We start from the raw sequence: 62,523 nt of genomic DNA, 5'->3' as shown, positions 1-62,523 counted from the left end.
CCAAGGCCAATCTGTTCAGTAAGATCATGACTGATCATCCCACTCAATGGTCTGATCCTGCCTTCTCACCCATACCCTTTGATCCCTTTCACCCCGAGAGCTATATCTAACTCCTTCATGAAAATAAGCAAGACGGGATTTTTCTCTGTCTCCATGACATATTTTGTGGCGTCACAAGGTGCCGAGCTGCTTGCTGGAGGTGGGACTTTATGGCCCTGCCATTGTCAAGGGTGTTTCCCATTAAATGCACCCCTTGCTGCCGGGAAATCCACGGCGGGGGAGCGCTGTCAGCTGCTGGCATGAATAACAACAATAATGTTTTGGTCTCAACCGCTGCCTGAGGTTGTGAATTCCACAGGGTCACCACTGTCTGGCTGAAGAAATTTCTCCTTGTCTCTGTTCTAACATGTTTGCCCTCATCCTCAGACTGAGCCCTTGTTCTGAACATCCTCATCTTTCCTGTCTAGTCCTGTTAGAATTTCATTGGTTTCTATGAGATCCCCCTGTCATCCTTCTGAATCCCAGCAAATATAAACCTAACCGATTCAATCTCTCCTCATACGTCAGTCTTGCCATCCCAGGAATCAGTCTGGTAATGATAATTACCAGTGCATCCCACTATTTCTAGGGCCACTTCCTTAAGTACTCTGGGATGTCAATTATAAGGCCTTCAAACCCATCAATTTCCCCAACACATTTCTTTACTAATACTAATTTCCTTCAGTTACCCCCTCTCACTAAACCCTGTCTTCCCCAGCATCTTATTTGTGTTCTCCTTTGTGAAGACAGAACAAAAGTATGTGTTTAGTTGGAGCGCCATTTCTTTGTTCCCCATTACAAATTCCCTTGTTTTGATTGTAGGGGACCTACATTTCTCTTCACATACCTTTAGAAGCTTTTACAATCAGTTTTTATGTTCCCCACAAACTTACTCTCATACTCTATTTCCCCCTTCTTAATCAATCCCTTGGTCTTCCTTTGATGAGTTCTCCTTCATTCTGCTGCTTTTTCTGATCAACATGCCTTTTCTATCAATCTAATACTATCTCTAATTTCCCTTGTAATCCATGGTTTGGCCAACTTTTACTTTTGGGTCAGGCAGGAATAAACAATGTTGCACTTCACCCATGCACTCTTTTAATGTTTGCCATTGCTATCTACTGTCATCCCTTTAAGTAATGTTTCCCAATCCATCATAGCCAGTTCTCACCTCATGCTATTGTAGTTTTCTTTATTAAGATTCAGGACCCTAGTCTCGGGTTCATGCAGGATTGCTCTGCCTTCTCCCTGTTCAATTCCATTTCTTCCCCTTCTGTTACAGAATTGGAGATAATAGGTTTGAGTCTTTGAAGGAAAGTGAGACCAGGCTTGTTTTCACTTGGGAGGCAACCCAACCCAAAGTACGGGATTGACCACACCCAGTAGACCTGGACACATAAACCCCAAGAGCTAACTATACATCCCTTTTCCTTCCTATCACATCTCCAGATTGTTCATTGAAGGAAGAAATGAAACCAGCAGAGACAAGTCCGAGGCCTCCCTATCAAACAATGCTTGGCCAAGTTAGCCTGTTTCCCTTCCATTCTGGAAGCTGCAGCTGTCCCTCAACTTTTTATTTCCTCTGCCCCAATGTAACCAGTGTCACTAACCGCCAAGTCTTGGTCTGGACTGTTAGATTTTGCATAAATAAGCAGAAGTTTATGAAATTTAAAGCGGATAACAGTAACTTGCCTTTGCACTGCACCTGTAATGTAATAAACTGTCCCAATGAGCTCCACAGGAACAAAATTTGACAGCAAGCCACACAAGGAGATGTCCAAAATCTTGGAAGATTTTAAGGAGGATCAAAAGAGAGAGACGTTCAGAGGTTTTTAGAGAGAATTAAAGAGTTGAGGGTCTAGCAGATGAAGGTCACCAGTGGTGGAACTTGGGTGATTTTCTGTGTGGAGTTTGCACATTCTCCCTGTGTCTGCGTAGGTTTCCTCCGGGTGCTCCGGTTTCCTCCCACAGTCCAACGATGTGCAGGTTAGGTGGACTGGCCATGCTAAATTGACGTGTAGATCAGATAGATTAGTCATGGAAAATTTATGGGGTTATGGGGATAGTGTGGGAGAGAGGGCATGGGTAAGATACCCTTATCAGAGAGTCAGTGCGGAATTGATGTGCTGAATGGCCTCTTCTATGCTGCACAGATTCTATGGGAAAATTACACTGAAGTAAGTCAGCCTTGATCTGGTTAAGCACAAGGTTATTTCACATGTGATTAGGGGTAATTTATTAGTTTGAATAGAGGATTGGCCAACCAGCAGAAAGCAGAGTGGGGATAAATAGGTCTTTCTTGGATTAGATGGAACTAGTGCGGTGCCATAGGATTCAGTCCTCGGGCCTCAACTATTCACAGTCTGTAATAATGACTTGGATGCAGGTGTAGTTGGTACCATAGCCAAATTTGTGGAAAATATGTGGGATAAGAAAATGCGATAATGAAACAAGAAATTTATAAATGGATATGGAGCAAAACGTGACACTTGGAGTTTAACATGGATAAGTGCAAGGTTATCCATTTTGGTCAGCAAAACGCAAAGTCAAGTTACCTAAATGGAGAGAAACTTCATAATGCAGAGGGATCTGGGTGTTCTTCTGCATGAATCACAGAAAGCTAGTATGCAGGTAATAAGGAAGGAAAATGGAATCTTGGCATTTATAGCTAAAGGAATGGAATATAAAAATAGTGAAGTGTTGATGCTCCTGCATAAAGCATTAGTGAGGCCTCGCTCAAAATATTACGTACAGTTTTGGTCCCTTTTTTTATTCATTCATGGGACATGGGTGTCGCTGGCTGGCCAGCAATTATTGTCCATTCCTAGTTGGCCTTGAGAAGGTGGTAGAATGACAGTGCCTTAGAAAGAGAGTTCCAGGATTTTGACTCAGTGACTGTGACTTTCCACATCAGGATGGTGAGTGGCTTGGAGGGGAACTTCTTGGTGGTGGTATTCCCATGTATCTGTTGTCCTTGTCCTTCTAGATTGACATGGTCGTGGGTTTGGATGGTGCTGTTTAAGGAACTTGAGGAGGGATGTAGCAGCATCAGAAGCAGTTCAGAGGAGGTTTACCAAATTGATTCCAGAGATGAGAGGTTTGACTTACGAAGAGAGATTGTGAGCCTGTGGAATTCACTACCCCAGGGTGTGGTGGATACTGGGACATCGAGTAAATTTAAGGAAGTGGTAGACAGATTTTTAATTAGTAAGGGTTTGAAAGGCGATGATGAATGGACAGGAAAGTGGAGTTGAGGCAAAGATGAGATCAACCATGATTGTACTGAATGGCAGAGCAGGCTCGAGGGGCTGAATGGCCTACTCCTACTTTGAATTCTTATGATTCTTATGAAATGGTACAGCAGGCTTGAGGGAACAAATGGCCTCCTCCTACTCCAATATTCTTATCTGGGTGTCATTGTCAAGGCTGGCATTTATTGCCCATCCTTACTTGCCCTTGAAAAGGTGATGTTGAGGCATCTTCTTGAACCTCAGTAGACCACGGGATGAATTTGCCACCATAGCAACGTTAGGTGAGAAGTTCCTGGATTTTGAACCGGTGATAATGAAGGAATAGAGATGCATTCCTAAGGTGGAATGGCATATGACTCAGAGGGGAGCTTTGTATGTACCTGCTGCCCTCGTCCTTCCAGGTGGAGGCTGCAGGTTTGGAAGGTGCTGCTGGTGAGTTGCTGCATCCTTTGGATACTTCACACTGCAATCAAGGTGTTCAAGGTAGAGGAAGCCACCCATTAAGAGGACTTACCTTCTTCTTTTATGGAGAAAGTGTTGGGGGAAATGAAAGACTTTCATCTCTGTGGCACCTTTCACATGAAGCATTACTTCAAAGTGTAGTCACTAGTCCTGGAGGAAACACAGCAGCCAAATAGCATACTGCAAGCTCCTAAATGTCAAAGTGATTGGATAGTTTGTTTTTGTGACGTTGATTGAGATATAAATATTGGCTGGGGCACCAGAGATAACTCTTCTGCTCTTCAAAATTATACCATGGGGCTTTTGTCTTGCATCCACCTAACAGGGCGGATGATATATTTTTCTGCGCAGCCTTCCTGTGTATTACACTGGGAGTGTCAGTCTAGATCTTGTGCTGAAGTTTTTGGAGTGGACCTTGAACCTACAACCTTCTAACTGAGGCCCAAGAGCTACCCACTGAGCCATAGCTGACAAGGGTATAATGCCAATGCTAAAAACAAATAAGGTGGCATTTAGAGACAGAAGCAGGGCAGAGGAAAGCAACATTGCTAAATGGTATGCTGCCTGCAAAACACAACAAACACCATATCTGATGTTAAACATTGAAACATAGAAGATAGGAGCAGGAGGAGGCCATTTGGCCTTCTGAGCCTGCTCCACCATTCATCACAATCATGGCTGATCGTCCAACTCAATAGCCTAATCCTGCTTTCTCCCCATAACCTTTGATCCCATTTGCCCCAAGTGCTATATCCAGCCACCTCTTGAATACATTCAATGTTTTGGCATCAACTACTTCCTGTGACAATGAATTCCACAGGCTCACCACTTTTTGGGTGAAGAAATGTCTCCTCATCTCCATCCTAAATGGTCTACCCCAAATCCTCAGACTATGACCCCCTGGTTCTGGACACCCAGCATCGAGAACATTCTCCCTGCATCTATCCTGTCTAGTCCTGTTAGAATTTTATAAGTCTATGAGATCCTCCCCTCATTCATCTGAACTCCAGCAAAAACAATCCCAGCCAGGTCAATCTCTTCTCATACATCAGCCCTGCCATCCCTGGAATCAGCCTGGTAAACCTTTGCTGCACTCCCTCGGGAGCAAGAACATCCTTCCTCAGAAAGGGAGACCAAAATTTCACACAATATTCCAGGTGTGGCCTCACCAATAAGAGGTAAAACTCCCAAGGGTGCACAACAGGCAGGCACGGAGTTCAGGCCACGAAGACAAACATCAGTAAATGGGGGATTAACAGCTGGTCCAGGGTCCTGAGTAATTATGGCCAGGAAACAGTTGTAGGGCTATGAGGAAAGAGCAGTGGCGTGTGACTGATTAGATAGCTCTTCTGAAGAGCTGGCACAGGCACTATGGGCAGAAAGGCCTCCTCTTGTGCTGTTAGATTTATTGATACTGGGTGCATTAAATAGTCCTGTAATAGGGAGATCGTATGATTTTTACGAGAGGAAATGGGTTGAAGGCCTTCAGCATCCAGACCGACCCTTGTGAAAGAAAACAGCAAAGTATATTTCATTCACGGTGAACTTTTTAAAAGAGTGATTGAAGGACAGATTCATTCTATCCAGAAAGAAATGAACTTCAATGCCAAACCACTGTCGCCAGGTTCAACTTACTGTCTGATAGAGAATCACTGTTGGGTTGGCCTTCATCCAACTCCCATCTAAGCCTCAGGATAACAATGCCACAGGCTGTAAAACAAATTCATTCCCCTGCAACTCAGATCACCTCCCCTTTCTTGCTCCCTCCATCCAGAAACCCTTCTAAATGCCAGCCCCCTGCTCTGTCCAAATTCCTTCCCCTTTCTCTTCATCCAGACACCTTCCTCCTCTCTCCCCCAACAGAACACCAATTACCAATTTGCACCACTGAAGATACTCATTATTAGATAGGTTTCCTATATTCTGTGGCCCCAAAGATTTTATTCCGATAGGTTGAGCCAAACAAAATGGTTAAACCCTTCCTGTGCATCATTCTTGGTCTTTCCATGTTGCTTAAGTCATACATTTTCACTGTGAAGCACCCCATTTCAACAACCAAGACCCCACACACGCTGCTTCATCTCTACACCAAAAAAAACCACAAGTTCACATGCAGAGGAGGCAATAGCCTTGTGGTATTAGTCACTAGACTATTAATCCAGAAATCTCAGCTCATGTTCTGGGGACCCGGGTTCGAATCCTGCCATAAGAGATGATGGAATTTGAATTCAATACAAAATATCTGGAATTAAGAATCTACTGGTGACGTCGAAACCAATGCTGATTGTTGGAAAAATCCATTCAGTTCACTGATGTCCTTTAGGGAAGCGAAAAAAAAGTTTATTTATTAGTCACAAGTGAAGCTTACATCAACATTGCAATGAAGTTACTGTGAAATTCCCCTAGTCACCACAGTCTGGCGCCTGTTTGGGTCAATGCACCATTTTCAGACTGTGGGAGGAAACCGGAGCACCTGGAGGAAACCCATGCAGATACAGGGAGAGCATGCAAACTCCATGGAGACAGTGACCCAAGCCAGAAATTGAACCCAGTGCCTGGCGCTGTGAGGCAGCAGTGCTAACCGCTGTGCCACCGTGCTACCCTTACCTGTCCTTAAATCTGCCGTTCTTACCTGGTCTGACTGGCATGTGACTCCAGAGCCACAGCAATGTGGCTGACTCTCAAACTGCCCTCAGCCCACATCCCACGAATGAACTAAAGAAAAACACTGTACAAATGCAAGATATCACTGACTCAACAAGGGCGGCGCAATTAGCTACATCTGGTGTCCCACATGGCCAACTTGTTTGATAATACTGTTGTCCTACATGAGTTTCACCTTGCCCACCTCAAGACCTTTGGCATGACTTTGGGACCAAATAGTTAGCGCCTGAAAACTTCACAATGATGGCTGATATAAGAAACAAAACTGTCACACTAACATTGCAGTTGAGGGGTTTTTTTCCCTGATGTTGGGAGCAGAGCTCATTATTGGGGACACAGTAAATTTTGCCAGGCCCCCAGGTAACCTACCCACAGAGCAGCTGCCTGTTGAATAACGGTTGGAAGAGAAATCAGTCAACAGGGGCCATGTGAGCCCCCTGTAATGCAGCAAGGCTTTGGATAATTTATCTTGACACGCATTTATACCTGGGAGCGTTCGCTGCTGAGATTCAGTCTGAAAAAAATTCAAAAGGTTTCATCCTGAAATGTTGAAATTATTCGTCCTGATTCTTTCAAAATTTTGCTTAAAGGCAGAGATATAAAAAATCACTCAATGTAACTAATGCTTGACAATAATCTCTTGGGAATAAACAGCTCTTGTAGGCAACCATTCTGCATATATGAGCCCTGACAATGGGGCATCACAGCCAACATCACAACGACACGACATTCACAAGTGTTTCCAGTCAGAGCCACAGGATAGAGGTGAGAGCTGCAGATGACTTTTCTCCCCCTTCTCTTCATTCCAGTTGAGGCAAAGCAAATTGTACCAGTCAAAATGTTGCTGAATGAATACCTAATAAGAGAAGCTGAGAGGGATTGCAAATCTGAAGAATGTTCCAGCTGACCCAGGCTGTTCCTCCATTGATTTCATTTGATTTATTATTGTCACATGTATATACAGTGAAAAGTATTGTTTCTTGCATGCTATACAAAGCATACCATACATGGGGAAGGAGAGAGAGCAGAATGTAGTATTACAATCATAACGCAGGTGTAGAGAAAGCTCAACTTAATGCGAGCTAGGTCCATTCAAAAATCTGCTGCCAGCAGGGAAGAAGCTGTTTTTGAATTGGTTGGTACATGATCTCACCTTTGTATCTTTTCCCGACGGAAGAAAATAGAAGAGAGAATGTCCAGGGTGCATGGGGTCCTTAATTATGCTGGCTGCTTTCCTAACAGAAGGTCCAAGAGAATATAACATCCCTACAGTACAGAAGGAGGCCATTTGGCTCCAGTCTGCACTGACCTCAATCCCACCCAGGCCCTATCTCTGTAACCCCATGCATTCACCCTGCTGTTCCCCCTGACATTAAGGGACAATTTAGCATGGCTAATCAACCTAACCCACACATCTTTGAAGTGCGGGAGGAAAATGGAGCGCCTGGGGGGAAAGCCAAGCAGACACAGGTCGAATGTGCAAATTCCAGTGACCCTAACCAGAAATTGAACCCCAGTCCCTGACGCTGTGAGGTAGCAATGCTAACCACTGTGCCACTCCCTAAGCTAAGTAGTATGCCTGGGATGTGTGGGGTCTTTGGTTTGCTTTGCACTAACACTTCGCCCTCAGCCCCACGACTATTTTCATGAGCTTGCTGCAGTTGCAAATTAGTGCCCATTAAATTTGCCAAAGTCAAGGTTGGAACTGAAGTGTGAATACCCTTCTAAAAACACAATAGTGGATTTTATACATTGAAGCATATAAAATGCTGAGGAGACTGGACATGGTGGATGCTGAAAGGATGTGTTCCTTCATGGGGGAGACTAGAACGAGGGGGCCATAGTTTAAAAACAAGGGATGGTGGAGATGAGGTTTTTTTTCCTCTCAGAGGTTGAAAGTCAATGGAACTCACTTCCCCAGAGAACAAAGGCAGCCTCCCAGCCAAGTACTGACCAGGCATGAGTCTGCTTAGCTTCCAAAATCAGACAAGTTCAGATGTTTTCAAGTATGAGGCTAGGCTTTGGTTATTGAATATTTTTAAGGTGAAGTGAGATAGATTATTGACCAAGGGAATCAACGAGTATTTTTCTTATTCAGCTAGAATGTGGGCATCGCTGGCTGGGCTTGCATTTATTGCCCACCCCTAATTGTCCTGAACTGAGCAGCTTGTTAGGCCATTTAAAAGTCCATCACATTGCTGTGGATCTTGAGTCACATATAGGTCAGACCAGGTAAGCATGGCAGATTTGTTGTAAAGAACCAGATGGGTTCTTTATAACAATCAGCAATGCTTTCATGGTCATCACTGGACTTTAGTTCCAGAATTTTATTGAGTTCAAATTTCAACATCTGCCGTGATGGGAATTGAACTCTATTCCATAGACCATTACCCTGGGTCTCTGGATCATTAGTCCAATGACAATACCACTATATCACTGCCTCCCCGCTAGTGAGGTATAGGGGCAGAGGCAGGAAAGTTAAGGCCACAAATAGATCAGCCATGAGGTTATCAAATGGTAGAGCAGGCTCAGAAAGCTGAATGGTTAACTCCTAATTTCATATGTATGTTAACGCTATGCTAATCAACCTCTCTAGTCCAGAAAGTGAAGTTTGAACTGTTGAGTACTAGGCTTGCACTCGTTAGAGTTTAGAAGAATGAGGGGAGATCTCATTGAGACGTATAAGATGATGAATGGGATGGATAGGCTGGAGGTGGAGAGACTCTTCCCGCTCAAAAAAGACAGTAGGACTAGGGGGCACAGCCTCAAGATAAAGGGGGGGCGGTTTAGAACGGAGTTGAGGAGGAACTTCTTCAAAGGGTGGTGAATCTCTGGAATTCTCTGCCCGTTGAAGTGGTGGAGGCTGCCTCGCTAAATATTTTTAAGACGCAGGTTGATGGGTTTTTGATAAGAGAGGGGATTAAGGGTTATGGGGAGAGGGCGGGAAAGTGGAACTGAGCCACGACAGATCAGCCATGATCTTATTGAATGGCGGGGCAGGCTCGAAGGGCTAGATGGCCTACTCCTGCTCCTTATGAGTCTCATTCCCACAGATCCATTCCTTTTTGTTTTTACTCATTTTTCCTCTTATCCAGTCTTTCTTTCCCTCCCTTTCTCTAACTGATTTATCTCTGACTTTTAAGTCACACTGGTTAAGATGATAGCTGGACTGTTGCTTCAGCCATTCACTGAGGTTCCAGTGCCCCTGCAGTGTAAACCTAGCTCCTTTTTTAAAGTTTACTTCTTAGTGTCACTAGTAAGCTTAAAATAACATTGCAATGAAGTTACTGTGAAGATCCCCTAGTTGTCACACTCTGGCACCTATTCAGCTACACTGAGGGAGAATTTATCATAGCCAATGCACCTAACTAGCATGTCTTTCAGACTGTGGAAGGAAATTGGAGCACTTGGAGGAAACCCACGCAGACATGCTGGAAAACATGCAAACTCCACAGACGGTGACCCAAGCCGGGAATCGAACCTGGGTCCCTGTGGGTGTGAGATAGCAATGCTAAACCATTGTGCCGTCCTTCTGAAATGTGTAGAGGAAAAAGTGTAATTAATGCGAGTCTGGATGACCCTTCGTCAGGGCTAGGGCACTGTTTTCCTTTTCCCGAATGACAACACCCCCCAAAAAAAAACAACAGACATCCTATAAACCCAAACAGTTTAATACAATATATACAAAGATATTCAGTGTTAAGTATAGTCTCTCAGCTTGGCTGTTCCCAGTCGGCTCACATCTAGAAGAATCATATGACACTCAGTGAGTCAATGATTTCCGGCCCTTGAGCATTCTGCGCAGTATCACCTCAATGCCACCCCGAGTGCTGATCCGCTTCCGCCAGCCATGAGTCCGTATCCTCTTGATGGTTTTTGGCTGGTACTCGGTGCCGCGCTTCTTGGTTCGTACTTGCCCCTGGCTCCAAGGGAAAAGTCGGGAGCTCAGGCCACCAGCTTCTGCCTGTGCCACCGAGGAGCTTGGGACCAGGAGGCCACTGGGCCGTGACAGGAGGGAACTGGAGAATTTGCACAGGTCGGGTCTCGATGGCACAACAGGAGCCAAGAACTGTGCTAACTGCCACCTGAAAGAGGCAACAGAGGATCCGTTAGCGAGCTTGAGTGTTAATGTCAACATTTAGGATTTATTTGAACAAAAATATGCCAAGCTTTTCTTCCCTTTTTTAAATGTTGTGCTAATGAACACATTTGGTACAGGATGTTGATAAACAGCTGATCAGGAATTAAATTAAGCATTACTAGGATCAAGAGATATGTAACATGGAATCTACTTTGGTCCCCATCTGGGAGTTGTACATTCCTCGCCTTAGACGGGCATACCAATTTGGAGCAGGAGAAGGCCATTCAGCCCCTTGAACCTGCTCTGCCATTCAATAAGATGAATGGCAGAGCAGGTTGGTCTGAATGTGCCCTCAATTCCATATTCCACCTACTCATAAAACTTCTTGATTCCTTTCTTGGTCAAAAATCTACCTACCTCTGCCTTAAAAATATTCAATGACCCTACCTCTACCATTGTCTAGGGAAGAGTGTTCCAAGACTTATCTTTATACTCTGCTATTGTAAATGCTAAAATGAATTCTATGTTTATAACAGAAGCTTCCTATGTAAATTTGTCACTGTAATTACATCCTCCTACTGACAAGACTGCTGTGTAAAGTATACAGGCAGTTCCTGTTGACAAAGCAGCCCGCTTGATTGGCACCCCATCCAAAAACATTCACTCCACAGACACACACTGGCAGCAGTGGGTACCATCTACAAGATGCACCACAACTCACCAAGGCTCCTTCGACAGCACATTCTGTACCCACAACCACTACCATCCAGAAGGATAAGGGCAGCTGATACAAGTTTCCCTCCAAGTCACTCACCATCCTGACTTGGAAATATATCACCGTTCCTTCACTGTCGCAGGGTCAAGATCCTGAAATTCCCTCCCTAACAGCACTGTGACCGTATCTATAGCACAAGGGCAGTAGCGGTTCGAGAAGGCTGCTTACTCCCACCTTCTCAAAGGCAATCAGTGATGGAAAATAAATGCTGGCCTAGCCAGCAAAGCCCACACCACTTGACATAAAAAAAAGAACTTTCTTTACTCAAGAGAGAGGATAGAATCTGGAGAATGGCTGAGGCGATACATTTAAGAGAAAGTCAAAAAGGTACCTGATGGAGAAAGTAATAGAAGATTATGCTGATGGGGTTATAGATGAAAAGAAGGGAGGATGTTGCATGGAGTATAAACACTGCATTGAACAGTTGGGCTGAATGGCCTATTTTCATGTTGTAAATGCTAGATAATTCTATATAATAATTTATCTTTACAAAATGGCAAATTCACTCCTCAGCAGCCTTCCCTCTTCTGCCAACATTTCTCCTCTTAGATAACAGCACTTTCACTGCCACTGGGCTTTTTAACTGAAAGCCGCAGCGCTCAGGCCATTAATACACGGGCAGTATTAATGTACTGGCAATATCAACTAGCTTGGCTGCTTGCCAAGTTCAACTTCGAACTAATGGAACAAGACTGTCTCTCACTCTCTCTCCTGCCAGCTGGAAGGACTCTATCTCAACTCCGTCTGGATACAGTCTCCAGTCTAATTTAGTTTTTTTTTGATTGTAAGCCCATATAGCAATCTAATTCGGCAAGAGACCAAGAGGGCAGGAAAACAGGTACAATCTGTCTATCGCTGACTCCCAGCTGATTCATTTAATTTCTGGCAATGTCTGACAAGTATAAAATAAGAGTTAACATTTTTGGTCGGTGACCCCTCATAAAAAGTTTCTGCTCCTCGCTCCACAGATCCTTCCTGACCTGCTGAGTTTTTCCAACAATTTCTATTTTTACTTTGGATTTCCAGCTCCCACTGCATTTTGCTTTTGTTCCATTTCATTCCTGGAGTTTTCTGCAATACTTTCTACATACCCATGATCCCAGAGGCAAATCAGGCTAGAACTTCTCACTAACTTTACATGTAAAAAATCTTACAGCTGCACCTACCTTGGTATACAGATACGGTCTCTCAAAATCTATTGTCTAAAATAAAAGAGTTGTCCAAACAACCAGACATTTTTAGAATGTGCTGTACATCATTTTTTAATTGCTCAATTAAAATTAACTTACACGGTGGCGCAGTGATTAGCACTGTTCCCTCACAACACCAAGGACCCAGGTTCAATTCTGGCCTTGGGTCACTGTCTGTGTGGAGTTTGCATGTTCTCCCAATGCCTGTGTGGGTTTCCTCCAGGTGCTCCGGTTTCCTCCCACAGTCCAAAGATGTGCACGTTAGTTTGACTGGCCAAGTTAAATTGCCCCTAGTGTCAGGGGGTCTAGCAGGGTAAATACCTGGGATTGTTGTTGGTGTAGGTTCAACAGACTGAATGGCCTCTTTCCGCGCTGTAGGGATTCTATGAAAATTTAGCTAGGCACAGCTCATGGCACTGGACTTGTTACCTGCTTCGCCACTAGTCTATTCTCACGCCCCAAGCAACCCTTGACCCCCATCTGACCGGAACTTGCCCAAACTACCTATAACACCTTGGCCAAAATCCATAACCTGGCATGGCCTCAGTCTGAGACTGCAAGTTTAGAGAGAGTGTACCTGTATATCAGACTGTGTTTACTGCCAATGGCATATATACCCAGTTCCAGTGTTTCTCCACCATGTTTCCTGTTTTACACTCATGCAGCCGTGATCAATTGGGATAGCCATCTTTCAGACTGACACATTGAGAGTGTCTGAACAGGATTTCATAAGCCTGAAACTGCCAGATTGAAATTCATTCAATGCGTAAAGAAAAAATACTTTTGTGCCATTTTAATGCAGAAGTGGATAATTTAAAAGCAACAAACAGAAAATCTTGGGAGACACTTAGGCAGCTGAACATCTCCAGAGTTTTGTTTCCGAGTTGCAACATTAGAGGTATTTTTCTTACCTCTTTTATGAATTATTACGGTAGCTCCTTGACAATCATTCAATGCAGCAAAAACATTACGAGGAAAAGCGTGGTTAGTGCTGTTTTGGCATTGTTGATGGAAAATGTAATTATTTAATAACTTTTCAGCCATTCATCTGTAGTTATAAAATATTACAAATCATCAGACCTGCATACATTCCCTGGGTGCACTTTTATAGAATAATTGGTAAGATAGGTGCAGATAGGTGACATCTGCGTAAACCAGAGAGCATGCAGAAGGCGGCCATACTGCACTGGCTGGAGACATAGTATATAAATATACAGGAAACTTCCTATATAAGTTATACACAACATCCTACTGGTGGGAGTGTGTAACTGCAGCATGACAAGTTTACATAGGAAACCTCCTTTATAAATTTAGAATTTATAATATCAAAGTATAAAGATAAGGAGAGAAAAATATATATCTCCTAGACTGAGGACAAAATAGATCTCTGCTTTCTATTTCAACCCTTTTTTTTCTCTCAATCCATCATAATCATCTTCAATTTAATTCCTGACCAGCTGTTCATCACATTATTTGCCAAATGTGTTCATTAACACAACATTAAAAAGGCAGGGGGGAGAAAAAGATCAGGACATACTTTTAGTTTGACTGAGTATTACTTACTATTCAATTTTGTTTTATATCCAACTATGGTGAGCTGCACTTCTAGAAGCACCTACGGAACATAAATACCAACAAAGACTAGATGGGCCACGTGGTCTGTTTCTGTGTTTCAGTTTCTACACAACAAAAAGGTAACTGATCCCACTAGAGAGGTCAACCTCGGTAGAATTCTGTGTTCTACATTTGTGCTAGTGCACAATGTGCCAGGGCAGGTTCTAAAAATAGTTAAAAAAAAAACACACAGTACCCTAGAATTTATAAATAGAAGAGCAAGGGTGCTATGATTAATCTTTATAACACACTAGTTCAGCCACAACTGGAGTTTTGTGTCCAATTCTAGGTATAATTCCTTAGGAAGGATCCGAAGGCATAAGCAAGACCACACAAAAGGTTTGTGAATATAGTTCCCGCAATGAGGGACTTCAGTTTCCTGGATTGACTGGGGAAACTGGGGGCTATTTGCATCTGGGAAGGTTGAGAAGAGATAAGTTTATTTATTAGTCACAAGTAGCTTACATTAACACTGCAATGAAGTTGCTATGAAATTTGCGTAGTCGCCACACTCCAGCGCCTGTTCAGGTCAATGCACTTAACCAGCACATCTTTCAGGTGGAAGGAAACCAGAGCATCTGGAGGAAACCCATGCAGACACGGGGGAGAATGTGCAAACACCACACAGATAGTGACCCAAGCCGGGAATCGAACCTGAGACCCTGGTGCTGTGAGGCAACGGTGCTAACCACGGTGCCAGCGTGCCAATTTGATAGAAGTATTCAACATCATGAGGGGTCTGGGCAGAACAGGTAGGGGGGAACATTCCCCATTAGCAGAGGATCCAGAGCCACAACAGCATTGATTTAAGGTGATGAGGAAAAGAACCAACGGCAACATGGAGGGGGGGAGGGGGAAGGAAGGAGGAGGAAGGAAAGAGAAAGACAGAGAGACACGACAGGCCAAATGGCCTCCTCCTGTGTCGTAACCATTCTGTGATAATCAAATGCCCTTCCAAACCATAAAAGAGTGTTCCTGATTATTGCCTAAACAAGTGGCTGTCTGCCCTCTTGCATCACCTGTCCCACAATTGTGGGGCCCAAACAAAGCTTGCAAGAAGTTGCCATCTCCAGAAGCACAGCCTCTAACCCTATCTTTTAACAACTTCTTCCCTGCTGCCATAGACCTTTGAACAGTCCTATATCAAGCTGATCTTTTTCTACACCATCTGTAACTGCAACATAACATTCTGCACCCCCTCCTTTCCTTGTCCCCCATGTGCTCTATATTTCATCTGTATAGCACACAAAAAAAATACCTTTCACCGTATCCCAATACATGTGGGGAAAAAAAAGGGTAGGCAGCGTGTAGTGGTATTGTTACTGGATTTTAATCCAGAGATTCAAGGTAATGGTCTGGGACACAGGTCTGACTCATACCACAACAGATGGCACAATTTGAATTCATTTGATTTGATTTATTGTCACATGTATTAGTATACCGCAAAAAGTATTGTTTCTTGCATGCTGTACAGACAAAGCATACCATTCATAGAGAAGGAAAGGAGAGAGTGCAGAATGAAGTGTTACAGTCATAACTAGGGTGTAAAGAAAGATCAACTTTGTGCAAGATAAGTCCATTTGAAAGTGTGATGGCAGCAAGGAAAAAGCCCTTCTTGAGTCAAATTCAACAGAAAATCTGGAATTAAAAGCCTAACAATAACCTTCATAGCGAGGGGGATTGAATATAAAAGTAGGGAGGTCTTGCTGCAGCTGTATAGGGCATTGGTGAGGCCGCAGCTGGAGTACTGTGTGCAGTTTTGGGCGCCGCACCTGCGCAAGGATATTTTGGCCCTGGAGGGAGTGCAGAGGAGGTTTACTAGGCTGATACTGGAGTTGAGCGGATTGAGCTATGAGGAGAGGCTGAATAAACTAGGCTTGTACTCGTTAGAGTTTAGAAGAATGAGGGGAGATCTCATTGAGACGTATAAGATGATGAATGGGATGGATAGGATAGAGGTGGAGAGACTCTTCCCGCTCAAAAAAGACAGTAGGACTAGGGGGCACAGCCTCAAGATAAGGGGGAGGCGGTTTAGAACGGAGTTGAGGAGGAACTTCTTCACTCAAAGGGTGGTGAATCTCTGGAATTCTCTGCCCGTTGAAGTGGTGGAGGCTGCCTCGCTAAATATTTTTAAGAAGCGGGTTGATGGGTTCTTGATAAGAGAGGGGATTAAGGGTTATGGGGAGAGGGCGGGAAAGTGGAACTGAGCCACGACAGATCAGCCATGATCTTATTGAATGGCGGGGCAGGCTCGAAGGGCTAGATGGCCTACTCCTGCTCCTATTTCTTATGTTCTTAACCATTGTCATAAAAACCCATTGACTGCCTTGGCAAAGCAGCCAGCATAATTAATGACCCCAGGCACCCGGGACATTCTCTTTTACACCTTCTTCCAGCAGGATAAAGATACAAAAGTCAGCGGTCACGTACCAACCGAGTCAAGAACAGCTTCTTCCCCGCTGCCATCAGCCTTTTGAATGGACCTACCTTGCATTAAGTTGACCTTTCCCTACACCCTGTCAATGACTGTAACATTACATTCTGCACTCTCTCCTTTCCTTCTTTATGAACGCCACGCTTTGTATAGCGAGCAAGAAACAATACTTTTCACCGTATACCAATGCATCTGACAATAAATCAAAACAAATCACAATGTCCTTTATGGAAGGAAATCTGCCATCCTTACCCAGTCTGGCCTACTTGTGACTCAAGAACCACAGCAAAGTGGCTGACTCTTAGCTGCCTCTTTGAAATAGCCGAACAAACCACTCAGTTGAAGGGTAATTATGGACGGACAATGAATGCTGGCCAGCCAGTGACACTCATATCCCATGAGAGAATAATAAAAAACGTGACAAAAATAAATCAGATCATTTTCCATTTTCACCAACCCCACTCCCCCTTTGTTGGTGGTCAGGCGGTGAGTGCAGATTGGCTGTTCAACTATGGGCAGCATCACTCCCACCAGCAATCCCCTCCCCCTCGGGAGGCGCCTGCTGCAGCGCCCCCTGTCGGACTGGAGGAGATGGCGGCAGGCTCCGGCTGTGATACTCTTCACGGTCCAAGAGTGCGCTGTCCCACCCAGCCTCCCGGCAGTGAGGGGCGGGTTTGCGACCCCGGGGATTCCGGGCCCCGCTGCGAGGAGGTGAATCTCCCTCCGATGAGACTCCCGCGCTGGGTACCTGCAGCCCCGCGCCGCCGCGCTCAGGAAGCTCATCACCCCTCACTCGGCTGTCCTCAGGCTCCGGCTGAACGGTGTAGGCCCACGCTGCCACCCACCAGCATCCCGCTGTCTCATTGGCCAGTCCGCCGAAGCACCTCATCCTATAGCAGATCAGTTTGCAAAATGGGCTGTGGGGCATGCGCTTCACGCTGAGCATTCTGGGAATTGTAGTTAAATTGCCCCCCCATAGCTCAACAACAACTTACAGCATTTATATAGCAAAATCAGAAACTGCTGGAAACTCTCAGCAGGTCTGACAGCATCTGGGGAGAGAGAATAGAGCCAACATTTCGCGCCTGGATGACCCAAGGGTGGCACTGTGGGTAGACTGCTGCCTCACAGCACCAGGGATTAGAGTTCGATTCCTGGCTTGAGTCCCTGTCTGGGTGGAGTTTGCACGTTCTCCCCATGTCTGCATGGATTTCCTCCAGGTCCTCTGGTTTCCTCCCACAGTTCGAAAGACGTGCTGGTTAGATGCATTGGCCATGCTAAATCCTCCCTCAGTGTACCGGAACAGGTGCCAGAGTGTGGCAAAGAGGGGATTTTCACAGTAACTACATTGCAATGTTAATGTAAGCTGACTTGTGACAATAATAAATAAACTTTAAATTTTAAAACCTTTGTCAGAGCTGAAGACAAGGATTTATACTGTGAGGGTGGGGAGGCAGCGTGCGGGTTGTAATTGATGGGAATGGCATAGACAAAATACAAAGGGAATTTAAATGGTGATGATAAGGGCTGGAAATGGTGCTACAAGCATCCATTAAGGGATTGTCCATTAAGAAATCATTTACATTCCTTCTGTCTTATTGTCTATGCCGTCCTATCGTGTAGAGCCTTACAGTATAAATGTCATCCTAGCTTCCTTGTCTTCAACTTTGATGAAGGGTCATCCTGATTCGAAACATTGGCTCTGTTCTCTCTCCACAGATGCTGTCAGACCTGCTGAGATTTTCCAGCATGTTCTGTTTTTGTTTCAGATTCCAGCATCTGCAGGATTTTGCCTTAGCATTTATACCGTACCCTTACCATAATAAAATATTGCTGAAAAGAGACTTGTTTTGTTCTTTCATGGAATGTGGATGTAGCTGGCGAGGCCGTAAGACCATAAGACATAGGAGCAGAATTAGGCCTCTCGGCCCATTGCGTCTGCTCCGCCATTCAATCATGGCTGATATTTTTCTCATCCCCATTCTCTGCGTTTTCCTCATAATCCCTGATCCCCTTATCAATCAAGAACCTAGCTATTTCTGTCTTAAAGGCACTAAATGACCTGGCCTCCATAGTCTTCTGCGGCAAAGAGTTCCAAAGATTCACCACCCTGGCTGAAGAAATTCCTCCTCATTTCTGTTTTAAAGAATCGTCCCTTTAGCCTGAAGTTGTGCCCTCTAGTTTCCTACTAATGGAAACATCCTCGCCACCCACTCTATCCTGGCCTCGGAGTATCCTGTAAGTTTCAATAAGATCCTCCCTTATCTTTCTAAACTGCAAAGAGTACAGACTAGGCCAACATTTATTACCTATCCCTCATTGCTCTTGAGAAAATGGTGGTGGCCCAGGACGCTGAAGAGAATCCTGCTGTTCTTCCTCAAATCTTTTACTTGAGAGAGGCATGCAAGGGGGGTTTAATGACAAAAATTCCAGAATTTGGGATCTGCACAACTGAAGACAGGGCTGCCAGAGATGGAAAAATTAAAATCAAGGATGTGCAAGAGGCCAGAGTCAGAGGAGCACAGAGAGAAGACTTCTTATTGACTAATCAGAGTATCAGCAGGTTGCCCCAAGTCTCATGTGTCAAATTAATCTCCTTTTAAAAGTTGCACTAACAATAAACACCGAATTATAAATGAAACAAAAGGAAGCTGATCAAATTAAATCAGATTATTTTCTGTGTTAAGCAATGAGTTCCATTCCCTCTGGTGCTCATCAGTTACAGCACACATTCAGGAGAGGAGAGGAACAAACTGCCTCAAAACAAAAACAAACCAGGTGAACTTTATTTCTCATGAATGACAATGCCATCTACATCTTATTAGATTAGCATCTTGCCACCAGTTAGCTTGTTCTATACGTTTACATTGGACAGACGCGACGTTTTAATTACTTCTCAATAAACGATACGTGACAATGATGGTGAATTTACAAGAGATAGCCGTACAATTTTGTTAAAGTAGTTAACCATGGAATTTCTACAGTGCAGAACAAGGCCATCTGGCCCATTGATTCTGCACCATCTCTCCCAGGCTCACTCACTCACCCCATCCAGTAACCCTCCAATTTATCATGGCTAATCCATCTAACCTACACACCTTTGGACACTAAGAGACAATATAGCATCCCCAATCCACCTAACCTACACATCTTTGGACTGTGGGAGGAAACCAGAGCATACCCACACAGACACGGGGAGAACCTGCAGACTCTGCACAGACAGTGACCCAAACTGGGAATTGAACCTGGGACCCTGGTGCTGTGAGACAGCAGTACTAACCATTATGCTGCCTATGTTAATGTTAAGATTTGACAGCAGAGAAACCTGTTGTTATTGAAGTAGTTATGCCAGAAGTAGTTTTCTGTTCATTTCAATGATATATAATGGGAGTTCAGCTGAATACCACCAGCTGTCTACCCGCAGTTGGGTGAAAGTTACTCCTGCATATTTCAACAACTTCTTTCATTAATCCATTCATAATATGTTCCTTCAATTTCTCCTCTTATCCTAAAGACACAGACTTACAGTAAGAGTGAAGAGATCATGATAAAACTGCACAGTTAGATCACAGCTGGGGTATTATGTACAATTTCAGGCACCCATTCTATACAGGACATTAAAACCATTGAGTCTACAGTGTAGATTCACCAAGATGGAGCTAAGGATGGGAAACTATAGTTTGAAAAAAGACTTGAGTTTATTTTTATTTATTCATTTTCAGGAGGTGGGAATTCCAGATAGGGCCAGCCTCTGGGTGGCACAGTGGTTAGAACTGCTGCCTCACAGCGCCAGGGACCTGGGTTTGATTCCTGGCTTGGGTCATTGTCTGTGCAGAGTCTGTACATTCTCCTTGTGTCTGCGTGGGTTTTCTCCAGTTTCCTCCCACAGTCCGAATGACATGCTGATTAGGTGCATTGGCCATGCTAAATTCTCCCTCACTGTACCCAAACAGGCACCAGAGTATGGCGACTAGGGGATTTTCACAGTGGCTTCATTGCAGTGTTACTGTGAGCCTACTTGTGACACTAATAAATAAACTTAAAAGTTGACTGTCCATCCTGTTTTCCCCTTGAGAGGGTGGTGGTGAGTTGACTTCTTGAGCTGCTAATGTCCATGTCCGTGTAGGTACACTCACAGTGCTGTTAGTGAGGGTGTTCCAGGATTTTAACCCAATGACAGTAACAAAAGGGTGATATATTTTCAATTTAGGATGGTGTGTAGTTTGGAGAAGTGGTATGTGTTCCCATGCATCTGCTGTCCTTGTCCCATAGAGATCGCGAAATTGGGAGGTGCTTTCTAAGAGACTTGATGAAATGTTGCAGAGCATCTTGTAGATGGTCCACATTGTGGCTATTGTGCCCCTGTGGCAGAGTGAGTGACTGTATAAGGCAGTGAATTGGGTGCCAGTGGAGTGATTCCTTGTCCTGGATGGTGTTAAGCTTGTTGAGTGTTGTTGGAGCTGCACTCATCCAGGCAAAGGCAGAGGACGCCATCACACTCCTGACTTCTGCCTTGTAGGTGGTGGAAAAACTTTGTAGAGTCTGGAAGTAAGTTACTCGCTGCAGAATTCCAAGCCTCTCAACTGTAATGACAGTATTTATTTGTCGGTCCAGTTGAAGTTCTGGTCAATGATGACACCCAGGATGTTGATGGTGGGGAACTTGACAACATTGAATGTCGAGGGTTGGTCATGATGTTTTCTGGATGGAGATGGCCATTGCCTGGCACTTGTGAATGTCAGATGCCACTTATCAGCCCAAGCCTGGGTGGTGCACAGGTCTTGCTTAACATGGGCACAACTGCCTTCATTGTCTTAAGATTTTGCCAATGGAATCGAACATTGAGTTACTGAGACTACTTCCTTGAGTTACTGAGACTAATTCCTTTCAAGTGAGATGTACTTTAATTAAAAAGTGCAAACAAGGAGATATGAGTCAATGTCAATGGATAATCAATTTTAAATTGTCACCTGACGAAGGAGCAGTGCTCCGAAAGCTGTTGATTCCAATTAAACCCATTGGCCTTTAACCTGGTGTCGTGAGACCTCTTACTGTGTCATAGAAGAAGATTGTGACAGATTTCTCTACAGAGGGCGATGGGAACATGGAATGTTTTGTCATGGAGAAAGATCGAAGCAGAGGCCTCAATATCTTTTAAACAAAAAAATGGATAAGTACTTGAAAAGGAAGAAGATACAAGGCCATGAGGAGACAGCAGGCAGTGGGATTTGTTTTTGTGTTTTCTAGTCAGGAACTGGCACAGGCAAAATGGGCCAGATGGCCTCCTTCTGTGGTGTAAGGTTCATGCTGAGATAGAACACACAGGTTTTAGAGCACAGCAACAGGCCATTCAGCCCAGCTGTTTATGCTTCATACAAACCTCCTCTCACTATATTTGCTTTATCTAACACCATCAATATAGCCTAACCCTTTAGAGTACGTCTTTGCCCAGAGAATGGCGAGAATGTGGATACACTGCTAGCTGGAGTAATTATAGAAGGAGCAGTGCAGAAGGAGGCCATTCAGCCCATCAAGCCTGCACCGACAACGATCCTACCCTGACCCTATCCCTCTAATATATTAACCCTTCTAATCCACCTGACACTAATGGATAATCTATCATGGCCAATCCACCCAACATCTTTGGACTGTGGGAGGAACCGGAGTAACAGGGAGAAACTGGAGCAATGGGGGGAAACCCACGCAGACACAAGGAGAACATTCAAACTCCACACAGATAGTGACCCAGGCCAGCAATCGAACGCAGGTCCTTGATGCCCCTAATTACACAGGCTAAACTGAGACCAGTTTAGTCCCCAATTCAAATCAGACGACCACGTCTGACTGAGCTGTACTGGAATTCCAGAAACTTCTACACCTCAAGCGGAACATTCATTTCCTGCCTCAGCCATCGATGGAATGAACTCCAATTCCATTTGTTTGATTTTAATGTGAGTTTCTAATTGAAATCTTAAATCTGAAGAAAATTGAATGCCCATTCTTATTAGTTTACACAACTACATTCCAGAATAAATTATTGTATTAATGCAAGTGGACACAAACCACTCCAGAAATGTGGTCACAGCGGGACTGTCTCTATGTTACAGAGCTAGAGATTGAAAAGTAGCATTTGCTTTACTCTCCTAAATTAACTTTTTATTTGCTAAAGGCAGTTCATCAAATAGAAAGCGCACCGCAATAATATATTATATTATTATGATCTGGAATACACTACCTGCAAGAAGCTAGAAGAAAATTTAATATTAACTTCCAAATGCAAATTGGATAAATATTCAGTGGGGAAGAAATTGAAGGCTGATGAAAGAAAGACCTGCATTTCTATAGAGCCTTTGACAACATCTTAAAGCGCTTTGCAGTGTGTGAACTACTTTTGAAGTGCACCCACTGTTGTAATGATGGAAACACGGTTGGTATAATGGCTGCCACACTACACACGTGCAGTTGTACTATTTCACTCCGTCACGCCATTGCGAGCGATGGAGTAAGCAGCAGACAGGAGCAGAGATGCTTACCTCACCTTCTCTGAGTCGATAGGGCGGAGGGGAAGCATGGAGGAATGGGCAGCAGGGTGGCACAGTGGTTAGCTCTGCAGTCTCTCAGCGCCAGGGAGCCTGGTTCAATTCCGGCGTTGAGTGACTGTGCAGTGACTGCACATTCTCCCTGTGTCTGCCTGGGTTTCCACCTGGTGCTCTGGTTTCCTCCCACAGTCCAAAGATATGGAGGTTAGGAGGACTGGCCATGATAAATTGCCTTTTAGTGTCCCAAGATGTGTAGGTTAGGGGGATTAGCCATGGTAAATGTCGGGGTTACAGGGATAGAGCCTAGGTGGGATGCTCTTTTGGAGAGTCAGTGCAGATTTGATGGGCCAAATGGCCTCTTTCTGCACTGTCAGAAATCTATTGATTCTACAGATGGATTTTATGGAGAAGGGAATGGGGACAAGGAGTGAAGGGAGACTTCTGATCCACTGAGTGATGACCGCAGTTCTGGATCACAAGCTCCATAACCCAGCTTTGCAACTCCAGGGTTTCTTCCCAGCGACAGACCAGGTTAAGGGGAAGAGACTCTGGAGCAGGAGATTCAGAAACAGCCGGAGGCCACGCCCAAGCTACCCGCTCAGAAACTGGGTAAACAACTTCAAGATCCAACTGGCGTTGCGTCTCCTGAAAATGACCTCATTAGTCTACTGCATATGTACGGACAACTGCACATGCACAGATGGGTAAGGGACACACAGTGTTTGCACACAGCAAGATCCCACAAACAACAAGATGTTAATGACCACATCATCTGTTTTTATGATATTGATTGAAAGGTAAATCTTGGTCAGGACACCGGGGATGGCTCCCCTACTTTTCTCCCAAATAGCGCTGCAAGATTTTGCACTTCCAGCTGAGATGGCAGACAGTCTTGGGTTAACGTCTAATCCAAAAGATGGCACCTCGAACAGTGCAGCACTCCCTTGGTATTACACTGGAGTTATCAGCCTTATCCCCCTTCCCCCCATATCCCTTGATCACTTTAGCTCCAAGAGATACATCTATAGAAACATAGACAGATTGAGGAGTGGTATTAACTGGATATCTCTTTCAAAGAGGCTGTAGCAGATAATGGGCCAAATATCCTCCTTTTATGTTGTAAGATTCTATGGTTGCCATTTAAAAATTGGACTGGGCCGATGCAACAGGCTGCAAAGTAAGGGAGAGATTAAAGCGTTTGAAGGGTTCGAGGAGGTTGGAGAATCACGCTGGGGTTATTAGCAAGCTGCTGAGTTTGTTTTTTCAGTTCAGTAAAGCTGAAACTAATGCACCCTCAGGGACTGGAACTTTCCGTTGAATGAATATTCCCCCACATGCTGAGAGAAGAGAGATGAATAAATAGATACACAGGTAGGGAGTCAGGAAGCTAGCTAAATCTAAGATACATGAAAAGATAATTAACTAGTTCACCCATCGCCCGTGCGCTCAATGGCCTACATTGACTCGCAGTCTCGCAAGGCAAACATTTTAAAATTCTCATCCTTGCTTTCGAAATCCTCCACCGCCATCCTGACTGAAACCTTCTGTAACCTTTCAACCCTTTGAAATATCTGTCCTTTTTCAATTCTTACCTCTTGCACATCCCTTCTTTAAGTAGTTCCACCATTGTTTTCAGATGGAACATTGCAACGTAGGAATTAGGAACAGGAATAGGCAAATTCAGCTCCTTGAGCCTGCTCTGCTATTCAATCAGATCATGGCTGATCTCTCCCTGGTCATAAATTCACCTCCCCACTTGTTTCTCATATCCTCTCAAGCTTTTTTTTATTAGAAATAAATCCATCTCAGTACGTTAAGCTCTGGAATCCTCTCCCTAAACTTCACCATCTCTCTGGCTGGAATTTTACCATCTTCCAGGGCTGGTGAGGCTCACAAAACGGAATTCTCCTTTAGCCTCGGTCGGATTTAACAAGCTTCGCATGAGTGAGGTCTTAAAATATTGGCCCCTCTCTCTCTCTCTCCTACCCACTTTCTCTTTCTTTAAGAATCTCCTTAAAAGTTATCTCTTTGACCAAGCTTGCGGTCCAAAGATAAGACCATAAGATAGAGGAGCAAATAAGGCCATTCAGCCCATTCAATCATGGTTGATAAGTTTCTCAATCCAATTCTTGGGCCTTTTTCCCATATCCTTTGCTCCTCTTACCAATCAAGAACCTACGTTCTGATGTAGTTTGTTGTCAAATTGTGTTTGATAATTACGCCTGTGACGCACCGTGGGCTGTTTTATTTCATCAAAGATGCTATACAAATGAAGTGTTTATTGGAGGTGAGTAAATTCATGGCAGATTTGTAGATAGAAAAACATTTTCATAGATGGATATAGGTATTGATTTATTTCCACAGAAATTTTAAATAGTTAAAAGAAAGAAGGATCGATCCATAGAGAGATAAAAGAAATAAAAACAAATAAAAGGTAAAAATGTTTGAAATGTGTGCTGCCTATTCATGGCAGGACAACCTGCAGGTAAAAAGAGGAAAGCTAGTTTTCCCCTAACTAGAGGAGTTTGTGAAAAATGCTACAAAATACTAGTCGCAATCTTTCCGATGCTGCCTGCTTTGAAATATATTTCCATTTTTTTCTGCTGTTATTTTGTGGAAAGTTGGTTTGATTTATTCTTGTCACATGCATTAGTATACAGTGAAAAGTATTGTTTCTTGTACGCTCCACAGACAAAGCATGTCATGCATAGAGAAGAAAAGGAGGTAGTGCAGAATGTAGTGTTAACCGTAGCTATGGTGTAGAGAAAGATCAACTTAATATGAGATTGGTCCATTCCAAAGTCTGATGGCAGCAAGGAGGAAGCTGTTTTTGAGTCAGTTGGTACATGACCTTAGAGTTTTGTATTTTTTGCGTCTTTGCCAGAATATTGCTAGGTAGCTGGCTGAAGATAAAACATACCAATTAGGAGCAGGAGTAGGCCATTCAACCCCTTGAGCCTATTCCAACACTCAATAAGATCATGGCTGATCTGATTGTAACCCCAACTCTACAATTCCATTACTCCCTTTCACCCTCCCCTTTCTGATCAAGAATCTATCTACTTCTGCCTTAAAAATATTCCAAGACTCTGCTGCGACTGCCTTTTGAGGAAGAGAGTTCCAGAGACTCACCACACTCTGAGAGAAAATAATTCTCATCTCTGTTTTAAATGGATGACTCCTTATTTTTAAACAGTGACCCCCACCAACATCCAAAAGAAAAATTCACACACTCAGAGAGATCAGTGTACTATATGTGGAAGAACTTTGAACTTACATGCCATTATTACAACAATATCTATATTTTAATTTAAAAATACTTTATACATGACTATACAGGTCTTGCATATCAATAGCAACGTTGTGTCCATGTGTCCAATCTATATTACCAGTCTATTCACTAAAATACCACTCAAGGATGTTGATCTTAAAGGAACTCTTCCAGTGTAGACAATAAAAATATAACAAAACTTACTCCAACTTATAAGTCAAAGGACGGGTTTAATAAGAAGCTTCATTACTTCAGATTTGAGGCCATTCCAAGCAATTCCACAATTCCTAAAAGTTCTTACTGAGTCAGCTGATCATCACATCATTCTGTTATTGGTTACATGGTTTACTGGGTCAGCTGACTCTTACAGCTTGTTGCCATTGGTCACATTACAACAAATCCAATGTTATCACTGGTTACATTCTAACAAAGGAAGCCATGGACAATTGCACCGTATCACTATATGATAACAATCTGGATGTGCTGCCATTGTCTGAATCTATTTTCATTGAACTTATGAACTCAGCAACCCACATAGTTGAGTTCAGTTTTAACAATGCCATAATTGCCCAACTAGATGGCATCATTAAAAGTGAACTCAACGGATATGTTGCTGTGGGATCCCCTCAGGGCCCAGCTCTCACACACATCCTTGTTGGTTTCCAGGAGAAACGTGTCTTTGGTGGAATTATCCCTAACCTCCTATCTCATGATATTTCTGACATGGAGATGATATGTTTGAATCTACATATTGGAATTTCCTTGCACAGCTGAATGGACTACACTGACTCCCAAACACTCCTTTGAAAAGCAGTAACCTAATGTGCTCCCTTTCCTAGATGTACTCATTGAGAAATCTGCCAACGGCTTCTCTGCTACTGTCCACCATGCTCCCACTTTTACTGGTCAATATATGGGTTGGGATTCCTGCAGTTCCCAGAGCTACAAGACTGGTCTTATTGGCAACTTTGTAAATAAGGCCCAAGCCATTTGATCACTGTGCAAGTTTGTTGCTGAAACAGGGTTCATCAAGGCCACCCTGCAGGATAATGGCTACTCTGATCCAATCACAATAAGAAGTCTCACAACACCAGGTTAAAGTCCAACAGGTTTATTTGGAATCATGAACTTTTGGAGCGCTGCTCCTTCATCAGGTCAGTGAAGAGGTAGATACACAAACATGACATATATAGGCAAAGACACAACTGCAAGATAATTACAGATGGAATGTGAAGAATGATTGGAATGCGTGTCTTTATAGGTAATCAAGTCTTTACAGATACAGGCAGTGCAAGTGGAGAGAGGGATAATGACAGGTCTCAAGCCAGGATAGAGTTTGCCAGCCCAGGCCAAATAGAGGGAGTTACACATAGTGTGACATGAACCCAAGATCCTGGATGAGGCCTGCAGTGTCGATGGTAGCGTTGGATTTTAACCTGGTGTTGTGAAACTTCTTATGGTGCCCACCCCAGTCCAACACCAGCATCTCCACATCCTGATCAGATCAGATCAGATGATGTCTCTATTGCTGGTAAATGGGATTAGTATAGATTGGTATTTGGTGATCAGCATAGACATGGTGGGCTGAAGGGCCTGTTTCTCTGCTCTATGGCTCAATGATGGCTCGCTGAATATCGTGCAATCTCATGAAAGGGCCTAAGGCCACACCATTCGATCCTGAAAAGTGTCCAATCTCTCACAGATTAGGTTGTCCTAAACATCTGTGCCACAGGTGAAGTTAGCCATTGCACGCTGTTCCTATCCAGTAGCAACAGGAGTGATAGTCATCACTAATAGAATGCTGGTGTCAAGCCAAAAAAGACATACTGCTCATCATCCAAATGAGTAATGTGGATATGAATTTCAATACCAGTTTGATGCCATATGGGTGGTACATCTCATTGACTGGAGAAACCATATCAAACAGCATGTGTCTTCGGCTGTCTATAACAGGCTAAGTACTGACCATACCCAACCAGCCTGTACTTGCAAAGCTCAGAACGTAGTCTAGACTCATATAGTACAGAAGAAGCCCTTCGGCCCATCAAGTCTGCACTATAGTGCCATAGTGTCCAACATTAGATATGATTCCATGATTGGACAGCACCTGCTAAACAATACTGACTGTGCTAAAAATTTCACTGAAAACTAATTTAAGATCAATGATCAGAGGCTCATTTATGCGTTAGAAGGTAAATACATCCCCACACAGAGAACTCTGTACTTTTCAAACAAAAATAGCATGTCCACACATTGCAGCTTTCTTAACCAAACGAAAGCTTGGGGTCAGCCATTCCCTAGTTCTTTCCTCATTGCAATGCCTTGACCAATCATAGTTGATGTGCCTGGTTTGAATGTAAACAAAAGCTTGGCAGTTAATTATTTCCTAGTGAATTCGCCATGGCAACACCTCTACCAATCAGAATCCACTTGCCAACTAATCAGCGTTCTCTTCCTTTGCAGTATAAATTGTTCTATTCTCTGAGATTTGATATTCTTGCAAATCTGTCCTGATGAGTGCCAGATGAAAAGTTCTGACAGCATGTTTCTTTTGTCAGCACCATAAAATGCTTCATTGGCTACAATGCCCTTTGAGACATCCTAAAATCATGAAAGGTGCTATACAAATGCAAGGAGCAATACCTGTCAGAAAAGCAGGAGTGTTTTCTTTTGAAAAGAGGTGACTGATCAAGGTCTTTGAGATTATGAAAAGGTTTGACAGGGTAGACATAGAGAAGAATTAGGGGCCATAATATAAGGTAGTAATAAATCCAACTGTGAATTCAGGAGAAACATCTTTACTCAAACAGTGGTGAGAATGTGGGACCTGCTAGAAGTCATAGCAAATAGCCTTGAGCTATTAAAGGTGGAGTTACATAAATGCGTGTGGGAGAAAGGAACAGCAAGATCCAAGTTAGTCCACATGAGTGGAAGAAGAGGTGGAAAGATGCTCATGTGAATTACAAACACTGGTAAAGACCAGTTGGGCCGAATGGCCTATTTCTGTGTTGTACATTCCACTCAATTCTATGTGAGTCTTTCTTCTTCTTAATTTCCTCCTCAAACCTAGCAAACCACAGCTCCCTGCAGAGTTATATTAATCCAGGCAGTAGCTATATCACCCAGAGCTGGCCAATGGGAAGGAGAAGGGAATGATTATTCTCAGCAACCCTTTAGATGGGCGAGGGAAAATCAACTAGGTTCCACCTGATGGTGAACTGGTGATCTTTAATGTGGAACATGTGGACATTGAGTGACTGTCATACATGGCTAAAGCAAATATAGCAAATAAAAATAGGAATTGGCAATTTGACCTTTCAAACCTGGTCCACATTCAGCAAGATCATTGCAATTCTTCAACCTCAAATTCTTCTCCATCCCTATAATTCCCTTAGTATCCAAAAATCATCCAATCTCTTGCTTGAATCCACCCAATGATTGAGCAAGTGCAGCTCTCCGGGTTACAACACTCCAAAAACACACAACTCTTTGAATGAAGGAATTTCCCTTTACACCATTTCTAAATGGCCAGTCCCTTGTGCTGAGATTGTGACCCTGTGTTTTACTTTCTCCAGCAAGTGGAAACAGTTTCTCAGCATCTATCCTGTTTAGCCCTTTACGGGTTTGTTTTAATTAGAAATTTTTCATTTTTCTAAACTCCAGGGAATAAAGCCCTGGTCCAGTCAGTCTCTTGTCACAGGACAATCCCTTCATCCCAACACCCAGCTACTGTGTTCCCTCCAGAACAAGTCTGTTATATGGGGGGGGGGGGGGGGGGGGGCACGTTGGCACAATGGTTAACACTGCTGCCTCACAATGCCAGGGACCAAGGTTTGATTCTTGGTTTGGGTGACTGTCTGTGTGGAGTTTACACGTTCTCACTGTGTCTGCATGGGTTTCCTCCTGGTGTTCTGGTTTCCTCCCACAGTCCAGAAATGTGTTGGGTAGGCTGATTGGCCAGGCTAAATTGCTCCTAATGTCAGGGGGATTAGTAGGATAAATATGTGGGGTTACGGGGATAGGACCTGGGTGGAACTGTTGTCAGTGCAGGTTCAATGAGTCAAATGGCCTCCTTCTGCACTGTAGGTATTCATAGAATCATAGAAACCCTACAGTGCAGAAAGAAGCCATTCGGCCCATCGAATCTGCACTGACTGCAATCTCACTCAGGCCCTACCCCCATATCCCTACATATTTAGCTGCCAATCCCTCTAACTTACGCATCTCACAACTCTAAGTGGCAATTTTTAGCATGGCCAATCAACCTAGACCGCACATCTTTGGACTATGGCAGGAAACCGGAGCACCCGGAGGAAACCCACGCAGACACGAGGAGAATGTGCAAATTCCACACAGACAGTGACCCAAGCTGGAAATCGAACCCATGTCTCTGGTGCCGTGAAGCAGCAGTGCTAACCACTGTGCTACTGTACCACCCATTCTATAACATGAGGAGCCCAAAACAGCCCAAAGTACTCCAGATGTGACCTCCAATGCCCTGCTGATGTTCAATCTCAGGTTTTTTTTGTGCTTTCATGGGATATTGGCATCACTAGCTGGACTATTATTTGTTGCCCATCCCTTATTGCCTCTTGAACTGAATATCTGACTCAGCCAGTTCAGAGCCAGTTCCATCACTTTGGGTCTGGAGTCACACATAGGCTGGATAAGGGCAGCAGATTCCCTTCCCTAAAAGGCATTCATGAACCAGATGGATTTTTACGACAATCATTTCATGATCATCAAGCTGTTAATTGTATTCAAATTTCACCATCTGCTGCGTCAGGATTTGAACCTGGGTTCCCAGGTCTCTGGATTACTAGCCCAGCAACAATACCACTACATTATCACCTCCCCTTGAAGGTGAAGAGCAGTCAATTAGGCAAGATTTTGACCAGAGTGAATGGAACCATAAGAGTTTGGAGCAGAAGCAGGCCATTTGGCCCATCAAGTCTGGTATTGTAACAGTGATGTTAATGCTCAACTCCAATTTTTTTAAAGCCATCTCTGCCTTTTGGCTAAGATGAAATGTTAGATCAAGCCCAGGAGGGGGTGCAATGCCTCATCTGTCAGCTTGGATCTTGTTTGATTGAGCCCAGGATGGACCACAACGTCTTGTCTTGTCAGCCTGGATCTGGTTTGTCCCTCACATGGAGACCATGATTGGACTTAATTTAAATTGGCATTTTTGAACCAGAACACCCGGAGGAAGCCCACACAGACACAGAAAGAATGTGCAAACCGCACACAGACAGTCACCCCAAGCCTGGGATCAAACCCGGGTCCCTGGCGCTGTGAGGCAGCAGTGCTAATCACTGGGCCACCGTGCCACCCCCCCTTATCCCCACAATCCTTGATTCCTTTACTGATTATGGAATCAGTAAGAAGTCTCACAACACCAGGTTAGTGTGTCCACCCCAGTCCAATGCCGACATCTCCACATCATGATTGTGGAACCACAGAGAGATACAGGGCAGAAGGAAGCGCCTCAGCCCATTGTGTCTCTCCCGATCCAATCAATCCCACTTCTTTGTCCTATCCCCCAACCCAGCAAAGATTTCCTTTCGCAAGTACAATCGAGTCCCTTTTGAATTCCCTTTTTTTCAAGTTATTATTGAGCCAGCTTCCACAGCCAGTGCATTTCCAATCACACACAAACCACTGCATCATTTTATCTTCTCTCTTGCCCCCCTCCAGTCCTGTTGCCAATCATCTTAAATCTGTGTCCCTCTGGCCAGTGGCCCCACCTGCCATCGGAAATAGGATTTATTTTTCCTGATTTTTACCCCAACCAATAAAAAAACTCCTTCCGTGATTTTGCTGTCCTCCAGTGCCCCAGCGTCGATGCCCCAGAGCTAAGAGGAGAAGGTCAGCTAGGGGAGACAATGTGTCAAATCGCAGCTCCCAGAAAGAAGTGAGCTTGCACAGGCAGGTATAATGCAAGCCAGCCTGTAACAGTACAATTGACGCATTTTCACCAACCATCCAACCATCCCCCCCAACCTCTCGCTTGTGGGGGACAGCGTTGGTTGGCTAACTTATTGTGACTGACAGGTAGATAGCTGAGGATTTGGGGGGGATTTATTGGCTGCCGGAGGTGCCAATCAAGATAGGTGGTGGGGGAGAGCAGAGGAAAAAGGCTGACTCTTTCTCTACAGCGACCAAGGATACCGGGAGACATCCTGCAAAATAAGCTAAAGATCCAATATATTGAGCAAAACGACACAGAGAAGGGGGGGAAAGAGACACAGTATCCCCCATGTAGCAAGCATTGAAATCCCCAGTTACACAATGTAAATCAGCAAAACTAGAAGGGGGGAATTCTCAAAAACTGCAGCGACTTTGTAATGTCGTGTTGCAACATTTCAATGCATTAATCTGTTTAATGAACGTACGTGCAGTTGCAACCTGCAAGAGCAGCTGGAGTTCGCGTTTATGAATGAGGTAAGGAAGAAATGTCATATTTTGATATTTTTTTCAAACGCGGTTTTGGCTATTGTATATATTTCTCAGACAGACATGCAATCTGTGTCCGTGGGATTATTTCTGAATTGCTTTTCGCAGCATCCCATCTTTGTAATTGACACGGTATCCAGCATCCCCATGCAATTTTAAAATTTGGTATCTAAAAATAAGTTGCACCTTGGAATTCGATACCTTAGTGAATGCATCTTAAAATATTAAATCTGTGCAATGCACGGACAGTCTGCGTTTTCACGCACCGTGTGATGCTGTCGCATTTTTCATTCATATAGTATACACGCTTTGTACATTTATTGCAGTTTTAGATTTTTCTTGCTGTGTATTTTCTGTAAAGCACCGTCGATTTCTCTGGCGACTAAATGGATTAAAACGCCATTCAGTAAATCTCCCGGGATTAAGATACCTGAAATATTTTTAAAACGGCAACAAAATAAACGTTTGCTTTTGATTTGAGCAAGTGTCCATATTTTTTTTAAAAAATAGGACTGTTTGAATGGGCAGAATGGACATATCAAACTCAAACCATTTGCTTTTCCCAGGTATATAACCTCTCTGTGCTTTGAGAAATCGATAGGGGCGAATAGTCGCCACATTCAGCCATATTCAAGCACTACTGCTGATCCTGTTCATATCCTGGTCTACAAATCGGTGCCTTCCACCTCAGCAATCAATTGAAAGCAAAATCCAAAATTTAGTAATTAACATAACCACCTAATACAACGCCCATTTAGGGGTTAATCGGCCACAGCCAGTTTCAAGCCAATTCTGAATGACATGCAACCGCAGCACAGAAGCGATCCTATTTTGACAGTAAATTGGCATCGGTCAGGCTACCAGATGGGACCATGTGGCGAGTAGAAATGTCACACTGGTGCATCAGGGGACACTCTTCTGAGCTTGGGGCTGAGCCAACACATAAAACAGAATAGAGGGAGCTTTACTCTGTATCTCACCCCGTGCTGTACTGTCCTGGGAGTGTTTGATGGGGACAGTGTAGAGGGAGCTTTACTCCGTATCTAATCCAGTGCTGTACCTGTCTCTTGAATGAACTCAGGAGGTGGCTATATATAGCACTTGGGACTAATGGGATCAAAGGTTATGGGGAGAAAGCAGGATTAGACTATTGAATTGGATGATTAGCCATGATCGTGATGAATGGCAGAGCAGACTCGAAGGGCCAAATGGTGGCCTCCTGCTCCTGTCTCCAATGTTTCTATGATTGATGGGGTGTGTGTAGAAGGAGCTTTACTCTGTATCTAACCCCAAGCTGTACTTGTCCTAGGAGTGTTTGATGGGGACAGTGTAGAGAGAGCTTTACTCTGTATCTAACCCCCTGCTGTACCTGTCCTGGGAGTGTTTGATGGGGGTCAATGTCGAGGGAGCTTTACTCTGTATCTAACCTGTGCTGCACCTGTCTTGGGAGCGTTTGATGGAGACAGTGTAGAGGGAGCTTTACTCTGTATCTAACCCCATGCTGTACCTGTCCTGGGGACAGTGTAGAGGGAGATTTACTCTGTATCTAACCTGTGCTGCACCTGTCTTGGGAGTGTTTGATGGGGACAGTGTAGAGGGAGCTTTACTCTGTATCTAACCCGTGCTGTATCTGTCCTGGGGACAGTGTAGAGGGAGATTTACTCTGTATCTAACCTGTGCTGCACCTGTCTTGGGAGTGTTTGATGGAGACAGTGTAGAGGGAGCTTTACTCTGTATCGAACCCCAAGCTGTACCTGTCCTGGGAGTGTTTAATGGGGACCATGTAGAGGGAGCTTTACTCTGTACCTAACCCCATGCTGTACCTGTCCTGGGAGTGTTTGATGGGGACAACGTCGAGGGAGCTTTACCCTGTATCTAACCCCGCACTGTACCTGTCCTGGGGACAGTGTAGAGGGAGATTTACTCTGTATCTAACCTGTGCTGGGAGTGTTTGATGGGGACAGTGTAGAGAAAGCTTTACTCTGCATCAAATCCCATGCTGTACCTGTCCGGGGAATGTTTGTGGTACAATGTCGAGGGAGGTTTGGAACAAAACAGAAAGATCTTATATTTATTAATGTCTTTCATGAATTTCGGATATCATAAACCATTTCATTGGTTGTAAAGTAATTTAAATCACTGTTGTAAACAATACTGTCAGTCGGGTTTCCCTTGTTTACTGGTTAAGGGTGTGTATAATATTGTGTCAAATTCCTTTGACTAAATGTGAGTCAATTTCAAACTCACGATTGACTTCCTTGTGGGACAGAGTGAGAAATTATTCTTTTGTCAGTATGTCTTATTATTGATGAGGAGCAGTCTTTCATGGTGTGGTTGATATCAGCAAGTAATGGAAAGATTAGTCAAAATGAGAAGATTAATTAAATCATAATGGTTAGACGGTGCCAATGTTGTGTTTTAAAAGCAGTATATTTCTGCAGCACCTTTCACAACCTCAGAACGTCTCAAAGCCTCTTAATGGTCAATGAAGTACCATCTGAGCTGTAGTTACTGTTGCAGGAATTGTGAGTTTGCACACAGCAAGGTCCCCAAAAACAATATAAGGTAATGTTGATTGAGGGATCAATATTGTCCAGGACACTGTGGGAGAATGTCTTTGTCCTTCTTCAGTATTCTGCCTTGGGATTTTTTATGTCTCCCTGTGAAGGCAGATAGTGCCTTGGTTTATCAGCCCAGCGGATAAACAGTGAAGAAGTGAGGGTTAGGGTTCCATACACTTTTGGACTTGGGAAACTTGGCAAGAACAGAGGGAGGATACAGGAGGAGAAGTGTGTGTAGAATAGCATAATTAGTGATTAAGGGAAACCAAGGACTGAATATATTTGTAGAATCCATATATAGTATCTGGGAATGTTTGATTGAGACACTGTAAAGGGAGCTTCATTCTGTATCTAACCCCATGCTGTACCTGTCCTGGGAGTGTTTGATAGGGGACAATGTGGAGGGAGTTTTACTTTGTATCTAACCCCATGCTGTACCTGTCCTGGGAATGTTTGATGGGGACAATTTGGATGAAGTTTTTCTCTATATCTAATCCCATGCTGTACTTGTCCTGGGAGTGTTTGATGGGGACAGTTAGAGGGAGCTTTACTCTGTGTCTGACCACATGCTGTACCTGTCCTGGGAGTGTTTGATGGGGACAGTGTAGATGAAGTTTTAGAACAAAAGGAAGATGGAACTTGCGTTATAATTTTACATCTAGTGTCCCCACACATAAAATATTGCAGCTGTGTTTCATGCAGTTGTCTGTATATATCATTTCTACAGATTTTTCATGAAATGTTCATATGTCTGATTGATGACTGGTTATTTTGTTTTGAATACTGTATGATAATAAGGAAAGAATGTCATGGTGGCACAACGGTTAGCATTGCTGCCTTACTGTGCTAGGGATGTAGGTTCAATTCCAGGCTCAGGTGACTGTCTGTGTGGAGTTTGTACTTTCTCCCTGTGTCTGCGTGGACTTCCTCTGGATGCTTCAGTCTCCTCCCAAAGTCGAAAGGTGTGCACGCTCGGTGGATTATCCATGGTAAATGTGGGGGAATGGGCCTGGGTAAGATGCTCTCTTGGAGAGTTGGTGCTGCATGGATGGGCTGAATGGTCTCCTGCTGCACTGTAGGGACTCTCTGGTTCTATAAAGACCAGAATTTATACTTTATAAATTTAAATTGCCTATGAGAGGGAAACTAGGTTTTGTCTATATTCTACCGAATCATTGATCTGGTTAACAGTTTGAATGTGGCGTAGCTCATTGACACAGAAGGCAAGTGACAAGGAGCTTTGTAGTTGCCAAGATCCCATCAGGTGATGCAGATTGATTTGATTTATTATTGTCACATGTATTGGGATACAGTGAAAAGTATTGTCTCTTGCGCATTATATGAACAGTTCATAGAGTACATAGGGGAGAAGGAAAGGAGAGGGTGCAGAACGTAGTGTTACAGTCATAGCTAGGGTATAGAGAAAGATCAACTTAATTTAAGGTAGCTTCATTCAAAAGTCTGACAGCAGCAGGGAAGAAGCTGTTCTTGAGTTGGTTGGTACATATCTCAGATCTTAGTTTTTTTTCCCAATGGAAGAAGGTGGAAGACAATATATCTGGGCTGCTTGATTATTCTGGCTGCTTTTCCATGGCAGCGGGAAGTGTAGGTGGAGTCAATGGATGGGAGGCTGGTTTGTGTGATGGACTGGGCTATGTTCACAACCCTTTGTATTTTCTTTTGGTCTTGGTCAGAGCAGGAGCCATACCAAGCTGTGATACATCTGGAAAGATGTATGGTCCATCTGTAAAAGTTGGTGGGAGTCATATTGGACATGACGAATTTCCTTAGCCTCCTGAGGCATTGGTGGGCTTTAACTATAGTGTGGCTTAGAGGGATCAGGACAGATTGTTAGTGATCTGGACATCTAGAAGATTGTGACCTATTCACAGGGAAGGTAAGGCATTTACTGCTTGTCTTAGTGTGCTTGAGGCTACAAGGGGAAGCCGAGATCAAGGTTTCTGCCTCACGTGGTTGGCTTATGACAGCTCCTACCACACCCACCTCCTACTCAAAGGTGTATATATGTCCATGTTGGGTGAAGCCAGGATTGGCTTGGGTGTGATGGCACCACAGTTGAATAGCCTATCAGCCACTCACTGCCAGGTGCACTGAGGAAAGGCTGGAGAGGTTCAGGAAAGCTGCATGAACCTGTAGGAAATGAAGAAGGAAGAGAATTCACAGCTGGATGGGAGGGGGAGAAAGGGGACTGTGTGCATATTAGCAAATGTACTTACCTGGAAGTAATTACAGACTGTATTGTAAGACATTTAAAACTCCTAAATTGAATTAATGATAGGGGATCAGTTAGAACTGTATTGATAGGTGTCTAATTTTCTAATGAATCCCAGCTCTCTGTATCGTTGTGTGTGTTGATATTGGCCTCAACTACATTCTGTGGTAGTGAATTCCCTTTATCTTTTATCCTCAAGCTATGACCCCTAGTTGTGGACTCCCCCACCATTGGGAACATTCTTTCTGAATCTACCCTATTTGACTCTGTTAGAAATTTATAAGTTTCTATAAGATCCCCTCTCACTTTTCGAAACTCCTGTGAATATAATCCTAACTGACTTAGTCTCTCCTTATATGATCAACGTGCTGAAAGATGCTGTTTGGTCTGCCCGAAACCTGCTGATCTCCCAGTGTGGAGTGCTGTCCGGGGCTGAGACTGGCACACTCCAGGGCTAGGGTGGCGCGGTGGCACAGTGGTTAGCATTGCTGCTTCACAGCTGTAGGGACCTGGGTTCGATTCCCAGCTTGGGTCACTGTCTGTGTGGAGTTTGCACGTTCTCCTCGTGTCTGCGTGGGTTTCCTCCGGGTGCTCTGGTTTTTCCTCCCACAGTGCAAAGATGTGCGGGTTAGGTTGATTGACCATACTAAAATTGCCACTTAGTGTCCTGGGATGCTTAGGTTAGAGGGATTAGCGGGTAAAATGTGTGGGGATATGGGGGTAAGAACATAAGAACATAAGAACATAAGAAATAGGAGCAGGAGTAGGCCATCTGGCCCTTCGAGCCTGCCCCGCCATTCAATAAGATCATGGCTGATCTGTCGTGGCTCAGTTCCACTTTCCCGCCCTCTCCCCATAACCCTTAATCCCCTCTCTTATCAAAAACCCATCAACCCGCTTCTTAAAAATAGTGGGATTGTGGTTGGTGCAGACTCGATGGGCCGAAGTGCCTCTTTCTGCACTGTAGGTTTCTATGATTCTATGATGCCGAGGAATGCACTAAAGCTTGGGGCAGGCCTCGACAGAGACACAATGGGTAAAGGTCGCTGTCTAAGATCTTTCAGTCACAGGTTTGGAAACTGCACTGAGCCGCTTGGGCTGAATGAAATGGGATGTACGTTGTGGATCGAGCGTTGAAGTTGTATTGAGGCAGCTCTGAGTGGAACGTGCTGCATTGAAAGAAGTTGAATTCTGTTGCATTTACTGCAGTTTCCAACATGAAATGTTTTGAAATGCACTTTTACAAATTTTCTACATGAAGTATATTTTTGGACGGTGGGCCCATTGCAATCCTGGTGTTCTCACACCTGTGATATCCCCAGATGTGGAATACTCAATGGTGTAGCGAGGTGACTGTATTCACACTTCCCTGATTGCAAATAAATAAAGGGAAAAAATAGCTAGCTTCTCCTTTTATTGCTGAATTGCAGAGTTTGTGAGAGAGCCGGCATAAATAATTAATAAGCAGCTTTCAGTAGCGTGGGTGAAGTGAGCGATAAATTATGAATGATTGGTCAGGGTTCACTGGGATCAGCGTCTGGATTGCGGTTTTATGCGAAACAGGAGGGAGCATTAGAAAGTCTGAGTGTATGGACCTTTAAACACCAAAGTCCAGTTTTCTTTGATGTATTTCCCATATTGGGCTGTAATTGGAAGCTGTCAGATATCTGGACAACTGTCAGTTTATAAAGCTTTTACAACAGCGGCACGGTAGCACAGTGGTTGCACTGCTGCCTCACAGCACCAGAGACCCGAGTTCAATTCCCGGCTTGGGTTGCTGTCTGTATGGATTCTGCATATTCTCCCCGAGTCTGCGTGGGTTTCCTCCGGGTGCTCCAGTTTCCCCTCTTGGTGCAAGGAAGAGCAGATTGGCTGTGCTAAATTGCCCTTTAGTGTTAAGGGGGACCAGCTAGGGTAAATGCATGGGTTATGGGGATAGGTTCTAGGTGGCATTGTGGTTGGTGTGGACTTGATGGGCCGAATGGCCTCCTTCTGCACTGTAGGATTCTATGAACAAGAAGGACATGCATTCATATAGCATCTTTAATGTAGGAAAACATCCCACAGTGCTTCCCAGGAGTGTTATCAGACTGACTTTCGCATGGAGCCATTTAAAGAGACAGTAGGATAGGCTGCCAAGAGCCCTGACCAAAGTGATAGGTTTTAAGGAGCGTTTTAAAGGAAGAGGGAGATTGGAGAAGCGGAGCGGTTTGGGGAGGGAATTCCAGCACTTAGGGCAGTTGAAAGCACAGCTGCCAATGGTGGAGTGAGTAGAATCATGGGATACTTACGAGGGCAGATTTGAAGGGGCGCAAAGATCTTGGAAAGTTGCAGGAGATTGAGTTGATCTTTCTCTGCATCCTAGCTATGAGTGTAACACTACATTCTGCACTCTTTCCTTTCCTCCTCTATGAACAGTATGCTTTCTCTCTATAGCACACAAGAAACAATATTTTTCGCTGCACACTAATAAATGTGACAATAGTAAATCAAAAGATGACAGAAACAGGGAGGATTGTGGGTGGCAATTGCAGATTTGAAAAATGGATGATAATATTGAATGCCCTTATTTAAGGAAAGACATTGGCCGGAATTCTCCGGCCGTTCACGCCCTGACGCCAGTGCCAGTGAAGATGGAGGATTTGGCGCTCAGCCAAATCACCATTCACTGCAGCGGGACAGGAGAATCCCAGCTGGAGAATCCAGCCCATTATGTCACTGGATGCAATTCAGAGAAGGTTCAGTAGGATGATCCCCGGTATGGAGAGATTGTCTTATGAGGAAAGATTAAACAGACTGGGACTCAACTCATTGGAATTTAGAAAAATGAGAGGTGATCTCATTGAAGCATTGGGGATTCTTAAAGGGCTTGACGGGGTAAATGCTGAGATGTTTCACCTCATGGGAGAGTTGAGGACCAGGGGCAATAGTCTCAGAATAAAGATGTGCCATTTTAAAACTGAAATGAGGAGGTTTTTTTTTCTTTGAGGGTTGTGAGTCTTTGGAACTCCTTGCCTTGGCGAGCTGTGGGGGCAGAGTCATTGTGTATATATAAAGCTGTGGTAGATAGATTTTTGATCAGGAAGAGAATCCAGGGAAAGGACAGGAAAGTTGATTGAGGAATGTCGAATTAGCCATGATTCTGCTGAATGGTGGAGCAGGCTTGAGGGGCCGAATGGCCTACTCTTCCTATTTCTTATGGCCTTATGGTGAGCTGATGTAGGTTGTGATCACAGGGAATGATGGATCAACAAGATTTGGTGCGAGTTTTGATCCAAAACTTCAGTGGTTTGGATGAGCTGAAGGTTACGGAGGGTGCATTGTGTGAGGTTGACATGGATGAGGGTTTCAGCAATAGGTGGAGTAAGCAGGCCTGGAAATTGTTATGGAAGTGGCAGTAGGTCAGTGAGATGGAAAGAATATGAGGTTCAAACATGGAATCCTAGGAAAGATGTCTCCAAGTCTGGGTTGTGACAACATGTTTAAGAACTTGAAGAGAAGGTTAGGACTTTGTAGATAGATTGGTAGGAGAAGGGTTGTTTGAGGAGTGGGTGAGCACAGATTTGAATGGAAGGAGGGGAATACAGCAGCTGGAGATAGGAACTGTGAACAGGAAGGGGAGTTGGGTGGCCAGACTTTTGATGGGATCATGGGTCAAAGACCAGGAGTTGGCTCTCATGGACAAGATGAGCTTGGCGGAAACATGAGAGAATATAGGACAGAAGCTCAGGAAAGATATGAATCTGGGGGTAAGGAAGCAGGAGACTCTGGGGGTAAATTGTTTTGTTAGGCTTGGGGTGAGAAGAAAGTGACCAACTGAGGCAGCTGAACTGGTGAAGTGTACTTTACATTTCATAGAATCCCTATAGTGCAAAAGGAAGCCATTTGGCCCATTGAGTTTGCACCGACCACAATCCCATCCAGGCCCTTACCCATAATCCCAAACATTTATCCTAGCTAATCCCCCTGACACTAAGGGACAATTTAGCATAGCCAATCAACCTAACCCGCACATTTTTGGACTGTGGGAGGAAACCAGGGCAACCGGAGAAAACTGACACAGACACAAGAATTTGCAGACTCCACACAGACAGTGACCCGAGGCCGGGAATCGAACCCGCATCCCTGGCGCTGTGAAGCAGCAATGCTAACCACTGTGCCACCATGCCACCTCTAAGGTGGCCTCCATCTTAGTAACAACTGTGTCCATATTGGAGGTAGAAGGGAGGAGGCAGTGGTTTGAGATCTTGTTTGAAAAGAGAAGTGGGGTTGGGCTGGGAGTGGGGTGGTTATCTTTGCTTTCCAGGGTGATCCAGTTTTGGTAAAGGACAGGAGGATTCTGTAATTCTACATATGCCAAATCTGGCAATGGATGGCTAACCCATTAACATTATAGTCTGCATTTTGTGGACTTAAGGGAGCAAAGTTTAGTCCAAGTTCCATCAAACCATCCTAACTCAGCCATGGTCTGTTAGTAACCTTTCATCTGGAGTACAGAGGTTGTAGATTGAAGTCCCTCAGAGACTTAACGATCTCATCTAGATTGAGGGCGTGCTGCCCTGTCAGCAGTGCTGCCTTACAGGTAGGTTGTGAGACTGAGGCCCTTGTGGATTGTCTGTGAAGAAGATCTGGGATTTTCTTCCTGGTCTCCTGTCCAACATTTATCCCTGAACATCTAAGACAGATGCTGTGACCATTTCTTTCATTACTCTTTGCGGAAACTTGCTGTGTATAAATTGGCTGCCGCATTTCACCACAATCAAACTGTAACTGCACTTGAAGAAGTACTTCAGAATCATAGAGGTTTACAGCATAGAAACAGGCCCTGTGGTCCTACTTGTCTGTGTTGCCCATTTTTCTTTTAACCACTAAACTAGTCCCAGTTGCCTGCATTTGGTCCATATCCCTCTCTCTCCATCTTATCCATGTAACTGTTTAAATTTTTAATTGACAAAAATGTACCTGCCTCTACTGCTACCTCTGGCAGCTTTTTCCAGACATTCACCATCCTCTGTGTGAAAAGAATTGCCCCTCTGGGCCCTTTTGAATCTCTCCCCACTCACCTTAAACCTATGCCATCTAGTTTTAGTCTCCCCTACTTCTGGGAAAAGATATTGACTATCTAGCTGATCTGTGCCCCTCATTATTTTATAGACCTCTATAAGATTACCGCTAAGTCTCCTACGCTCCAGGGAAAAAAGTCCCAGCCTATCCAACCTCTCCTTATAACTCAAACCATCAAGTCCCAGTAGCAGATGTTTTTTAAAAAATGGCTAATCCATCTAACCTAGACCTCTTGGGACATTAGGGGGCAATTTAATACGGTCACTCAACCTAACCTGCTCATCTTTGGATCTAGAATTTGTTTGACTGGACAGTCATGATCGAAGCTATGTAAAGTTTGGCTAACGTTGTCCTAATCTCCCATCTTCTGCCCCTTTAAGGTCCACCATGTTGACCAGTATAACCGATGGGATCATGTGCTGCATCACTGGCCGAACTCTGAATGTGGTGGGAGCCATTGACAGCGTGGAGTCGAGCGATGGTTACGATTACATTGAGGTGAAGCCTGGCCGGGTCCTGCGAGTCAAACACATTGTGCCCAGCCGAGCACCAACAGAGGAGGAGAAGAAGGAGAAAGCGGTGGTGGAGGAGGAGGGGGAGGAAGAGGAGGTATCCGGTAAAGGCGTGGTGCACTGCAAGCGCAAGATCTCGGTCTATCGCAACGGACAGGTGGTGATCGAGAACCTCGGCGATGTCATTCGTTCCGAGATCCTGCACTGCCAGAACGGTAACACCGACCCCAGCAGCACGGTGGAGATCGAACTCTCCGACGCAAATGCCACAACGCCCCAGGCCAACAGCAATGGCACCTGTGCCAACGGCGGGGCCGTCCCGGAGCAGGGCATGGCTAAGCGCCGCAAGCGGAAACCAAAAAAGACGGTGGTGATCGACTGCAAGAAGCGAATCACGAGCTGCAAGGGCACCCACGCGGACGTGGCGCTCTTCTTCATCCATGGCGTAGGCGGCTCGCTGGACATTTGGAAAGAGCAGCTGGATTTCTTCAGCAAGCTGGGATACGAGGTGGTGGCCCCGGATCTTGCTGGGCACGGCTCCAGCACTGCGCCAAAGATTGGCGCTGCTTACACTTTCTACGCCCTGGCGGAGGACATGAGAGCCGTCTTCAAACGCTATGGGAAGAAACGCAATATCCTGATTGGACACTCTTATGGGTATGTTTAGAAAGACCCGTTTACCTTCAATGGGTTAATTTGCCAATTGATATTAGAATAGAATTCCTACAGTGCAGGAGGCGTCCATTCAGCCCATCGAGTCTGCACCCACTCTCTAACAATGCATCTTACCCAGGCCCTCTCCCAGCCCTAACCCTGTGCATTTAGCATGGCCAATCCACCTAATCTACACATCTTTGGGCACTAAGGGGCAATTTAGCATGGCCAATCTGCTTAACCTTCTTTTTACCTGTTCTTGGGCATGGGTGTCGCTGGCTGGCCAGCATTTATTGCCCATCCCCAGTTGATAGTCAACCACATTGCTGTGTCTCTGGAGTCACAGATAGGCCAGACCAGATATCCTTCCCTAAAGGACATTAGGGAACCGGATGGGTTTTTCCAACAATCGACAATGGTTTCATGATCATCGGTAGATACTTAATTCCAGATTTTTTTTATTGAATTCAAATTCCACCATTTGCCATGGTGGGATTCAAATCCAGTCCTCAGAACATTAGCTGAGTTTCTGGATTAATAGCCCAGCGATAATACCATTCGGCCATCAGCTTCCTGCATGTCTTTGGACTGTGGGACGAAACCGGAACACCTGAAGGAAACCCACACAGGCATGAGGAGAACATGCAAACTCCACACTGACAGCCAAGTGGGGAATTGAACCCGGGTCCCTGGCACTGTGAGGCAGCCGTGCTAACCACTGTGCCACCATATGTCACATGAACCTTTACAGACGAGGGGGAGTTGCCCATAAGAGGGCTGCTTTGACCACAGTGCCCGGAGGTATAGGCATAATGTAGTCAGTGATGATCTGTTCTTTATCATTCTCCTTGGCACCAAACACAAACTTCACCCCATCACCCATGTCACGTGTCAGCACAGGCTCACGGTCAACTGTGACCTGGGTTTGATTCCCAGCTTGAGTCACTGTCTGTGTGGAGTTTACACATTCTCCCCGTGTTTGCGTGGGTTTCCTCCAGGTGCTCCAGTTTCCTCCCACAGTCCAAAGATGTGCGGGTTAAGTGGATTGGCCATGCTAAGTTGCCCCTTAGTGTCGGGGGGATCAGCAGGGTGAATGCATGGGGTTATGGGAATAGGGCCAAAGTGGTTGGTGCAGTCTCGATAGGCCAAATGGCCTCTTCTGCACTCTTCTTCATCATTATGTCTATGTGATGCCTCCCATTGTCGAGCAACTGCGTCCAACCTCACACAGGTTTTAAGAAAATGGAGAACAGCCAAATGTAAGTAGAAATCTGCATATTAGTGTCTGCAGGAGAGAAGGAAAAGTGAACAAAGAGGGTAGGACACTCAGTTAAAAGACTTTGAAACCTGTTACACGGACCCTTGATTTCTGTTAACTTTTTAAAATTCTTGTTTATTTAAGTGCAGATTTGATGCTGAAATCTACTTCACAAATCCATTTCTCATTGAAATAATGTGGAGATGCTGGCGTTGGACTGGGTTAGGCACAGTAAGAAGTCTCCCAATACCAGGTTAAAGTCCAACGGTTTATTTGGTATCACGAGCTTCCGGAGCACTGGCACTCTCCTGATGAAGGAGCAGCGCTCCGAGAGCTCGTGCCAGCAAATAAACTTGTTTGACTTTTCATTGAAAAACCCAGAAGGGCGAAAGCCAATCATTCCGAACATGATCAGACACCAACAAGAGAGAAGGAAAAGTCAGTTGAGAGTCGAAGTGTAGAGAAGTGACGGAGAAAAGGCTGAGTGAGGCAAACCATTCGACCCGTCTGATGTCCTGGAATCAATAGAGTTAGGGTAGGAGAGAGTGCAGGAGGTAATGCTAACACCCCTCAGACTTGCATTTACGTAGCGCCTTTAGATTTTTAATCAGGGAATCGAGGCTGATGGGGATAAGGTGAGAAAGTGGAGTTGAGGATTACATTAGATCAGCCATGATCTCATTGAATGGCGGAATGTACTCAATGGGCCGAATGGCCTACTTCTGTTCCTACAGCTAATGGTCTTATGATCTCAGGACATCCCACGTGGCCAGTGAAGTATTCTTGAAGTGTAGTCACGTGTTGTAATGTAGGCAGCCTTTGCACAGCAAGATCCCACAGACAGCACTGTGATGATGACCAAATGACTTGTTTTAGTGATGTTAGTTGAGGGATAAATATGTTCCCAGGACACTGGGGATAACCATTTTGTTCTTCTTCAGATTACTGCCCTGGGATCTTTTCAATCCACCTGAGTTTCATTTGAAATTCAGCGTCTCCAACTGTGCAGCACTGATTTGGAACTATACTGAATGTGAATGTAGATTTTTGGGTTCAGGTCTCTGGCCAGGGAATCTTAGTAAGAAGTCTCACAACACCAGGTTAAATTCCAGCAGGTTTATTTGGTAGCAAACACCTGATGTTGTGAGACTTCTTACTGTGTTTACCCCATTCCAAAGCCAGCATCTCCATATCAGGGAATCTTACTCAGAAGTGGAAGCAAGGTTGCTAGTCATTGCATCAAGGTACAAAGGATGAGAGAATTTATAACTGAATCAGTATTATTTTAAAAATTAATTCATGGGATATAGGCATCGCTGGCTGGGCCCTGGCATCCCTAATTGCCCCTTGAACTGACTGTCTTGCTTGGCCATTTCCAAGGGCAGTTATGTGTCAACCACTTTGCTGTGAGTCTGGAGTCACATGAAGGCCAGACCAGGTAAGGATGCAGATTTCCTTCCCTAAAGGACATTAATGAACCAGATGGGTTTTTAAGACAATCGACAATGGTTTCATGGTCATCATTGGACTTCCAGATTTTATTGAATTCCAATTTCACTATCTGCCATGGTGGGATTCAAACAAGGGTCCCCAGAGCAGGACCCTGGATCTCTGGATTACTTGTTTGGTGATAATACCATGATGCTACCGAGATTTGATGGATTGAATTATAAGGAGAAGCTGAATAGACTGGGACTTTTTTCTCTGGAGGGTAGGAGGCTGAGGGGTGACCTTATAGAAGTCTATAAAATAATGAGGGGAATAGATCAGCCAGAAAGTCAATATCTTTTCTCAAAGGTAGGGGAGTCTAAAACTAGAGGGCGTAGGTTTAAGGTGAGAGGGGAGAGATACAAAAGTGTCCAGAGGGGTAATTTTTTCACGCAGAGGGTGGTGAGAGTCTGGAACAAGCTGCCAGAGGTAGTAGTAGAGGCGGCTCCGATTTTATCTTTTAAAAAGGATTTAGATAGTTACATGGGTACGATGGGTATAGAGGGATATGGGCCAAATGCAGGCAATTGGGATTAGCTTAGGGGTTTTAACAAAAAGGGCAGCATGGGCAAGTTGGGCCGAAAGGCCTTTTTCCATGCTATAAACCTCTGTGACTCCCCTGAAATGTTGTAGGAATACATGAGGAAGGTTGCGCTGGGTAGACAGACTGGAAGGGGTCTACGTCCAATGCAGTTCCTCATGCATCATGGCACTGTGTGTCTGATATCTTACTGGAGATATCTTTTCTGCAGGGTTTCATTCTGCACGTTTCTGGCTCACGAGTATCCGGATCAAGTACACAAGGTGGTGATGATAAACGGGGGAGGTCCGACGGCACTGGAACCCAGTCTGTGCTCCATCTTCAACCTGCCCACCTGTGTCCTGCACTGCCTCTCACCATGTCTCGTGTGGAGCTTCCTCAAGTAAGGGCAAGCTGTTTCGATGTTGTGATGGCGTCAAGGCGACACTGCAGGAACTGGGTGGAGCTGAGGGTTTGACTTTGATCTTTTATCTCTGGGACCCAGGTTCAGCCTAATATAGTGGAAATGCCCTCTGTCAGTTGGGTTGTTTTCAATCACCAATAATCAGTGGGTGGCACGGTGGCACAGAGGTTAGCGCAGCTGCCTCACAGTGCCAGGGACCTGGGTTCGATTCCCGCCTTGGGTATATGCGGAGTCTGCACATTCTCCCCATGTCTGCCTGGGTTTCCTCCGGGTGCTCTGGTTTCCTCCCACAGTCTGAAAGATGTACTAGTTAGGTGCATTGGCCATGCTAAATTCTTCTTCAGTGTATCAGAACCAGCTGGGGATTTGGCCTGGGCATTTTCACAGTAACTTCATTGCAGTGTTAATATAAGCCTACTTATGACATTAATAAATAATCTTTTTCAAAAAATGAACAAAAAGTGTTGAAAGCAAATTTTGAAAAAATACTTTATGATTTTTCTTGTGGTTTTCCAGTGGTGCTCCATTGAAGGTTTTCAACCCAGTGTTTTTTTATTCATTCATGGCCAGCATTTATTGCCCTTCCCTAGTTGCCCTTGAGATGGTAGTGGTGAGCTGTCTTCTTGAAATGCTCATACAACTGAGTGGCTTGCTGGGCCATTTCAGAGGGCAGTTGAGAATCAACCACATTGCTGTGGCTCTGGAATCACATGTAGGCCAGACCAGGTAAGGATGGCAGATTTCCTTCCCTGAAGCATATTAATGAACCAGATGGGTTTTTCTGAACTCAATCAACAATGGTTTCATGGTCATCAGTAGATTCTTAATTCCAGATATTTTTTATTGAATTCAAACTCTACCATCTATCATGGCGGGATTCGAACCTGGGTCCCCAGAACGTTAGCTCATTTTATAGATTAATAGGTCTAGTGATACTACTACTAGGCCATCGCCTCCCTAAATGTGATTGGTGGCTGTAGAGGGGTTGTGTGAAATTGGTTTGGGAAGCACTCAGTCCAGTTTCGAGAAGGCGTTTGTGAATGAATGGCATTTTTGGCACCGATTGACTGGGAAAGGCCACAGGATTTCTCCGACAGAAAATGGAAGTAAACTCCTAACACGTCACAATAAGAGGGGTTTACTCAGAGGTGGAGCTGGGATGAGTTTCCCAGCACGAAGATAGATGGCAAAAAATTAATCCAGTGGTTTGCAGGTTGAGGAAAGGTCTAGATTCTATCTTCCCCATTTGCTGCGCTCCGTAATTAACACCTCTGCAATTCTTCTTTGATCTCCAGAGTAACTGATTATTATTCCAGTAACTTCCCCTCTGTAAAGTGGATATGGATATGATGAGGTTTAGTTGGGATATCTTACCCTCTGTCATCACAACCTTTGGTCACATTTTTCATGGTGAATTGCCATTTTAACATTTCCTATTTAAATTTGCTATGTCAACAATCACTGTGTATTTGCCATCTCTCACCACTAGATGGCACTGTAAAGCAAATTTCTCTCCTAACAAAGAAAGAGCTTGCATTAAGTTATCGCCTGTCACAATCTCAGGGCACTCAAAGCATTTTACAGCCACTAAGGTATTGCAATGTAGGAAATGTGACAGCCAACTAGTGCACATCAAGCTCCCACAGACATCAATGTCAGAATGATCAGATCACCTGTTCTTTTAGAGGTGTGCGTTGAGGGAGAGATATTGACCAGGACATTAGGGATAACTCCTCCACTCTTTATTGAATTAGTGCAGTGGGTAGTTTCTGTAACTGCCTCAGAGCACTCTGTTCAACATATCATCCAAAAGCTGGCAATTCAGATGGTGCTGCACTCCCACAGTGCTGTGCTCGGTGTGACAGCCTGGATTTTGTGCTCAAATCTCGGAGAGTGTGTCCAACATTAACTCATTAAGGATCGAACTGGTCCATGCTGTTCGTTGTGCTTCACATGAGCCTTCTCCATCACTCATGCATAGAAACATACATGGAAAATAGAAGCAGGAGTAGGCCATTCAGCACTTCGGGCCTGCTCCGCCATTCATTATGATCATGGCTCATCATCAAATTCAATAACCCCCCCTATCCCTTGAGCTATATCTAATTCCTTCTTGGAATCAGTCAACCACTTTCTGTGGTTGTTTACCACTCTCTGAGTGAAGAGATTTCTCCTCACCTCATTCCTAAAACCCCTTACCCTCAATCTATGATCCCTAGTTCCGGACTCCCCCACCATCGGGAACATTCTTCCTGAATCTACCTTCACACTTTATTTCAATCACTCTTTATCTAACCGTATCCATTTATTAATTTGTTTCTCATGAGTTTATCTTGTTTCTCTATAAACGTATCTGAAATATTCACCTCAACCACTCGTTGTGGGAGCGAGTTCCACATTGTCACAACTCTCTGGATAAAGATATACTAAGACTTAATAGAATCCCTACACTGCAGGAGGAGGCCATTTGGCCCATTGGGTCTGCACCGACTCTCTGACAGAGTGTTTTACCCAGGTCCTCTCCCTGTAACCCCGCGCATTTACCATGGTTAATCCAGCTAACCTACACATCTTTGGACACTAAGGGGCAATTTAACATGGCCAATTCACCTAACCTAGATATCTTTGGACTGTGGGAAGAAGCTGGAGCACCTGGAGGAAACCCACGCAGACACGGGGAGCAAGCTCCACACAGATAATGACCCTAGCCAGCAATCGAACCCAGGTCCTTGGCACCGTGAGGCAGCAGTGCTAACCACTGTGCCACCCAATTACAATTAGTATTATTAGTGATGACTCTCCGTATTTACAGCCCCTGTCTAGTGTCTCCTATCGTTCGCAAGGTCTCCTCTACATTTATTTTCTTGATACTTCCGTAATACTGAGGTCAATTAGGTCACATCTCAGTGTTCTGTTTTCTGGAGAAAGGACCCCCAACTGATTCTTGATAGTCAGAAACTTTCAGTTCTGGAGAACTGATGGGTGGGGCTGTGAGAAATTTGCTCCTACTGTTTATTAATTGGTGCGTGATTTCTTTGCTTCTTCCCGGTGTCTCATTAGGGCGGCATTTGCACGACAGGGAGCGAAGGAGAAACAAATGTTAAAGGAAGGGAATGCGTTCAAGGTGACTTCCTTTGTGTTGCGAGCAATGATGAGTGGGCAGTACTGGCCTGAAGGTGATGAGGTGTACCATGCCGAGCTGACGGTTCCTGTCCTGTTGGTGCATGGGATGCACGACAAGTTTGTCCCTGTGGATGAAGACCAACGCATGGCTGAGGTAACAAACTCCTTCATTTCAGTCAAGTTATTGTCTGTGAGCCTTCATACTCAGAATCAGCCATGGTTTGCTTTCACCTCCGTGACCTTTCACCTGTCCCCTAACTCGGCCTAGCTGCTACTGAAGCCTTCATTTTACCTCCAGGCTTGAATATTCTAATGTTGGCCTGGCTACCATCCTCTGCAACTTTGTGAATTTAAACTCATCCAATACTGTGCTGTCCCGTGGCCTAATTCACACCAAGACCTGTTCAGCCATCATTCCTGTGCTTACTGACCTACATTGGCTCAAGGTGTGGAAACACTTCGATTTTGAAACATGTGTTAAAACCTTTCCTGGCTTCACCCTCTTCCTTGCCCAGTAACCTCCATCAGTCCTACAATCCTCTGGGATCCCTAGATGCCTTTAATTCTTGCCGTTTGTCCAACATCCAAAGCCTTCACAACACTCTGCTCAGCCAGAGCGCATAATCTCTGGAATTGCCTCCCTAAACTTCTCTGCCTCTTTTCCTTAAAATCATCCTAAAACCCACCTCATAGACCAAACCTTTGGACTCCTCTCCAAATGACTCCTCCTTTGGATCCCTGTCAAATTTTTGACCATGTTAAAGGCACTATATCAATGCAGATTGTTTTTGTGTGACCTAATTGATTGAAAGAATACACATGAAGGGCTGAATGGCCTACTGCTGATGCTGTGGTCGAGTTTCCCCAGTGGCCAATTCTATATGCGCATCGTTCAGTGTGGACCTGAAAATCCCAGGCTGAATCCTAGTCCCCAGTCGGGTTGGCTGGTTCAGCTGAGATGCTACGGTTCACTTCAGTGCCCCAGGGCCTGATTTCCACTCTAGAGGACCCCCCAGAAACTCCTGCTGGAATGTGTGTGCAGCTGGAAGGGATGCGTAATGGGAGGATTGTTCCATAACACAATTAAAAATCTTCCCATCACTCACTAAGTTCACTCAGCCATGAAACACATCCACTTGGGCAAGACCTGAGAATTGTACAGTGCAGAGGAGGAGCTTCGGCCCATCGAGTCTGCACCAGCACACGAGAAACACCTGAGATCTCGCCTAATCCCATTTACCAGCACTTGGCCCTTGAATATTATGCCATGCCAAGTGCTCTTCCAGGTACTTTTTAAAAGATGTGAGGTAACCCATCTCCTCCACTCTCCCACACAGTGTATTCCAGACCATCACCTCCCTCTGGGTGGAAATGCTTTTCCTCACATTCCTCCTGTACCTCCTGGCCCTTGCCTTGAACCCTCGTGACTGGCCCTTCAACTAAGGGGAACAGCTGCTCCCTATCTGCTCAGTCCATGCCCCTCCTCATATTGAACACCTCAATCAGGTCGCCCCTCGGTCTTCTCTGCTCCAATGAAAACAACAAGAATTGTGTACGATTCTGATCACCACGCTATTGGAAGGATGTTGATGCATTGGAAAGGGTGCAGAAGAGATTTACCAGGATGTTGCCTTGTTAGGAGGATATGGACTATGAAGAAAGGTTGAACAAACTTGGATTGTTTTCCTTGGAGCACCAGAAGATGAAGGGGGAACCAGATAGGGTTTATGACAGGCTTGGATAGAGTGGATAGTCAAAGTCTTTTTCCCAGGGTTGAAGGGTCAATTACTCGGGGGCATAGGTTGAAAGTGAGAGGGGGAAAGTTTAAAAGAGATACAAGGGGCAAGTTTTTCACACAGAGGGTGGTGAATGTCTGGAATGCGCTGCTGGAGGAGGTGGTGGAAGCAGATTCTGTAACAATGTTCAAGAGGCACCTGGATAGAAACATGAATAAGCCAGGAATAGAGGGATATGGACCACGTAGAGGCAAGAAAATATTAGATTAGAGAGACATTTGGACCAACATAGACTTGGTGGGCCGAAGGGCCTGTTCCTGTGCTGTATACTGTTCTTTGTTAAGCCAAGCTTCTGCAACCTCTCTTCATAACATAAATGTTCCATCCCAGGCAGCATCCTGGTGAATCTCCCCTGCATCCCCTGCAGCGCAATCACATCCTTCCTATAACGTGGTGACCAGAACTGCACACAGTTCTCCAGCTGTGGCCTCACCAAAGTTCATCTGAGGTTATCAGAGGTCATCTGCCTGAGTGGGGGGCAATGGTGGTAATATCAACGGACAGTCCAGAGGCCCAGGCTCACTGGTGCAAAATTCAATTAAAATAATTTTGGAGTAGGAAACTAGTCTCCGTAACGGTGACCGTTAAACTATTATCAAGTATCATTAAAAAGCTATCTTGTCTGCTAAATCCACAAAAAAGTTAATTTGTTTAATTTGACTGCTTTATACTAATTGTTCAAAATGGCAAACCAATTTTCCTTGCATGAAGCCCCTTTGGCTAATGTTTAATTTTGCTGATTCTTTTTTTAATCTGCTATTGATGATTCTAATAAAAATTCTCAAAATAATCAAATCAATTGGGTGGCACGGTGGCACAGCGGTTGGCACTGCTGCCTCACAGCACCAGGAACTTGTGTTTGATTCCCAGCTTGGGTCACTGTGTGGAGTTTGTATGTTTTCCCTGTGTCTGCGTGGGTTTCCTCCCGGTACTCCGGTTTCCTCCCACAGTCTGAAAGGTGTGCTGGTTAGGTGCATTGGTCATGCTAAATTCTCCCTCAGTGTACCTGAACAGGCGCCAGAGTGTGGCAACTCGGGGATTTTCACAGTAACTTCATTGCAGTGTTAATGTAAACCTACTTGTGACTAATAAATAAACTTTATTTTTAGTTTACAATTGTAATGGGCCTCCGGTTATCAATATTCCTTTGCATTTCTACTCATTAATACTGTTCTCGCCAATTTGGGAATAATGCTGGAGGCTAGCCAGGCATTAAAAATTTTGACCAAAAAAACCCCAATCTTTTACTTGTACTTTTAATTATGTGAACTATTCTGACCTCATCAGGGCCAGAGGCTGTATCGTTTTTAAACTACTTCAACGATGACAAAAATTTCTCTTCCGCAATAGGATCTAATAGGGAAGGAAATCTGCCATTCTTACCTGGTCTGGCCTACATGTGGCTCCAGAACAAAAGTAACATAGTTGACTCCTAACTTCCCTCAGAAATGGCCTGGCAAGCCACTCAGCTCAAGGGGCAACTGGGGATGGGCAACAAATGCTGGCCTTGCCAGCGATGCCCACATCACAGAATCTTTATAAAAGTAAATTACTGCAGATGCTGGAATCTGAAACTAAAAGAGAAAATCCCAGCAGGTCTGGCAGCATCTGTAAGGAGAGAAAAAAAGCTGATATTTATTTATTACTCACACTGCAATGAAGTTAGTGTGAAAATCCCCAAGTCGCCACGTTCCGGTGCTTGTTTGGGTACACTGAGGAAGAATTTAGCATGGCTGATTCACCTAACCTGCACATCTTTGGACTGTGGGAGGAAACTGGAGCACCCAGAGGAAACCCACGCAGACACAGGGAGAATGTGTAAACTCCACACGGACAATGACCCAAGCTAGGAATCGAACCTGAGTCCCTGGCGCTGTAAGGCAGCAGGGCTAACCACTGTGCCACCATGTTTCGAAAGTAAAGCTTTGACGACAGGGCCTCTGGACTTGGAATGTCAGCTTTTTTCTCACAGAATACTGCAGAGGGAGGCCACTTGGCCCGTCAAGTTGTCACTGGCTCCCATGAGGGAATATTTTGTTTTCTGAAGCTCAGAGCAGGGTGTGGAATGTAAGTTTGCAGGGATGGGGTGCTAGGTTTAAAAAACGATGCTTGGTTAATTCCCGATATTTTTACCAATCAGATCTTGCTGATTGCCTTCCTGAAAGTCATTGACGAGGGGAGTCACATGGTAATGATGGAGTGTCCCGAGACGGTGAACACGCTACTACATGAGTTCCTGCTTTGGGAGCCGGAGGTCACCGTGGCTGAGAGAGTGGAGGCCAAACAGGCAACGGAAAGCAACAAATAAAAGGTGCCGGCAGCACGCAGATTTATCCGCAAACTTCGGGAAATGTGGCTTTGTTCACGTGCCGATTGAGGGGAAGCCGTTAGAGATTCTAACAGTTTGGGGCAGTTTGTGATATGCAGTCGCGTTGCTGAGGCCACCTAAAGTGGTGGAGAGGATTTACCGTGTACCTGGGCCTCAACCCAGGCTTTGCCAGAGAGTGAAAAACTGTACAATGTATATTTCGATAAATGGCAGCTAAATGTGGTGTCTTTTTTCATCGGTTGTGTAGTTTTTTTTTAAAGAAACAAACCACCACATCATTTGATGCAACATTAACTGAGAGAACAAAGTGTTTGAGCCAATCCGTGGTGGCCAAAGTCTGAAGTCCTGAACTGGTGTCTCCAGGGATTGAAGATTAATTCCAGGAAAGAGTAATCCTGGAAGAAAATCATAGTGGCCATTCTTGAAAAAGGTATCATTTTTATTTATTTAAAGTTTAGCCGAGGTGAGGGGTGGATAGGAGCAAGGCTGTTTGACTGGCGGCAAGGAATCCTCCAGGGGTGTGATGGAGCTTCTGTTTTGCAGTTGGCCAGGGGGGAAACCTGTTGGACTTTAAACCTGGCGTTGCGAGATTTCTTACCGTGCCCACCCCAGTCCAACACCGCCATTTCCACATCATGGGGGAGGTGAGGCTGGGTGAAGGTGGGCAGATTGGGTGGCCAATGGAAGGGGTGGTGCAGGGTGGTTGGAGATCATGTGATGAAATCTCATGGCCAACCAGCCAGCCAGCACCACAATCCCGGAAGTCACAACAATGTGCCAAACGCACTGATTCTGCTACTCCTTGGGAGAATTCAACAGCCACATTAGCGAAGCGTAAGATTTGTGCTCCCAAGTCATTGGTGGGGAAGTCTGGGCACATTTCTAATTGCTATGTGCATGTTGAACGTGGGTCGGAGAGAGGGAATCGAAGCATGAAGAACTGGGATGTTGTGTTCCGGGGGATTGCAAACCCCTCGCACCCAGGGATCACATTTCTAACGCACACACTTCAGTGAGATTGCAATTACCTTTGGTTGTTCAAAGCTTTTCGAAGACGTTGATGAGCTTTGCTCTGGTTTTCTGCTGATCTGGCACCCGACCTGTCACAGAATCCTGTGACACCTCAATCTCTGATTGCTGAATTGACTGGTCAAGGACCAACCCCCACCCGCCCCCCCCACCCCCGCCACCCCCCCATCCCTCTTAAAGACTGAGATCATCCTGAACACTAGAAGACTAATGCAACATGACTATCCTTGCACCTTGTAATTTTGCATTTTACACTGACAGGTGAAATGTGCTGTTATTATAATATACAGAATGTTAGTTATTTAAAGTATACATTCAGTGAGTATTATTATGTAATATGGACTGTTATTATACACAATGTTATAAATATGATAGTATGGAATATATTGGTCCCCACTAATGCCACACTATACATCCATGGGAGGAACTCTGAGTGTTACTGATGCTGGGATTTTAGTAATAATCTTAAACTGTCTTGATTTTGTTCTTACGGTTCATGTCATCTCAATACTTTTGATTGGTTTCTAGCCTGTAACTCACTCATGGATATATTTTTCCTGTACATAAATCACCCAAGTCCCTCCAGTAGGTCCTGTAACTCACTCCAGGGTGTCCGTCAATCGAAATATGGCCAACCTGAGTACTGAGATTCAAGCCTATAAATAACTCCCACATATTCTGCCGTGAGTTTAAGAGCAAATCACTGTGGATGCCGGAATCTGGAGCAAAAACAGAAAATGCTGGAAAATCATTGGAAACCCTACAGTGCAGAAAGAGGCCCTTTGGCCCATCGAGTCTGCACCGAACACAATCCCACCCAGGCCCTACCCCCTTATCCCTACATATTATACCCGCTAATCCCTCTAACCTCCGCTACCCTGGGCACTAAGGGGCAATTTCTTAGCATGGCCAATCAACCTAACCTGCACATCTTTGGACTGTGGGAGGAAACTGGAGTACCAGGAGGAAACCCACGCAGACACGAGGAGAATGTGCAAACTCCACACAGACAGTGACCTGAGCTGGGAATCAAACCCAGGTCCCTGCAGCTGTGAAGCAGCAGTGCTAACCACTGTGCTACTGTGCCACCCAAAATCTCAACAGGTCTGACAGCATCTGTGGAGAGATAGAGAGTTGAACATTGGAACTCAAAACGTTGGCTCTATTCTCTCTCTACAGATGCTGTAAAAATTCTCACAACAGCAGGCTAAAGTCCAACAGGTTTATTTGGAATCACAAGCCTTTGGAGGTATCTTCTCATCTGATGAAGGAGCAGTGCTCTCAAAGCTCGTGATTCCAAATAAACCTGTTGGGCTTTAACCTGGTGTTGTGAGATTTCTTAACCACGTCCACCCCAATCCAACACCGAAAACTTCACATCATGGCTTCCACAGATGCTGTCAGACCTATTGAGATTTTCCAGCATTTTCTGTCTCTGACTTTGCCATTGACACATATTCTGGACCAGAGCTTTGTTTCTTTATTTCAAACAGGACCATCTCTTTTGCCTTTCATTCCATGGCATCTTTAATATTTTATCTCTCTCACCCTTTGTTCCATCTGCCTCTCCCTGCCCCTCTCCCTTTCTATAACAGCATAAACCCAACACATTTCTACCTCTCTTCAGTTACAAAGCAGAGACATAATGGACTCGAAATGTTAACTCAGTTTCTTCCTCCACCGCAACTGTCAGACCTGCTGAGATTTTCCAGCACTTCCTGTTTTTATCCCTGATATGTTATTGTCTATATAAGCCACCTGAACCCTCCGATTAGTTGCCAACTCACACCGGGATATTCATTATTCTAAAGATAAACCACTCAAACCCCTTCATTAAACTCTAGCGTAACTGACTCGTAGTATCTAATTCTATACCTAAATCACTTGGATTTCTGAATTAGATTCTAGCTGATTGCTCATTCTGAGTAGCTGTTTTCCTTATATTTGCATTATTTTTTAAAACTGTTGGACTCATTGCCAGAGTTGAGGGTGATACGTGAGGGGCTCAGAAAAACATTTCAATTTAGAAAAAAAAATATTTTTAACATCAATCTCAGTTGGTAATAACAATTGCTGTGCATCAAACATTCACTACTTAAGAAATCAAATGGAAATATGATGGCTGGTACAGTGGTTAGCACTGCTGCCTCACAGCGCCAGGGTTCGATTCCAGCCTCGGGTGACTGTCTGTGTGGAGTCTGCATGTTTTCTGCGTGGGTTTCCTCCGGGTGCTCCGGTTTCCTCCCACAGTCCAAAGATGTGCAGGTTAGTTGGATTGGCCATGCTGAATTACTGCTTAGTGTTCCAAGATGTGCAGGTTAGGTGGATTGGCTATGTAAAATTGTTGTTTAGTGTTCAAAGATATGTAGGTTATGTCCTCTCATCTCTGTCCTAAAAGAGTGACCCCTAATTCCAAAACAGTGCCCCCTAGTTCTGGACTTGCCCACAAGAGGAAACATCCTTTCCACATTGACCTTGTCAAGACCAATCAGGATATTGTATTCGAGATGTGATCTTATCAATGCCCTGAATAACTGAAACATAACATCCTCACTTTTATATTAAATTAGTCTTGTAATAAAGGATAACATTCCATTAGCCTTCAAAATGTACTAATATTTTGTGACTCATGCACTAGAACGCCCAGATCCCTCTGCACCTCAGAATTCTGCAGTCATTTGCTCTTTAAATGATACTCTGCTTTTTTATTCTTCCTGCCAAAGTGAACAGCTTCATATTTTCTCACATTATACTCCATCTGCCAGATTTTTGCCCATTCACTCAACCCTATCTCCATCCGTTTACAACCTCCTAATGTCCCCTTCACAACATACTTTCCTACCTTCCTTTGTGTTGTCTGCAAATTTAGCCTTCACTGCCCTCATCTAATTCATTGATGTAAATTTTAAATGTTGAGGCCGCAGCACAAACATCCGCGGGACTCCACTCATCACACCTTGTGAATCAGAAAAGGGCCCATTTATACGTACTCTCTGTATTTTGCCAGCCAGTTAATCTTCCATCCATTCCAGTAGGTTACTGCTGACACCAGGAGTTTTTAAACTGCCACAGAATATTGTGGAATATATTAAATGCCTTCTGAAAACCCTAGTATAACACATCTACAGGTTCCTTTCTATCCTCAGCATGTTACCCCTTCAAAGAACTTTAATAAATAGGATAAATGTGATATCCCTTTCACTAAAACATGCGGACTCTTCCTGATTGTAATAAATCCTCGGAGGCAGAAGTCCCTTCAATTAAATTTCTTTATTTCCAAGATCCCACAGCACAATACCGAGTGCTGTCAGCGTGCCATCTCCATCCGGAGTGCCAGAGGAACTGACACTGCTGTTTAAATACAGAGCATGGGACTCGCTGATTGGACCATCAATTTGGCCCTTAGTCAGGGAAATTCTTTTTGTGACATTTTTTTCTTTAAGTATTAGGGGAACTCTTTTTGTGAGAACCTGGATTTGAACCAGGGACCTGGTGAAACACAATCAAATGCTCCACCATTGAGCTGCACCCCCCTCACTAAAGTGACAGCATTGGTATCAAATGCTTGTGTCAGGACTGCTCCTGAGTTTTGAACTTCCGCTGCTGCATCTTTCACTGAAGCTGTCACTTTTTTTGTGGGCGGCATGGTGGCATAGTGGTTCGCACTGCTGCCTCACAGCACCAGGGACCCGGGTTCAATTCCCCGCTTGGGTCACTGTCTGCGTGGAGTTTGCACATTCTCCCCGTGTCTGTGCGGGTTTCCTCCAATTTCCTCCCACAGTCCAAAGATGTGCAGGCTAGGTGGATTGGCTTTGCTAAATTGCCCATAGTGTCCTGGGATGTGCAGGTTAGGGAGATCAGTGGGGTAAATGTGTGGGGTTGTGACGATAGGGCCGAGGGATTGTTGTCAGTGCAGACTTGATGGGCCGAATGGCCTCCTTCTGCATTGTAGGGTTTCTAAGTTCATTTCATGAAGTATTTTCTGTTGGCAGTTCTGAACTATCTGACAGTTTCAAGCAGACCAACCTCAATTGCCTGATTAAAATCGTTACACCGATTACTTTGACTTTTTCTGAGTAACATGCTGTGCGTACATAAGGACAGCATTTTATCTTTATTTTGTTGAACTTGTTTAAATCAGAGATAGGTCCTTCAATCAGTCAGGTAACCGTGGGAGGTATGGGTTGGATTTGAATTGATTCCTTACAGGGCCGCAGTTCTGGATGAGATTGCCTTTCTGTGCAGCCTCTGAGTTCGGGGTCGCCGTGTTTTGCTGTCCTTTTCTCTCGGGGAGTCCTTGCCTCACACTGAGCACAGAGGCACTCGCCAGCCTCCTCCTAAAACGGCTGTGGACAGAGTAGCAATCCAGAAGAAAATTCTCGATTCGACTCCCTGCTCTGTGCCGAGTTTGCTGATTTCTGACAAAGCGCTACAGCCATGAGAGAGGGAGGGGAATCAGTCAGCCAGGGCTTCTCATCCTGATTATTTTCCAATGACTGGGAAAAGTAGAAATGAGTTAGGATTTGGTATGATGCTATCCATAGTGCCTGCCAGCAGACATGTGAAGACTGACCCTGAGGGGGAGGGGCTGTCCCATGTGGCACAGCCTTCAAGGAAAAACAGTTGGGAGTGGGGGAAATGGACTGATTTTTGGTTGATATGATCACAGATTGAAGGCTGTAATGTTATTGCAAAACTGTCCAAGATGCCTTGCAAATGATGGATTTTGTTTCATATGTTACACTCAGACAGTAATGGAGCTTAGCAAATATACAACCTTTAAACTACCTGTTGGTTCTACCCCCCCCCCCAATATGTAACAATTTTCTTAGACCTCCCATTCTATTTGTCCTCAATTCCTCCTTGAAACCAGGCCATCTTGCATCAGCAGCTCATCTTCCACTCTTCCTTCCCCAGTATCGGTAAGAAGTTTCACAACACCAGGTTGAAGTCCAACAGGTTTATTTGGTAGCACGAGCTTTCGGAGCACTGCTCCTTCATCAGGTGAGTGCCAGTGCTCCGAAAGCTCGTTGGATTTTAACCTGGTGTTGTGAGACTTACTGTCCCTACCCCAGTCCAATGCTGGCATCTCCACATCATGCTCCCCAGTATCCAGAGTGCTGGATCTCGTTACCTCTCCCGATCTCCCCTTCCTCATCCATGGTTAGAGAAATGCAAACTGAGTATCACTCACTGCCCCCCCTCTAAATCACGACTCCCCAATTTGCCTCCATCTCTTCCACACTTTGCAACCTTGATTGTGACCTAGTGTTTGCATGTGCCCTCTGTTGGCTGTGCTTGGTATTGCGCAACATAGACATTGATTATAGTTTGTTTTGTTTTACACATTTCGTTAGAGTTAATGTGTCCTCCAGTCCACCCCATGCATCATTCCCATGAGTTGGCGATACAGTTAGGCAAAGATCACACAGGATGTGATGGATCTACAGTGAATGCTCCCAGCCTTACTATCTGCCCCTTTAGGGTCTTGTTGCCCTTGGTGATCTGGTTGAGGCCTCAAACTCACCCCTGGTGGGAACTATATCCAACCCACTGCCAGCTGATGGGATGAGACTATCTAGTTTGGCTGGATTACCCTGGGTACAAAACCATCAGCACGGAACTGTCCAAACACAACATGGAATTAGTTGTTGCAAAGGGATTGAAAAGCATCTAGACAGCAATTGACCTGCCCAGAGGTTGGGGCTGAGAAGATCGCTCAGAGTAGAGGGGAACGTTTATCCTGGTTTCTCAGCGCTGGGAATACATTCAGGTGACACAGGGTAGGATGAATTTGTCAGCACCATTTGGGTTGTAATCTGTTGGAGGGATCCGGGTCCATTTGTAAAACACTTTGGACTGAATAAGTCCATTGGAAGATTTGGGCAGGTTCTTCAACCTAGACACCAGGTTACAGTCCAGATGTCAGGATTTCCTTTTCCCCAATCAACCTCCACATCCACCCACCCCTCAACGCAAACATTCCTCATTTTGATGAACACAATATTGAAAAGAGAAACCCCTCAAATTTAGGATGGCCAGTCATGTCTTTATTGAATGTTAACTGGTGAGCATGATGGGGAATAAATGTTAGCCAGCCGGTGGCACCCATGTCCCACAAATGAATAAAAAAACTCTTTGTGCATTTACAATGAATGCGTCTGAAGAACAGTCTTCTTCCCATGGCTCAGGACCATCAAATGGCAGGCAGGGTCACAAAAGCAGGCGGCACCTCATCAGTCGCCCATTATCCATTTGCCCCACAGTCACATTAATTTCACTGGAACTATCAGGTGCATTTTATAACTGGGTGTCAAAAGCAATTCCAGCTACTCTGCATCCTCAGTCTCTGTCCAGTTTCACTCCTATGAGATTTACATTCATATATCCACACACAGTGGGCTCATGGAGAGGAGGAAGGCCATTCAGCCCATCTTACCTCATCCAACTAGAAAGTTCAGATTGCAATATGCAATGATTTCATAACCCATAATGGAGTTTTAATCTATATCACAACCACAGATCTATTATATGTTGGTTGCTTTATTTCAAAACTTTTTTTCAGTTATTTATTAGGGTCACAAGTAGGTTTACATTAACACTGCAATGAAGTTACTGTGAAAATCCCCACACTCTGGTGCCTGTTTGGGTGCACTGAGGGAGAATTTAGCATAGCCAACACACCTAACCAGCATGTCTTTCAGACTGTGGGAAGAAACTGGAGCACATGGAGAGGAAACCCATGTAGACATGGGA

At 44.6% G+C, this 62,523-nt stretch overlaps 2 protein-coding genes across 2 annotated transcripts; one reads left to right on the top strand and one right to left on the bottom strand.

Moving 5' to 3' along the window:
• Positions 1-10,071: 10,071 nt before the first annotated feature.
• mrpl34 (mitochondrial ribosomal protein L34) lies at positions 10,072-17,366 on the bottom strand. The gene is made up of 2 exons (XM_080212866.1): positions 17,259-17,366; positions 10,072-10,501 (listed from the first exon to the last, which is right to left on the bottom strand). Exons 1-2 carry the CDS (start codon positions 17,291-17,293, stop codon positions 10,180-10,182), a joined length of 357 nt encoding a protein of 118 aa, XP_080068992.1. The 5' UTR covers positions 17,294-17,366; the 3' UTR covers positions 10,072-10,179.
• Positions 17,367-32,451: 15,085 nt separating this feature from the next.
• On the top strand, positions 32,452-55,885 carry abhd8a (abhydrolase domain containing 8a). The gene is made up of 5 exons (XM_080212762.1): positions 32,452-32,764; positions 43,015-43,803; positions 47,299-47,469; positions 50,551-50,767; positions 54,550-55,885. Exons 1-5 carry the CDS (start codon positions 32,760-32,762, stop codon positions 54,715-54,717), a joined length of 1,350 nt encoding a protein of 449 aa, XP_080068888.1. The 5' UTR covers positions 32,452-32,759; the 3' UTR covers positions 54,718-55,885.
• Positions 55,886-62,523: the final 6,638 nt, after the last annotated feature.

Source organism: Carcharhinus amblyrhynchos, chromosome 26, assembly GCF_965287045.1.
Source record: "Carcharhinus amblyrhynchos chromosome 26, sCarAmb.v2.hapA, whole genome shotgun sequence".
NCBI lineage: Eukaryota > Metazoa > Chordata > Chondrichthyes > Carcharhiniformes > Carcharhinidae > Carcharhinus > Carcharhinus amblyrhynchos.
This window is presented reverse-complemented; position numbering and strand designations above follow the sequence as displayed.

What these genes read in the sequence shown, in the direction of transcription:
- mrpl34 (XM_080212866.1), bottom strand. Translation starts at nt 17,293, where the DNA reads ATGAGCTTCCTGAGCGCGGCGGCGCGGGGCTGCAG. An exon ending in GCGGCGGCGCGGGGCTGCAG is followed by an intron (nt 10,502 to 17,258) that starts GTACCCAGCGCG and finishes TGCCTCTTTCAG; the next exon opens with GTGGCAGTTAGCACAGTTCT.
- abhd8a (XM_080212762.1), top strand. An exon ending in CTGATTGGACACTCTTATGG is followed by an intron (nt 43,804 to 47,298) that starts GTATGTTTAGAA and finishes TCTTTTCTGCAG; the next exon opens with GGTTTCATTCTGCACGTTTC. An exon ending in AAGACCAACGCATGGCTGAG is followed by an intron (nt 50,768 to 54,549) that starts GTAACAAACTCC and finishes TTTACCAATCAG; the next exon opens with ATCTTGCTGATTGCCTTCCT.